Below are 72,089 nucleotides of genomic sequence, written 5' to 3' on the forward strand. Positions count from 1 at the left end.
TGAAAGAATAGTGGGTGGGTAAGAGTTGCTGTGATCGTTGTTGCTGCTGTTGTCGTGGTTGTTGATGTTACCGGCTGGGGCAACGTCTTTAATGGACACGGTGTCCTCCCTTCCGTCGGCGTGCCGGACATACGCGTATTGGGGTTTGGCATGGAGTAGGTGCACTGACTCCACGAGAGGGTCCGTCTTGTGACCCCTCACATGCCTTCGTACAAATACCGGACCTGGGGTGGAGAGCCATGACGGCATGGATGCGCCTGAGGTGGATTTCCGGGGAAAGACAAACATTCGTTCATGAGGCGTGGCATTAGTGGCAGTACACAATAGGGACCATATCGAATGGAGCACATCTGGGAGGGCTTCCTGCCAGCGGGAGGTAGGGAGGCCCTTGGTCATTAGAGCTAGAGTGACTGCTTTCCATACTGTCCCGTTCTCTTGCTCCACCTGACCGTTACCCTGGGGGTTGTAGCTGGTGGTACGGCTCGTGGCGATACCCCTGGACAGCATGTACTGGCGTAGCTCTTCACTCATGAAGGACGCCCCCCTATCCGTATGGATGTAGCTCAGCATACCGAACAGGCATAACAGGCTGTTGAGGCATGTAATGACCGTGGCGCTGGTCATGTCTGGGCAGGGGGAGGCGAATGGGAAACGGGAGTATTCGTCCACAATGTTCACGAAGTAAACATTGCGGTCGAATGACGGGAGGGGGCCCTTGAAATCTAAGCTGAGCCGCTCAAAGGGCCGTGTAGCTTTTAATAAGTGGGCTCTATCTGGGCAGTAGAACCGAGGCTTGCACTCAGCGCAAGTGCGGCAGTTGCTGGTCAGAGACCGAACTTCCTCAATCGAGTAGGGTAAGTTGCGGGACGTTATGAAGTGGAACAGCCGTGTGACCCCTGGGTGGCAGAGGTCGTTGTGGAGTGTCTGTAGCCGATCCCCGGTGGCGCTGGCACACATCCCTCGTGAGAGGGCGTCGGGGGGTTCGTTAAGGGCCCCTGGCAGGTAAATGATATCATACTCGAAGGTGGAGAGCTCGATCCGCCACCTGAGAATCTTATCATTTTTAATCTCCCCCTTCTGTTTATTATTAAACATAAACGCTACCGACCGCTGGTCGGTAAGTAGTGTGAAGCGTTTGCCGGCTAGGTAGTGGCACCAGTGGCGCACTGCCTCCACAATGGCTTGGGCCTCCTTTTCCACGGAGGAGTGTCTGATCTCGGGCCCTTGGAGGGTCCTCGAGAAGAAAGCTATGGGCCGCCCCCCCTGGTTGAGGGTGGCCGCCAAGGCAAATTCAGATGCATCACTTTCCACTTGAAAGGGAGTGTTCTCGTCCACTGCCTGTAGCGTGGCCCGCTCAATATCCCGCTTAATGCTTTTGAAGGCGGCGTCGGCCTCAGCAGAGAGCGGAAAAGAGGATGCTTTCAAGAGGGGGTGGGCTTTGTCGGAGTAGTTGGGGACCCATTGGGCATAATAAGAAAATAACCCCAGGCACCTTTTCAGGGCTTTGGGAGTGCTGGGCAGGGGCAGCTCCCGTAGGGGGCGCAATCGGTCGGGGTCTGGTCCAATTTCCCCATTCTCCACCACGCTGCCTAGTATGCAGAGGCGCGTGGTGTTGAAAATGCATTTGTCCTTGTTGTAAGTGAGGTTGAGTTTCTGTGCGGTTTTCAGGAACCTCTCGAGGTTCGAGTCGTGATCCTGCTGGTTGTGACCGCAGATGGTGACGTTGTTGAGGTAGGGGAAGGTTGCCTGCAAGTGGTGGTCATCGACCATGCAGTCCATCTCCCTCTGGAAGACCGAGACCCCATTCGTCACCCCAAAGGGGACTCTGAGGAATTGGTAGAGGCGTCCGTTCGCCTCGAAGGCGGTGTACGGGTGGTCCTCTGGTCTGATAGGGAGCTGGTGGTACGCTGACTTGAGGTCGATGGTGGAGAACACCCGTTGTTGGGCAATTTGGTTCACCATTTCTGATATGCGGGGTAGCGGGTAGGCGTCTAGTTGGGTGTACATGTTGATCGTTTGGCTATAGTCGATCACCATCCATTTCTTCTCGCTACCCCTCACCACCACCACTTGGGTGTGCCACGGACTGTTGCTGCGTTCAATAACGTGCTCCCTCAGCAGCCTGTCCACCTCGGTCGCGATAAACCACCTGTCCTCCCAACTGTACCTCCTGCTTTTGGTCGCTATTGGCCGGCAGTTGGGAGTAAGGTTCGCGAATAGCGAAGGCGGCTTTACCTTCAGGGTAGCCAGACCGCACACTGTGAGGGGCGGCTGGGACCCACCATAATTGAGCGTGATGCTTTGGTGGTGGCACTGGAAGTCCAGGCCCAAGATCACGCTCGCACATAGACTCTTCATGAATAGTAATTTAAAATTATCGTATACAGTTCCGTTAATGGACAATTGTACCGCACAGTTACCCATAATGGTCGATGTCTGGGTTTTATCAGCCATAGAGATGGTGCCCCGAGCAGGGACCACCGTTAGAGAGAGCTGTTGTACTAGTCCAGGGTGAATAAAACTCTCCGTGCTTCCACTGTCAATTAAACATTTAACCCCGCACCCGTTTACCTTGATGTCCACCATTGATTTGGATAGCGGGTGCGATCTGGTCTGGTCCACTGTGACCGATGCCACTGTAGGGCCCTGATCGAGACAAGATGGCATCCATGCTGTCTGCTCACAAGATGGCGGACCCCACGAGGTCAGGCAAGATGGCGTCCAAGATGGCCACTCCCACGGCGCACACGCGGCGGTGGCGGGTTATCCAGCGGGGTTCCCTCTGCACACCTTCCCGAAGTGCCCCTTCTTACCGCACTTAAAGCAGGTGGTGCCTTTCGCCGGGCACAGGTTTCTGGTGTACTTCGGCTGCCCGCAGAAGTAGCAGTTAGGGCCCCGACACATCGCGGCTGTCATAGGGCTTCTGGGAGGGAGAGCGGGGCCCCGACGGTGTCGGGCTGCCGGGCGGGGAAGATGCCTTCCAAGATGGCGGTGCCCTTGGTGCACACGTGGCAGCGTGGGCGGCGCGGGCTGAAGAGTAGGCGTCCGAGTTTCTCTGGGCCACATCCAGGGATCGCGCTGTGTCCACAGCCTGTTTCAGGTCCAATCCCGTTTTTTCCAGTAGTCTCTGCCGGATGTAAGTGGAGCTGAGGCCTGTGATAAAGGCAGCACGAACAAGCTCGTCAGTGTACACTGCGGCTTTTACATCTTGGCACTTGCAGTCTTTTCCAAGCATTTTCAGGGTGACTAGGAACTCATCCAGCGATTCCCCAGGTCGCTGTGTGCGAGTAGCGAGCAGAAGCCTAGCGTACACATCATTCGTAGGCTGCTGGTAATGCACCTCTAGGATGTCGCAGGCGGACAGGTACGCGTCGGCGTCTTGGATGAGGGTGTAAACCCGGTGGTTTACCCAATTCCGCAGGATTCCGAGTTTCATACTTTCAGCGTCCGTAGCGTCTGTGATGGCTGCGGAATTGTCCAGGAAGAATTCCATACACTTAAATCAGTGTCTGAATCGTGCTGATGCGTCCGAAGCATGCGGGTCCCAATCCAAACGTTCGGGTTTCAAGAGTCGATCCATTGCGTTGAAAATTGAGTTAATAAAATTGATGTGCCTCAATGAATCCGAGATGCAACATTAACGGAGCAAAGCAAGGCTTTTATTAACTCAGAAAGTAATACACAGTGGAGATGTGTCTCTCAGCCAGAGATCTGCTGTACTGCCTGTGAGACACGCTGGGGCCTGCTTAAGTAGGGGCCAGGTATGGGTGGAGCCCTACACACATTACAATACAGGTAAGGAAATGGAACTGAAACTAAACTCCCCTGCTTGTCACAGGCACAGGCACAATCAAACACAGAGAATGCAGCGTGCCTGATGAATGGCATATTTCATCACACAGAGTAAAGATCCCTCTACACTGTCCCATCAAACACTCCCGGGGCAGGAAATGCTCGGGTAAGATACAGTGTAACGCTTCCTCTACACTGTCCCGTCAAACACTCCCAGGACAGGTACAGCATGCGTTAGATACAGATTAAAGCTCCCTCTACAATGTCCCATCAAACACTCCCAGGGCAGGATCAGCACCGGTTAGATAGAGAGTAAAGCTCCCTCTACACTGTCCCATCAAACACTCCCAGGACAGGTACAGCACGGGTTAGAAACAGTGTAAAGCTCCATCTACACTGTCCCATCAAACACTCCCAGGGCAAGTAGAACACGGGTTAGATACAGAGTAAAGCTCCCTCTGCACTTCTGCACCAAACACTACCAGGGCAGGAACAGCACAGGTTAGATACAGATTAAAGCTCCCACTGCATTGTCCCATCAAACACTCCCGGGGCAGGTACAGCACGTGTTAGATAGAGAATAAAGCTCCCTCTACACAGTCCTATGAAACACTCAGATCAGGTACAGCACGGGTTAAATAGAGTAAAACTCCCTGTGCACTGTCCCATCAAATACTCCCAGGGCAGGTACAGCACTGGTTAGATACAGAGTAAAGCTCCCTTTACATTGTCCCATCAAACACTCCCGGGGCAGGTACAGCATGGGATAGGTACAGAGTAAAGCTCCCTCTACACTGTCCCATCAAACACTCCCCAGGGCAGGAACAGCTCCGGTTAGATACTGAGTAAAGCTCCCTCTACACAGTCCTATCAAACACACTCAGATCAGGTATAGCACGGGTTAAATAGAGTAAAACTCCCTGTAAACTGTCCCATCAAATATTCCCAGGGCAGGGACAGCACGGGTTAGATACAGAGGAATGCTCCCTCTACATTGTCCCATCAAACACTCCCAGGGCAGGTACAGCACAGGTTAGATAGAGTAAAGCTCCTTCTATACTGGCCCATCAAACACTCCCAGGACACGTACAGCATGGGTTAGAAACAGAGTAAAGCTCCCCCAACATTGCCCCATCAAACACTCCGAGGGCAAGAACAGCACGTGTCAGATACAGAGTAAAGCTCCCTCTACACAGCCCATCAAACACTCCCCTGGGCAGTTACAGCACGGGTTAGGTACAGAGTAAAGCTCCCTCTACACTGTCCCATCAAACTCTCCCGGGGCAGGAAATGCTAGGGTTGGATACAGAGTAACGCTTCCTCTACACTTTCCCATCAAACACTCCCAGGACAGGTACAGCATGAGTTAGATACAGATTAAAGCTCCCTCTACACTGTCCCATCAAACACTCCCAGGGCAGGATCAGCACCGGTTAGATACAGAGTAAAGCTCCCGCTGCACTGTCCCATCAAACACTCCCAGGGCAGGTACAGCACGGGTTTGAAACAGAGTAACGCTCCGTCTACACTGTCCCATCAAACACACCCAGGGCAAGTAGAGCACGGGTTAGATACAGAGTAAAGCTCCCTCTACACTGTTGCATCAAACACTCCCAGGGCAGGAACAGCACAGGTTAGATACAGAGTGAAGCGCCCACTGCATTGTCCCATCAAACACTCCCCGGGCAGGTACAGCACGTGTTAGATACAGAATAAAGCTCCCTCTACACAGTCCTATCAAACACTCAGATCAGGTATAGTACGGGTTAAACAGAGTAAAACTCCCTGTGCACTGTCCCATCAAATACTCCCAGGGCAGGTACAGTACGGGTTAGATACAGATTAAAGCTCCCTCGACATTGCCCCATCAAACACTCCCGGGGCAGGTACAGCACGGGTTAGATTCAGAGTAATGCTCCCTCTATACTGTCCCATCAAATTCTCCCAGGCCAGGTACAACACAGTTTAGACAGAGAAGAGCTCCTTCTATACTGCCCCGTGAAACACTCGCAGGACACGTACAGCACGGGTTAGATACAGAGTAAAGCTCCTTCTATACTGCCCCATCAAACACTCCCAGGGCAGGTGCAGCACGGGTTAGAAACAAAGTTAAGCTCCGTCTACACTCCCCCATCAAACAATCCCAGGGCACGTACAGCACGGGTTAGATACAGAGTACATCTCACTCTACACTGTCCCATGAAACACTCCCAGGGCAGGAACAGCACAGGTTAGATACAGAGTAAAACTCCCTCTGCATTGACCCAGCAAACACTCCCGGGGCAGTTACAGCACGGGTTAGATACAGAACAAAGCAGCCTCTAAACTTTCCCATCCAACACTCACCAGGGCAGATATAGCACGGGTTAGGTACAGAGTAAATCTCCCTGTACACTGTCCCATCAAACACTCCCAATGCTGGTACAGCATGGGTTAGATACAGAGTAAAGATCCCTCTGCAGTGTTCCATTAAAAACTACCAGGGCAGGAACAGCACGGGTTAGATACAGAGTAAAGCTCCATCTACACTGTCCCATCAAACATTCCCAGGGCAGGTACAGCACGGGTTAGATACAGCGTAAAGCTCCCTCTGCACTCTCCAATCAAACACGACCAGGGCAGGAACAGCACGGGTTAGATACAGAGTAAAGCTCCATCAACACTATCCCACCAAACACTCCCAGGGCTGGTACAGCACGTGTTAGATACAGAGTAAATGTCCTTCAATACTGCCCCATCAAACACTCCCAGGGCAGGAACAGCACAGGTTAGATACAGAGTAAATCTCCCTCTATACTGTCCCATCAAACAATCCCCAGGGCAGGTAGAGCACGCGTTAGATACAGAGTAAAGATCCCCCTACACTGTCCCATCAAACACTCCCAGAGCTGGTACAGCATGGGTTAGATACAGAGTAAAGCTCCATCTACAATCTCCAATCAACCACTCCCAGGGCAGGTACAGCACGGGTTAGATACAGAGGAAAGCTCCATCGACACTGTCCCATAAAACACTCCCAGGGCTGGTACAGCACGTGCTAGATACAGAGTAAAGCTCCTTCTATACTGCCCCAGCAAACCCTCCCAGGGCAGGTACAGCACGGTTTCGAAATAGAGTAAAGCTCCGTCTACACTGCCCCATCAAACACTCCTGGGGCAGTTACGGCACGGGTTACATCGAGAGTAAAGCTCCCTCTACACTCTTCCATCAAACACTCCCAGGGCAGGAACAGCACGGGTTAGGTGCCGAGTAAAGCTCCCTCTACACTGTCCCATCAAACATTCCCAGGGCAGGTACAGCACGGGTTAGATACAGCGTAAAGCTCCCTCTACACTCTCCAATCAAACACTACCAGGGCAGGAACAGCACGGGTTAGATACAGAGTAAAGCGCCATCAACACTGTCCCATCAAACACTCCCAGGGCTGGTACAGCACTTGTTAGATACAGAGTAAAGGTCCTTCGATACTGCCCCATCATACACTCCCAGGGCAGGAACAGCACAGGTTAGATACAGAGTAAAACTCCCTCTATACTGTCCCATCAAACAATCCCCAGGGCAGGTACAGCACGCGTTAGATAGAGAGTAAAGATCCCCCTACACTGTCCCATCAAACACTCCCAGTGCTGGTACGGCATGGGTTAGATACAGAGTAAAGCTCCCTCTACAATCTCCAATCAACCACTCCCAAGGCAGGTACAGCACGGGTTAGATAGAGAGTAAAGCTCCATCTACACTGCCCCATCAAACACTCCCAGGGCACGTACAGCACGGGTTAGATACAGAGTAAAGCTCCCTCTGCATTGACCCAGCAAACACTCCTGGGGCAGTTACAGCACGGGTAACATAGAGTAAAGCTCCCTCTACACTCTTCCATCAAACACTCCCAGGGCAGGAACAGCACGGGTTAGATGCAGAGTAAAGCTCCCTCCACACTGTCCCATCAAACAATCCCCCGGGCAGATACAGCATGGGTTAGATACAGTGTAAAGCTCGCTCTACTTTGTCCCATCAAACACTCACGGGGCAGGTATAGCACGGGTTAGATACAGAGTATAGCTCCATCTACACTGTCCCATCCAACACTCCCATGGCTGGAACAGCACGTGTTAGATACAAAGTAAAGCTCCTTCTATACTGCCCCATCAAACACTCCCAGGGCAGGTACAGCACGGGTTAGAATCAGAGTAAAGCTCCCTCTACACTGTTGCATCAAACACTCCCAGGGCAGGAACAGCACAGGTTAGATACAGAGTGAAGCGCCCACTGCATTGTCCCATCAAACACTCCCCGGGCAGGTACAGCACGTGTTAGATACAGAATAAAGCTCCCTCTACACAGTCCTATCAAACACTCAGATCAGGTATAGTACGGGTTAAATAGAGTAAAACTCCCTGTGCACTGTCCCATCAAATACTTCCAGGGCAGGTACAGTACGGGTTAGATACAGATTAAAGCTCCCTCGACATTGCCCCATCAAACACTCCCGGGGCAGGTACAGCACGGGTTAGATTCAGAGTAACCCTCCCTCTACACTGTCCCTTCAAACACTCCCAAGGCATGTACAACACAGATTAGATATAGAGTAAAGCTCCCTCTACATTGTCCTATCAAACACTCCCAGGGAAGTTATCTCACGGGTTAGATACAGAGTAAAGCTCCCTCTACACTGTCCCATCAAACAGTCCCCGGGCAGGTACAGCACGCGTTGATGCAGAGAAAAGATGCCCCTACATTGTCTCTTCAAACACTCACAGGGCAGGTACAGCACGGGTTAGATGCAGAGTAATGCTCCCTCTATACTGTCCCATCAAATTCTCCCAGGCCAGATACAACACAGTTTAGACAGAGAAGAGCTCCTTCTATACTGCCCCGTGAAACACTCGCAGGACACGTACAGCACGGGTTAGATACAGAGTAAAGCTCCTTCTATACTGCCCCATCAAACACTCCCAGGGCAGGTGCAGCACGGGTTAGAAACAGAGTTAAGCTCCGTCTACACTCTCCCATCAAACAATCCCAGGGCACGTACAGCACGGGTTAGATACAGAGTACATCTCACTCTACACTGTCCCATGAAACACTCCCAGGGCAGGAACAGCACAGGTTAGATACAGAGTAAAACACCCTCTGCATTGACCCAGCAAACACTCCCGGGGCAGTTACAGCACGGGTTAGATACAGAACAAAGCAGCCTCTAAACTTTCCCATCCAACACTCACCAGGGCAGATATAGCACGGGTTAGGTACAGAGTAAATCTCCCTGTACACTGTCCCATCAAACACTCCCAATGCTGGTACAGCATGGGTTAGATACAGAGTAAAGATCCCTCTGCAGTGTTCCATTAAACACTACCAGGGCAGGAACAGCACGGGTTAGATACAGAGTAAAGCTCCATCTACACTGTCCCATCAAACATTCCCAGGGCAGGTACAGCACGGGTTAGATACAGCGTAAAGCTCCCTCTGCACTCTCCAATCAAACACGACCAGGGCAGGAACAGCACGGGTTAGATACAGAGTAAAGCTCCATCAACACTATCCCACCAAACACTCCCAGGGCTGGTACAGCACGTGTTAGATACAGAGTAAATGTCCTTCGATACTGCCCCATCAAACACTCCCAGGGCAGGAACAGCACAGGTTAGATACAGAGTAAATCTCCCTCTATACTGTCCCATCAAACAATCCCCAGGGCAGGTAGAGCACGCGTTAGATACAGAGTAAAGATCCCCCTACACTGTCCCATCAAACACTCCCAGAGCTGGTACAGCATGGGTTAGATACAGAGTAAAGCTCCATCTACAATCTCCAATCAACCACTCCCAGGGCAGGTACAGCACGGGTTAGATACAGAGTAAAGCTCCATCGACACTGTCCCATAAAACACTCCCAGGGCTGGTACAGCACGTGTTAGATACAGAGTAAAGCTCCTTCTATACTGCCCCATCAAACCCTCCCAGGGCAGGTACAGCACGGTTTCGAAATAGAGTAAAGCTCCGTCTACACTGCCCCATCAAACACTCCTGGGGCAGTTACAGCACGGGTTACATAGAGAGTAAAGCTCCCTCTACACTCTTCCATCAAACACTCCCAGGGCAGGAACAGCACGGGTTAGGTGCCGAGTAAAGCTCCATCTACACTGTCCCATCAAACATTCCCAGGGCAGGTACAGCACGGGTTAGATACAGCGTAAAGCTCCCTCTACACTCTCCAATCAAACACTACCAGGGCAGGAACAGCACGGGTTAGATACAGAGTAAAGCGCCATCAACACTGTCCCATCAAACACTCCCAGGGCTGGTACAGCACTTGTTAGATACAGAGTAAAGGTCCTTCGATACTGCCCCATCAAACACTCCCAGGGCAGGAACAGCACAGGTTAGATACAGAGTAAAACTCCCTCTATACTGTCCCATCAAACAATCCCCAGGGCAGGTACAGCACGCGTTAGATAGAGAGTAAAGATCCCCCTACACTGTCCCATCAAACACTCCCAGTGCTGGTACGGCATGGGTTAGATACAGAGTAAAGCTCCCTCTACAATCTCCAATCAACCACTCCCAAGGCAGGTACAGCACGGGTTAGATAGAGAGTAAAGCTCCATCTACACTGCCCCATCAAGCACTCCCAGGGCACGTACAGCACGGGTTAGATACAGAGTAAAGCTCCCTCTGCATTGACCCAGCAAACACTCCTGGGGCAGTTACAGCACGGGTAACATAGAGAGTAAAGCTCCCTCTACACTCTTCCATCAAACACTCCCAGGGCAGGAACAGCACGGGTTAGATGCAGAGTAAAGCTCCCTCCACACTGTCCCATCAAACAATCCCCCGGGCAGGTACAGCATGGGTTAGATACAGTGTAAAGCTCGCTCTGCATTGTCCCATCAAACACTCACGGGGCAGGTATAGCACGGGTTAGATACAGAGTATAGCTCCATCTACACTGTCCCATCCAACACTCCCATGGCTGGTACAGCACGTGTTAGATTCAAAGTAAAGCTCCTTCTATACTGCCCCATCAAACACTCCCAGGGCAGGTACAGCACGGGTTAGAATCAGAGTTAAGCTCCGTCTGCAGTCTCCCATCAAACACTCCCAGGGCACGTACAGCATGGGTTAGATACAGAGTAAAGCTCGCTGTACACTCGCCCATCAAACAATCCCAGTGCAGGTACAGCACGGGTTAGATACAGAATAAATCTCCCTCTACACTGTCCCATCAAACACTCCCGGGGAAGGAACAGCACGGGTTAGCTACAGAATAAAGCTCCCTGTACAATGTCCAATCAAACACTCCCAGGGCAGGAACAGCACGGGTTAGATACAGAGTAAAGCCCCCTCTACACGGCCCCATCAAGCAGTCCCGGGGCAGGTGCAGCTCGGGGTAGATACAGAGTAAAGCTCCATCTACACTGTCCCAACAAACAGTCCCAGGGCAGGAACCGCACGGGTTAGGTACAGAGTAAACCTCCCTCTGCACTGTCCCATCAAACACTCACAGGGCAGGTACAGCACGGGTTAGATACGCAGTAAAGCTCCCTGTACATTGTCCCATCAAACACTCACGGGGCAGGTGCAGCACGGGTTAGATGCAGCGTAAAGCTCCCTCTACACTGTCCCATCAATCACACACAGGGCAGGTCGTGCAGAGGTTAGAGTAACGCTCCCTCTACAGTGTCCCATCAAACAGTCCCAGGTCACTTACATCGCAGGTTAGATTCAGAGTAAAGCTCCCTCTACACTGTCCCATCTGACACTCACAGGGCAGGTACAGCACGGGTTGGATACAGAGTAAAGCTCCCTCTACATTGGCCCATCAAATACTCACGGGGCAGGTGCAGCACAGGCAAGATGCAGAGTAAAGCTCCCTCTACACTGTCCCATAAGCGCTCCGCAGGGCAGCTACAGATAGGGTTATATACAGAGTAACGCTCCCTGAAACACTCCCAGGGCAGGTCTTGCAGAGATTAGTGTAATGCTCCCTCTACAGTGTCCCATCAAACAGTCCCAGGTCAGTTACATCACAGATTAGATTCAGAGTAAAGCTCCCTCTGCACTGTCCCATCAAACACAACCAGGGCAGTTACAGCACGGGTTAGATAGAGTAAAGCTCCTTCCATACTGGCCCATCAAACACTCCCAGGACACGTACAGCACGGGTTAGAAACAGAGTAAACTCCCTGTACACTGTCACATCAAACACTCCCAGGGCAAGAATAGCGTAGGTTAGATATAGAGAAAAGATACCTCGACACTATTCCATCAAACACTCCCAGGGCAGGTACAGCACGGGTTTGATACAGAGTAAAGCTCTCTGTACACTGTCACATCAAACACTCCCAGGGCAGGTACAGCACGGGTTTGATACAGAGTAAAGCTCCTTGTACACTATCACATCAAACACTCCCAGGACAGGTACAGCACGGGTTAGATACAGAGTAAAGCTCCCTCTACACTGTCCCATCAAACACTCCCAGGGCAGATACAGCACGGGTTAGATACAGAGCAAAGCTCCATCTACACTGTCCCATCAGACACTCCCAGGGCTAATACAGCATGGGTTAGATACAGAGTAAAGCTCCCTCTACACTTTTCCATCAAACACTGCCAGTGCAGGAGCAGCACGGGTTAGATACAGAGTAAAGCTCCCTCTACAGTGTCCCATCAAACATCCCCAAGGCAGGTACAGCACGGGTTAGAAACAGAGTAGAGCTCTGTCTACACTGTACCATCCAACACTCCCAGGGCAAGTACAGCACGGGTAAGATTCAGAGTAAAGCTCCCTCTACACTGTCCCATCAAACACTCCCAGGGCAGGAACAGCACAGGTTAGATACAGCATAAATCTCCCTCGACACTGTCCCATCGAAAACTCCCCAGGGCAGTTACAGCACAGGTTAAATACAGAGTAAAGCTCCCCCTGCATTGACCCAGCAAACACTTCCGTGTCAGGTACAGCGCGGCTTAGATACAGAGTAAATCTCCCTCTACACTGTCCCATCCAACAGTCCCCAAGGCAGGTACAGCACGGGTTAGGTACAGAGTAAATCTCCCTCTACACTGTCCCATCAAACACTCACGGGGCAGGAACAGCACAGGTTAGATACAGAGTAACGCTCCCTCTACACTGTCCCAACAAACACGCCCAGGACAGGTACAGAATGGGTTGGATACAGAGTAAAACTCCCTCTACACAGTCCCATCAAACTCTCCCAGGGCAGGAACAGCACGGGTTAGATACAGAGTAAAGCTCCATCTACACTGTCCCATCAAACACTCCTCAGGGCAGCTACAGATAGGGTTATATACAGAGTAACGCACCCTCAAACACTCCCAGGGCAGGTGCTGCAGAGATTAGAGTAACGCTCCCTCCACAGTGTCCCATCAAACAGTCCCAGGTCAGTTACATCACAAATTAGATTCAGAGTAAAGCTCCCTCTACACTGTCCCATCAAACTCACCCAGCGCAGGTACAGCACGGGTTAGATAGAGTAAAGCTCCTTCCATACTGGCCCATCAAACACTCCCAGGACACGTACAGCACGGGATAGAAACAGATTAAAGCTCCCTGTACACTGTCATATCAAACACTCCCAGGGCAGGAATAGCGCAGGTTAGATACAGAGTAAAGATCCCTCTACACTGTTCCATCAAACACTCCCAGGGCAAGTACAGCACGGGTTTGATACAGAGTGAATCTCCCTGTACACTGTCACATCAAGCATTCCCAGGACAGGTATAGCACGGGTTAGATACAGAGTAAAGCTCCCTCTACACTGTCCCATCAAACACTCCCAGGGCAGGTACAGCACGGGTTAGATACAGAGTAGAGATCCATCTACACTGTCCCATCAGACACTCCCAGGGCTAGTACAGCATGGGTTAGATACAGAGTAAAGCTCCCTCTACACTGTTCCATCAAACACTACCAGTGCAGGAACAGCACGGGTTAGATACAGAGTAAAGCTCCCTCTACAGTGTCCCATCAAACATCCCCAAGGCAGGCACAGCACGGGTTAGAAACAGAGTAGAGCTCTGTCAACACTGTCCCATCAAACACTCCCAGGGCAAGTACAGCACGGGTAAGATTCAGAGCAAAGCTCCCTCTACACTGTCCCATCAAACACTCCCAGGGCAGGAACAGCACAGGTTAGATACAGTGTAAATCTCCCACGACACTGTCCCATCAAACACTCCCCAGGGCAGTTACAGCACAGGTTAAATACAGAGTAATGCTCCCCCTGCATTGACCCAGCAAACACTCCCATGTCAGGTACAGCGTGGCTTAGCTACAGAGTAAATCTCCCTCTACACTGTCCCATCAAACACTCATGGGGCAGGAACAGCATAGGTTAGATACAGCGTTAAGCTCCCTGTACACTGTCCCATCAAACAATCCCGGGCCAGGTACAGCTAGGGTTAGATACAGAGTAACGCTCCCTCTACACTGTCCCAACAAACATGCCCAGGACAGCTACAGAATGGGTTGGATACAGAGTAAAACTCCCTCTACACAGTGCCATCAAACTCTCCCAGGGCACGAACAGCACGGGTTAGATACAGAGTAAAGCTCCATCTACACTGTCCCATCAAACACTCCTAGGGCTGGTACAGCATGGGTTCAATACAGAGTAAAGCTCCGTCTACACTGTTCCATCAAACACTACCAGGGCAGGAACAGTACGGGTTAGATACAGAGTAAAGCTCCCTCTCTACTGTCCCATCAAACATTCCCAGGGCAGGTACAGCACAGGTTAGATACAGAGTAAAGCTCCCTCTACACTCTCCAAACAAGCACTCGCACGGCAGGTACAGCACGGGTTAGAAACAGAGTAAAGCTCGGTCTACACTGTCCCATCAAATACTCCCAGGGCAGGTACAACACGGGTTAGATACAGGGCAAAGTTCACTCTGCACTGTGCCATCAAACACTCCCAGGGCAGGGCACAGGTTAGATACAGAGTAAAGCTCCCTCTACAATGTCCCATTAAACAATCCCCAGGGCAGGTACAGCACGGGTTAGATACAGAGTAATGCTCCCTCTGCATCGACCCAGCAAACACTCCCGGGTCAGGAACAGCTCGGGTTAGATACAGAGTAAAGCTCCCTCTACACTGTCCCATCCAACACTCCCCAGGACAAGTACAGCACGGTTTGGGTACAGAGTAAATCTCCCTCTACTCTATCCCATCAAACACTCCCGGGGCAGGAACAGCACAGGTTATATACAGAGTAAAGCTCCCTGTACACTGTCCCATCAAACACTCCCGGGGCAAGTGCATCTAGGGTTAGATATAGAGTAACGCTCTCTCTAAACTGTCCCATCAAACACTCCCAGGACAAGTACAGCATGGGTTGGAAACAGAGTAAAGCTACCTCTACACTGTCCCATCAAACTCTCCCAGGGCAGGAAAAGCACGGGTTAGATGCAGTGTAAATCTCCCTCTACACTGTCCTATCAAACACTCACAGGCAAGGTACAACACAGATTAGATACAGAGTAAAGTTCACTCTACAGTGTCCCATCAAACTCTCCTAGGGCAGGTACAGCACGGGTAAGATGCAGAGTAAAGCTCCCTCTAAACTGTCCCATCAAAAACTCCCAGGGCAGTTACTACACAGATTAGATGCAAAGTAAAGCTCCCTCTACCCTATCCTATCAAACACTCCCAGGCCAGGAATAGCACGGCTTAGATACAGAGTAAAGCTCCCTCTACACTGCCCCATCAAACACTCCCAGGGCGGGAACAGCACGGGTTAGATACAGAGCAAGGCTCCTTCTACATTGCCCCATCAAACACTCCCGGGGCAGGTGCAGCACGTGTTAGATACAGAGTAAAGCTCCTTCTACACTGCCCATCAAACACTCCCCTGGGCAGTTACAACACGGGTTAGGTACAGAGAAAAGCTTCCTCTACACTGTCCCATCAAACAGTCCCGGGGCAGGAAATGCCAGGGTTAGATACAGAGTAACGCTCCCTCTACACTTTCGCATCAAACACTCCCAGGACAGGTACAGCATGCGTTAGATACAGATTAAAGCTCCCTCTACACTGTCCCATCAAACACTCCCAGGGCAGGATCAGCACCGGTTAGATACAGAGTAAAGCTCCCTCTACACAGTCCCATCAAAGACTACCAAGGCAGGTACAACACAGATTAGATATAGAGTAAAGCTCCCTCTACACTGTCCTATCATACACTCCCAGGGGTAGTTATCTCACGGGTTAGAAACAGAGTAAAGCTCCGTCTACAGTGTCCCATCAAACACTCCCAGGGCACGTGCAGCACGGGTTAGATACACAGTAAAGCTCCCTGTACACTGTCCCATCAAACACTCCCAGGGCAGGAACAGCACAGGTTAGATACAGAGTAAAGCTGACTCTACACTGTCCCATCAAACAACCCCAGGGCAGAAAAAGCACGGGTTAGATACAGAGTAAAGCTCCCTCTACACTGTCCCATCAAACACTCCCAGGGCAGATACAGCAATGGTTAAATACAGAGCAAAGCTCCATCTACACTGTCCCATCAGACACTCCCAGGGCTAATACAGCATGGGTTAGATACAGAGTAAAGCTCCCTCTACACTTTTCCATCAAACACTGCCAGTGCAGGAGCAGCACGGGTTAGATACAGAGTAAATCTCCCTCTACAGTGTCCCATCAAACATCCCCAAGGCAGGTACAGCACGGGTTAGAAACAGAGTAGAGCTCTGTCTACACTGTACCATCCAACACTCCCAGGGCAAGTACAGCATGGGTAAGATTCAGAGTAAAGCTCCCTCTACACTGTCCCATCAAACACTCCCAGGGCAGGAACAGCACAGGTTAGATACAGCATAAATCTCCCTCGACACTGTCCCATCGAAAACTCCCCAGGGCAGTTACAGCACAGGTTAAATACAGAGTAAAGCTCCCCCTGCATTGACCCAGCAAACACTTCCGTGTCAGGTACAGCGCGGCTTAGATACAGAGTAAATCTCCCTCTACACTGTCCCATCCAACAGTCCCCAAGGCAGGTACAGCACGGGTTAGGTACAGAGTAAATCTCCCTCTACACTGTCCCATCAAACACTCACGGGACAGGAACAGCACAGGTTAGATACAGAGTAACGCTCCCTGTACACTGTCCCATCAAACAATCCCGGGCCAGGTACAGCAAGCTTTCAATACAGAGTAACGCTCCCTCTACACTGTCCCAACAAACACGCCCAGGACAGGTACAGAATGGGTTGGATACAGAGTAAAACTCCCTCTACACAGTCCCATCAAACTCTCCCAGGGCAGGAACAGCACGGGTTAGATACAGAGTAAAGCTCCATCTACACTGTCCCATCAAACACTCCTCAGGGCAGCTACAGATAGGGTTATATACAGAGTAACGCACCCTCAAACACTCCCAGGGCAGGTCCTGCAGAGATTAGAGTAACGCTCCCTCCACAGTGTCCCATCAAACAGTCCCAGGTCAGTTACATCACAAATTAGATTCAGAGTAAAGCTCCCTCTACACTGTCCCATCAAACTCACCCAGCGCAGGTACAGCACGGGTTAGATAGAGTAAAGCTCCTTCCATACTGGCCCATCAAACACTCCCAGGACACGTACAGCACGGGTTAGAAACAGATTAAAGCTCCCTGTACACTGTCATATCAAACACTCCCAGGGCAGGAATAGCGCAGGTTAGATACAGAGTAAAGATCCCTCTACACTGTTCCATCAAACACTCCCAGGGCAGGTACAGCACGGGTTTGATACAGAGTGAATCTCCCTGTACACTGTCACATCAAGCACTCCCAGGACAGGTATAGCACGGGTTAGATACAGAGTAAAGCTCCCTCTACACTGTCCCATCAAACACTCCCAGGGCAGGTACAGCACGGGTTAGATACAGAGTAGAGCTCCATCTACACTGTCCCATCAGACACTCCCAGGGCTAGTACAGCATGGGTTAGATACAGAGTAAAGCTCCCTCTACACTGTTCCATCAAACACTACCAGTGCAGGAACAGCACGGGTTAGATACAGAGTAAAGCTCCCTCTACAGTGTCCCATCAAACATCCCCAAGGCAGGTACAGCACGGGTTAGAAACAGAGTAGAGCTCTGTCAACACTGTCCCATCAAACACTCCCAGGGCAAGTACAGCACGGGTAAGATTCAGAGCAAAGCTCCCTCTACACTGTCCCATCAAACACTCCCAGGGCAGGAACAGCACAGGTTAGATACAGTGTAAATCTCCCTCGACACTGTCCCATCAAACACTCCCCAGGGCAGTTACAGCACAGGTTAAATACAGAGTAATGCTCCCCCTGCATTGACCCAGCAAACACTCCAATGTCAGGTACAGCGTGGCTTAGCTACAGAGTAAATCTCCCTCTACACTGTCCCATCCAACACTCCCCAAGGCAGGTACAGCACGGGTTAGGTACAGAGTAAATCTCCCTCTACACTGTCCCATCAAACACTCATGGGGCAGGAACAGCATAGGTTAGATACAGCGTTAAGCTCCCTGTACACTGTCCCATCAAACAATCCCGGGCCAGGTACAGCTAGGGTTAGATACAGAGTAACGCTCCCTCTACACTGTCCCAACAAACATGCCCAGAACAGCTACAGAATGGGTTGGATACAGAGTAAAACTCCCTCTACACAGTGCCATCAAACTCTCCCAGGGCACGAACAGCACGGGTTAGATACAGAGTAAAGCTCCATCTACACTGTCCCATCAAACACTCCTAGGGCTGGTACAGCATGGGTTCAATACAGAGTAAAGCTCCGTCTACACTGTTCCATCAAACACTACCAGGGCAGGAACAGTACGGGTTAGATACAGAGTAAAGCTCCCTCTCTACTGTCCCATCAAACATTCCCAGGGCAGGTACAGCACAGGTTAGATACAGAGTAAAGCTCCCTCTACACTCTCCAAACAAGCACTCGCACAGCAGGTACAGCACGGGTTAGAAACAGAGTAAAGCTCGGTCTACACTGTCCCATCAAATACTCCCAGGGCAGGTACAACACGGGTTAGATACAGGGCAAAGTTCACTCTGCACTGTGCCATCAAACACTCCCAGGGCAGGGCACAGGTTAGATACAGAGTAAAGCTCCCTCTACAATGTCCCATTAAACAATCCCCAGGGCAGGTACAGCACGGGTTAGATACAGAGTAATGCTCCCTCTGCATCGACCCAGCAAACACTCCCGGGTCAGGAACAGCTCGGGTTAGATACAGAGTAAAGCTCCCTCTACACTGTCCCATCCAACACTCCCCAGGACAAGTACAGCACGGTTTGGGTACAGAGTAAATCTCCCTCTACTCTATCCCATCAAACACTCCCGGGGCAGGAACAGCACAGGTTATATACAGAGTAAAGCTCCCTGTACACTGTCCCATCAAACACTCCCGGGGCAAGTGCATCTAGGGTTAGATATAGAGTAACGCTCTCTCTAAACTGTCCCATCAAACACTCCCAGGACAAGTACAGCATGGGTTGGAAACAGAGTAAAGCTACCTCTACACTGTCCCATCAAACTCTCCCAGGGCAGGAAAAGCACGGGTTAGATGCAGTGTAAATCTCCCTCTACACTGTCCTATCAAACACTCACAGGCAAGGTACAACACAGATTAGATACAGAGTAAAGTTCACTCTACAGTGTCCCATCAAACTCTCCTAGGGCAGGTACAGCACGGGTAAGATGCAGAGTAAAGCTCCCTCTAAACTGTCCCATCAAAAACTCCCAGGGCAGTTACTACACAGATTAGATGCAAAGTAAAGCTCCCTCTACCCTATCCTATCAAACACTCCCAGGCCAGGAATAGCACGGCTTAGATACAGAGTAAAGCTCCCTCTACACTGCCCCATCAAACACTCCCAGGGCGGGAACAGCACGGGTTAGATACAGAGCAAAGCTCCTTCTACATTGCCCCATCAAACACTCCCGGGGCAGGTGCAGCACGTGTTAGATACAGAGTAAAGCTCCTTCTACACTGACCATCAAACACTCCCCTGGGCAGTTACAACACGGGTTAGGTACAGAGAAAAGCTTCCTCTACACTGTCCCATCAAACACTCCCGGGGCAGGAAATGCCAGGGTTAGATACAGAGTAACGCTCCCTCTACACTTTCGCATCAAACACTCCCAGGACAGGTACAGCATGCGTTAGATACAGATTAAAGCTCCCTCTACACTGTCCCATCAAACACTCCCAGGGCAGGATCAGCACCGGTTAGATACAGAGTAAAGCTCCCTCTACACAGTTCCATCAAAGACTACCAAGGCAGGTACAACACAGATTAGATATAGAGTAAAGCTCCCTCTACACTGTCCTATCATACACTCCCAGGGGTAGTTATCTCACGGGTTAGAAACAGAGTAAAGCTCCGTCTACAGTGTCCCATCAAACACTCCCAGGGCACGTGCAGCACGGGTTAGATACACAGTAAAGCTCCCTGTACACTGTCCCATCAAACACTCCCAGGGCAGGAACAGCACAGGTTAGATACAGAGTAAAGCTGACTCTACACTGTCCCATCAAACAACCCCAGGGCAGAAAAAGCACGGGTTAGATACAGAGTAAAGCTCCCTCTACACTGTCCCATCAAACACTCCCAGGGCAGTTACAGCACGGGTTAGATACAGAGTAAAGCTCCATCTGCACTGTCCCATCAAACACTCCCAGGGCTGGTACAGCACGGGCTAGATACAGAGTAAATCTCCCTCTACACCGTTCCATCAAACACTACCAGGGCAGAAACAGCACGTGTTAGATACAGAGTAAAGCTCCCTCTACACTGTCCCATCAAAAATTCACAGGGCAGGTACAGCACAGGTTAGATACAGCGTAAAGCTCTCTCTACACTTACCAATCAAACACTCCCAGGGCAGGTACAGCATGGGATACATACAGAGTAAAGCTCCATGAACACTGTCCCATCAAACACTCCCAAGGCTGGTACAGCGCGTGTTAGATACATCGTAACGCACCTTCGCTACTGCCCCATCAAACACTCCCAGGGCAGGCACAGCACGGGTTAGAAACAGAGTAAAGCTCCGTCTGCACTCTCCCATCAATACTCCCAGGGCACGTACATCTCAGTTTCGAGACAGATTAAAGCTCCCTCTACACTGACCATCAAACACTCCCAGGGCAGGGACAGCACGGGTTAGATAGAGTAAATCTCCTTCTATACTGGCCCATCAAACACTCCCAGGGCAGGTACAGCACGGGTTAGAGACAGAGTAAAGCTCCATCTACACTGTCCCATCAAACATACCCAGGGCAGGAAGAGCACAGGTTAGATACAGAGTAAAGCTCCCTCTACACTGTCCCATCAAACACTCCCAGGGCAGGTACAGCACGGGTTAGAGACAGAGTAAAGCTCCATCTACACTGTCCCATCAAACACTCCCAGGGCTGGTACAGCATGGGTTTGATGCAGAGTAAAGCTTTCTCTACACTGTTCCATCAAACACTACCAGTGCAGGGACAGCACGGGTTAGATTCAGAGTAAAGCTCCCTCGACAGTGTCCAATCAAACATTACCAGGGCAGGTACAGCACGGGTTAAATGTAGAGTAGAGCTCCATCTACACTGTCCCATCAAACGCTCCCAGGGCTGGTAGAGCACCTGTTAGATACAGAGCAAAGCTCCTTTTTTCCTGCCCCATAAAACACTCCCAGGGCAGGTACAGCATGGGTTAGAAACAGAGTAATGCTCTGTCTACACTGTCCCATCAAACACTCCCAGGGCAAGTACAGCACGGGTTAATACAGAGTAAAGCTCCCTGTACACTGTCCCATCAATCACTCCCAGGGCAGGAACAGCACAGGTTAGATAGAGAGTAAAGCTCCCTGTACACTGTCCCATCAAACACTCCCGGGGCAGGTACAGCTGTGGTTAGATACAGAGTAACGCTCCCTCTACACTGTCCCATCAAACAGTCCCAGGACACGTACAGCACGGGTTAGATACAGTGTAAAGCTCCATCTATACTGTCCGATCAAACACACCCACGGCTGGTACAGCATGGGTTAGATACAGTGTAAAGCTCCGTCTACACTGTTCCATCATACACTACCAGGGCAGGAACAGTACGGGTTAGATACAGAGTAAAGCTCCCTCTACACTGCCACATCAAACATTCCCAGGGCAGGTACAGCACGGGTTAGAAACAGAGTCAAGCTCCCTCTACACTGTCCCATCAAACAATACCCAGGGCAGGAACAGCACGGGTTAGATACAGAGTAATGCTCCCTCTGCATTGACCCAGCAAACACTCCCCAGGGCAGTTACAGCACAGGTTAAATACAGAGTAAAGCTCCCTGTACACTGACCCGTCAAACACTCCCGGGGCAGGTACAGCTATGGTTAGATACAGAGTAACGCTCCCTCTACACTCTCCAATCAAGCACCCCTAGGGCTGGTACAGCACGGGTTAGATACAGAGTAAAGCTCCATCCACACTGTCCCATCAAACACTCCCAGGGCTGGTACAGCACGTGTTAGATACAGAGTAAAGCTCCCCCTACACAGTCCAATCAAACAATACCCAGGGCAGGAACAGCACGGGTTAGATACAGAGTAATGCTCCCTCTGCATTGACCCAGCAAACACTCCCGTGTCAGGTACAGCACGGGTTAGATACAGAGTAAAGCTCCCTCTACACTGCCGCATCCAACACTCCCCAGGGCAGTTGCAGCACGGGTTAGGTACAGAGTAAATCTCCCTCTACACTATCCCATCTAACACTCCCGGGGCAGGAAAAGCACAGGTAAGATACAGAGTAAAGCTCGCTGTACACTGTCCCATCAAACACTCCCGGGGCAGGTACAGCTAGGGTTAGATACAGAGTAAAGCTCCCTCTACACTGTCCCATCAAACACTACCCAGGGCAGGTAGAGCATTGGTTAGGTACAGAGTAACCCTCCCTCTACAGCGTCCCATCAAACACTCCCAGGACACGTAAAGCACGGGTTAGAATCAGAGTAAAGCTCCCTCAACACTATTTCATCAAACACTCCCAGGGCAGGAACAGCACGGGTTAGATACAGAGTAAAGCTCCCTGTACACTGTCACATCAAACACTCCCAGGGCAGGTGCAGCACGGGTTAGATACAGAGTAAAGCTCCCTCTATACTGTCCCATCATACACTCCCAGGGCAGGTACAGATAGGGTTATATACAGAGTAACGCTGCCTCAAACACTCCCAGGGCAGGTCCTGCAGAGATTAGAGTAACGCTCCCTCTACAGTGTCCCATCAAACAGTCACAGGTCAGTTACTTATCAGGTTAGATTCACAGTAAAGCTCCCTCTACACAGTCCCATCAAACACTCCCAGGGCAGGTACAGCACGGGTTAGATAGAGTAAAGCTCCTTCTATACTAGCCCATCAAACACTCCCAGGACATGGACAGCACGGGTTAGAAACAGAGTAAAGCTCCCTCGACACTGTCCCATCAAACACTCCCAGGGCAGGAATAGCACAGGTTAGATACAGAGTAAAGCTCCCTCTACACTGTTCCACCAAACACTCCCAGGGCAGGTACAGCACGGGTTAGATACAGAGTAAAGCTCCCTGTACACTGTCACATCAAACACTCCCAGGGCAGGTACAGCACGGGTTAGATACAGAGTAAAGCTCCCTCTAGACTTTCCCATCAAACACTCCCAGGGCAGGTACAGCACGGGTTAGATACAGAGTGAAGCTCCATCAATACTGTCCTATCAAACACTCCCAGGGCTGGCACAGCTTGGGTTAGATACAGAGTAAAGCTCCCTCTACACTGTTACGTCAAACACTACCAGTGCAGGAACAGCACGGGTTAGATACAGAGTAAAGCTCACTCTACAGTGTCCCATCCAACATTCCCAGGGCAGGTACAGCACGGGTTAGATACAGAGTAGAGCTCCATCTACACTGTCCCATCAAACGCTCCTAGGGCTGGTAGAGCACGTGTTAAATACAGAGTAAATCTCCTTCTGTACTGCCCCATAAAAAACTCCCAGGGCAGCTACAGCACGGGTTAGAAACACAGTAAAGCTCTGTCTACACTGTCCCATCAAACACTCCCCAGGGCAGTTACAGCAGAGGTTAAATATAGAGTAAAGCTCCCTCTGCATTGACCCAGCAAACACTCCCGTGTCAGGTACAGCGCGGCTTAGATACAGAGTAAATCTCCCTCTACACTGTCCCATCCAACACTCACGGGGCAGGAACAGCACAGGTTAGATACAGAGTAAAACTCCCTGTACACTGTCCCATCAAACACTCCCGGGGCAGGTACAGCTAGGGTTAGATACAGAGTAATGCTCCCTCTACACTGTCCCATCATACACTCCCAGGACACGAACAGCACAGGTTAGATACAGAGTAAGGCTCCACCTACACTGTCCCATCAAACACTCCCAGGGCTGGTACAGCATGGGTTAGATACAGAGTAAAGCTCCGTCGACACTGTTCCTTCAAACACTACCAGGGCAGGAACAGTATGGGTTAGATACAGAGTAAAGCTCCCTCTACACTGTCCCATCAAACATTCTAAGGGCAGGTACAGCGCGGGTTAGAAACAGAGTAAAGCTCCCTCTACACTCTAAAATCAAGCACTCCCAGGGCTGGTACAGCACGGGTTAGATACAGTGTAAAACTCCATCCACACTGTCCCATCAAACACTCCCAGGGCTGAGCACGTGTTAGATACAGAGTAAAGCTCCTTCTATACTGCCCCATCAAACACTCCCAGGGCAGGTACAGCACGGATTAGGAACAGAGTAAAGCTCTGTCTACACTCTCCCATCAAACACTCCCAGGGCAAGTACAGCACGGGTTAGATACAGAGTAAAGCTCCCTCTACACTGTCCCATCAAACATTCCCAGGGCAGGTACAGCACGGGTTAGATACAGAGTAGAGCTCCATCTACACTGTCCCATCAAACGCTCCTAGGGCTGGTAGAGCACGTGTTAAATACAGAGTAAATCTCCTTCTGTACTGCCCCATAAAAACTCCCAGGGCAGCTACAGCACGGGTTAGAAACAGAGTAAAGCTCTGTCTACACTGTCCCATCAAACACTCCCAGGGCAAGTACAGCACGGGTTAGATACAGAGGAAAGCTCCCTCTACACTGTCCCATCAAACACTCCCAGGGCAGCAACAGCACAGGTTAGATACAGAATAAAGCTCCCTCTACACTGTCCCATCAAACACTCCCCAGGGCAGTTACAGCAGAGGTTAAATATAGAGTAAAGCTCCCTCTGCATTGACCCAGCAAACACTCCCGTGTCAGGTACAGCGCGGCTTAGATACAGAGTAAATCTCCCTCTACACTGTCCCATCCAACACTCACGGGGCAGGAACAGCACAGGTTAGATACAGAGTAAAACTCCCTGTACACTGTCCCATCATACACTCCCGGGGCAGGTACAGCTAGGGTTAGATACAGAGTAATGCTCCCTCTACACTGTCCCATCATACACTCCCAGGACACGAACAGCACAGGTTAGATACAGAGTAAGGCTCCACCTACACTGTCCCATCAAACACTCCCAGGGCTGGTACAGCATGGGTTAGATACAGAGTAAAGCTCCGTCGACACTGTTCCTGCAAACACTACCAGGGCAGGAACAGTACGGGTTAGATACAGAGTATAGCTCCCTCTACACTGTCCCATCAAACATTCTAAGGGCAGGTACAGCACGGGTTAGAAACAGAGTAAAGCTCCCTCTACACTCTAAAATCAAGCACTCCCAGGGCTGGTACAGCACGGGTTAGATACAGTGTAAAGCCCCATCCACACTGTCCCATCAAACACTCCCAGGGCTGAGCACGTGTTAGATACAGAGTAAAGCTCCTTCTATACTACCCCATCAAACACTCCCAGGGCAGGTACAGCACGGGTTAGGCACAGAGTAAAGCTCTGTCTACACTGTCCCATCAAACACTCCCAGGGCAGGTACAACACGGGTTAGATACAGAGTAAAGTTCCCTCTACACTGTCCCATCAAACATTCACAGGGCAGGAACAGCACAGGTTAGATTCAGAGTAAAGCTCCCTCTACACTGTCCCTTCAAACAATCCCTAGGGCAGGAACAGCACGGGTTAGATACAGAGTAATGATCCCTCTGCATTGACCCAGCAAACACTCCCGGGTCAGGTACAGCACGGGTTAGATACAGAGTAAAGCTCCCTCTACACTGTCCCATCCAACACTCCCCAGGGCAGGTACAGCACGGGTTGGGTACAGAGTAACTCTCCCTCTACACTATCCCATCAAACACTCCCGGGGCAGGAACAGCACAGGTTAGATACAGAGCAAAGCTCCCTGTACACTGTCCCATCAAACAGTCCCGGGGCAGGTACAGCTAGTGATAGATACAGAGTAATGCTCGCTCTACACTGTCCCATCAAACTCTCCCAGGGCAGGACAAGCACGGGTTAGATGCAGAGTAAAGCTCCCTCTACACTGTCCCATCAAACACTCCCAGGCAAGGTACAACACAGTTGAGATACAGTGTAAAGCTCACGCTACACTGTCCTATCAGACACTCCCAGGGCAGGTACAACACAGATTAGATACAGAGTAAAGCTCACTCTACAGTGTCCCATCAATCTCTCCTAGGGCAGGTACAGCACGGATAAGATACAGAGTAAAGCTCCCTCTACACTGTCCCATCAAAAACTCCCAGGGCAGTTACAACAAAGGTTAGATGCAAAGTAAAGCTCCCTCTGCATATCCTATCAAACACTCCCAGGGCAGGAATAGCACGGGTTAGATACAGAGTAAAGCTCCCTCTACACTGCCCCATCAAACACCCCCACGGCAGGAACAGCACGGGTTAGATACAGTGCAAAGCTCCTTCTACATTGCCCCATCAAACACTCCTGGGACAGGGGCAGCACGGGTTAGATACAGAGTAAAGCTCCCTGTACACTGTCCCATCAAACACTCACCAGGGCAGTTACAGCACGGGTTAGGTACAGACTAAAACTCCCTCTACACTGTCCCATCAAACACTTCCAGGGCAGGTACAGCATGCGTTAGATACAGATTAAAGCTCCCTCTAAACTGTCCAATCAAACACTCCCAGGGCAGGATCAGCACCGGTTAGATACAGAGTAAAGCTCCCACTATACTGTCCCATCAAACACTCCCAGGGCTGGTACATCATGGGATGGAAACAGAGTAAAGCTCCGTCTACACTGTCCCATCAAACACTCCCAGGGCAAGTAGAGCACGGGTTAGATACAGAGTATAGCTCCCTCAACACTGTTGAATCAAACACTCCCAGGGCAGGAACAGCACAGGTTAGATACAGAGTAAAGCTCTCACAGCATTGTCCCATCAAACACTCCCGGGGCAGGTACAGCACGTGTTAGATACAGATTAAAGCTCCCTCCACACATTCCTATCAAACACACTCAGATCAGGTATAGCACGGGTTAAATAGAGGAGAACTCCCTGTACACTGTCCCATCAAATACTCCCAAGGCAGGTACAGCACGGGTTAGATACAGCATAAAGCTCCCTCTACACTGTCCCATCAAACACTCCCCAGGGCAGGAACAGCTCCGGTTAGATATTGAGTAAAGCTCCCTCTACAGTGTCCTATCAAACACACTCAGATCAGGTATAGCACGGGTTAAATAGAGTAAAACTCCCTGTACATTGTCCCATCAAACACTCCCAGGCAGGTACAGCACGGGTTAGATACAGAGTAAAGCTCCCTCTACATTGTCCGATCAAACACTCCCCAGGGCAGGTAGAGCATTGGTAAGGTACAGAGTAACCCTCCCTCTACACTTCCCCATCAACACTCCCAGGGCAGGTGCAGCTGGGGTTAGATATAGAGTAATGCTCACTCTACACTGTCCATTCAAACACTCCCAAGGCAGGTACAACACAGATTAGATATAGAGTAAAGCTCCCTCTACACTGTCCTATGAAACACTCCCAGGGAAGTTATCTCACGGGTTAGAAGCAGAGTAAAGCTCCCTCTACACTATTCCATCAAACACTCCCAGGGCAGGAACAGCACGGGTTAGATAAAGGGTAAAGCTCCCTCTGCACTGCCCCATCAAACATTCACAGGACAGGTACAGCACTGGTTAGATAGAGTAAAGCTCCTTCTATACTGGCCCATCAATCACTCCCAGGACACGTACAGCACGGGTTAGTAACAGAGTAATGCTCCCTCGACACTGTCCCATCAATCACTCCCACGGCAGGAATAGCACAGGTTAGATACAGAGTAAAGCTCTCTCTACACTGTTCCATCAAGCTTTCCCAGGGCAGGTACAGCACGGGTTAGATACAGAGTAAAGCTCTCTCTACACTGTCACATCAAACACTCCCAGGGCAGGTACAGCACGGGTTAGATACAGAGTAAAGCTCCCTCTACACTGTCCCGTCAAACATTCCCAGGGTAGGTACAGCAGGAGTTAGATACAGAGTAAAGCTCCCTCTACAGTGACCCATCAAACATCCCAGGGCAGGTACAGCACGGGTTAGATAGAGAGTAAAGCGCCATCGACACTGTCCCATCAAACACTCCTAGGGCTGGTACAGCACGTGTAAAATACAGAGTAAAGCTCCTTCCATACTGCCCCAAGAAAACACTCCCAGGGCAGGTACAGCACGGGTTAGAAACAGAGTAAAGCTCTGTCTACACTCTCCCATCAAACTCTCCCAGGGCAGGTACAGCACGGCTTAGATACAGAATAAAGCTCCCTCTACGCTGTCCCATCAAACACTCCCAGGGCAGGAACAGCACAGGTTAGATACAGAGTAAAGCTCCCTCTGCACTCTCAAATCAAACGCTCCCAGGGCTGGTACAGCACGGGTTAGATACAGAGTAATGCTCCATCTACACTGTCCCATCAAACACTCCCAGGGCTGGTACAGCAATGGTTAGATACAGAGTAAAGCTCCCTCTACACCGTCCCATCAAACAATCCCCAGGGCAGGTACAGCACGGGTTAGATAGAGAGTAATGCTCCATCTGCAATTACCCAGCAAACACTCCCGGGTCAGGTACAGCACGGGTTAGATACAGAGTAAAGCTCCCTCCACACTGTCCCATCCAACACTCACCAGGGCAGGTACAGCACGGGTTAGGTACAGAGTAAATCTCCCTCTACACTATCAGTAACTGAAAAAGACTTTCAAAACTTTACCTAGCCTTTTACTAGCTTCATTGGTGAACAGCAGACAGTTTCTTAGTAAATTCAAAAAAATTGTGATCAAAAGCTTTTAAAACGTGCCCATTAGTGTCTTTGCATCTAAAAGGTTTTTTGGAGCCTCATCGAAGGACCGCAAACGGGCGCAGTTAGCGGAAGTGCACCGCGGTGTTTAATCCGATCTGGTGGCGTGGCCGGTTTCGTGGGAGGGGCCGGCTTTAAACCGGCGCAACAGATCGCCGAAACTCAATTCGCGCTGAGTGTAATTTGCACTTATAAATTCCGCGATCCTTGGCGCCGATTTCAGGCTAATTGCGCAAAAAAACAGCGCAACTGAGCGGAGACTCCAGGTCTGCTGTCTGTGCACACTTCCTGTCTACAAAACCTTACTTCCTGGTGTCACGCATCCGTGCACAAGTTCCCCATTTTAATTTCCTCTGTTCAGAATGAGAACTGCAGATTGAACTTGTAATGACATCCTCCCACCTGCGGTGGTGCTGCTTTTCTGCTATACCATTTGTTATTTAACTGCAAATATAGTCTTGTATAAAACGAGGACAGAATGTGTGACTTTATGTTGGAGGAAGGAGTTATATAGAAACATAGAAAAATATAAAACAGGTGTAGGTCCTTTGAGCCTGCTCCGCCATTCAATATGAACATGGCTGATCCTCTATCTCAATGCCATATTCCCGCTCTCTCCCCATACCCCTTGATGCCTTTTGTGTCGAGAAATCTATTTATCTCCTTCTTAAATATATTTAGTGACTTGGCCTCCACAGCCTTCTGTGGCAGAAAATCCCACAGGTTACGTCAGCACACCCTCCAATTATTCCTCACCTTTAACCTTGTTTCACTTGCTCCTTGACTCCCTGTGTTAAAAGCCATGAATGATCAACTGGTAATGGGCAAAAGTGGCATGTAGTTTCTTTTCTTTAAATTATTTCATGGACATTTATTGCGAATCCCTAGTTGCCCTTGAGAAGGTGGTGGTGAGCCGCCTGCTTGAACTGCTGCAGTCCGTGTGGTGAAGGTACTCCCACAGTGCTGTTAGGGAGGGAGTGCCAGGATTCTGACCCAGCAACGATGAATGATCGGTGATATATTTCCACAGCCAGGATGGTGTGTGACTTGGAGGGGAACTTGGAGGTGGTGGTGTTCCCATGCATCTGCTGCCCTTGTCCTTCTAGGTGGTAGAGGTTGCAGGTTTGTGAGGTGCTGCCGAAGAAGCCTTGGCGAGTTGCTGCAGTGCATCTTCTAGATGGTACACACTGCAGCCACGGTACGCTGGTGGTGGAGGGAGTGAATGTTTAAGGTGGTGGATGGGTGCCCTTTTAAATGCCAATAGAGAGTGCTGTAAGGGCAGCTTCGGTTATTCCCAGATAGCGCCTTGGTGGACGGCAGCAAATTGCCGAGAGTGTCTTTTTATTTGTCGAACTGCTTATCCAAAACTTACACTGCTGAAAGTTACATCTCACAACCTTCCCAAATTCAACGATAGAACTTTCCCCCTCGCTCAGTTCAGAGCTCATTGCTGAGTTGCACCGAGTCGGATCGCCAGCGGGGGGAGGGGGGCACACGTCAAGTCAGCAGGGGTGGGCACACGTCACTGCAGCGTGGGGGGGGCACGTCACTACAGCGGGGGGGCACACATCACTCCAGTGGGGGTCAGTGGGGGGGCACACGTCACTCCAGCAGAGGGGGGAGGGGGGGCTCACGTCACTCCAGCGGGGGGTGGAGGGGGGGCACACATCACTCCAGCGGGGGCATGGGGGGGCACACGTCACACATTTGGGGGCGGCGGGGCACACGTCACTCCAGCGGAGGCGGCGGGGCACACGTCACTCCAGCGGGGGCGGGGGGGAACACATCACTCCAGCGCGGGCGGGGGGGGCACACATCACTCCAGCGGGGGGGCTCACGTCACTCCAGCGGGGGCGGGGGGCACACATCACTCCAGCGGGGGCGGGGGGGCACACGTCACTCCAGCGGGGGCGGGGGGGCACACGTCACTCCAGTGGGGGCAGGGTGAGGCACACGTCACTCCAGCGGGGGTGGGGGCACACATCACTCCAGCGGGGGCGGAGGGGCACACGTCACTCCAGTGGGGGCGTGGTGAGGCACACGTCACTCCAGCGGGGGTGGGGGCACACATCACTCCAGCGGGGGCGGGGGGTGAGGGCACACGTCACTCCAGCAGGGACGGGGGGGCACATGTCACCCCAGCGGGGGCGGGGGGCACATGTCATTCCAGCAGGGGCGGTGGGTGGGGGCACACTTCACTCTAGCAGGGGCGGTGGGTGGGGGCACACGTCACTCCAGCGGGGGCGGGGGGCACACTTCACTCCAGCGGGGGCGGGGGGTGGGGGCACTCATCACTCCAGCGGGGGCGGGGGGTGAGGGCACACGTCACTCCAGCAGGGGCGGGGGGCCACATGTCACCCCAGCGGGGGCGGGGGGCACATGTCATTCCAGCAGGGGCGGTGGGTGGGGGCTCACTTCACTCTAGCAGGGGCGGGGAGTGGGTGCACACGTCACTCCAGCAGGGGCGGGGGGGGCACACGTCACTCCAGCGGGGGTTGTGGGGAATCAGGAAACATTTACTTTGTGCAAAGTGTGGTGGAATTCTGGAACACTCTGTCCCCCGAAAGGCTGTGGCTGCTGAGGTTCTCGAGACTTGGACGAGCGGCTTTTTGTTGGGTAAGGGTATCGAGAGCTATGGAGAAAATGCGGGTAAATGGAGTTGAGGTAAGAACAGCTATGATCTAATAGAATGGCGGAACAGCATCGAGGGGCTGAATGGCCTCCTCCTGTTCCTTTGAAATTGGCCAAGGTTTCTGCCCCTGAGCACCAGCCAGCGACCTCCCGGGAAATGCTCTTGTGAACATCGAGTGTGGATACAGTCAGACCCTGGGTCTTGTTGTGTATGTACCTTTAAGGGAGAACTGCTTTTATGCTGCAGTACCGGCAGTGACCACACCTGTATATAAAGCCATAGCAGGCTTCTGTACTTTCAGTTTCAGCATACCCTCTGTTCAGTACATACTTTTTATTACCGTTCTCCTGCAGTCCGTGTGTTATTGATGCACGGACACTATAGTGGTGACGAGCAGGTTCAAACTCACCTGCAGTACTGCATCACCTCACGGGGATCCATCCCTGAAAAGAAGCTTCTTGGAGGTCGAAGCCAGAGCAACGGGCGTTGATCATGGGCAACCGCCCAGTGATCCATCAGAGTTCAGAGAATCGCAGGGGAAGCTGTGTAGAGCTGGGCTTGGTTCTCCAGTCAAGGTGTCCCAGCAGATCGGACTGGTAGCAGGTAGTGCGCTGACCTTTCCTGGACTGCGGCCGGCTAGAGCTCGATCGAGCGGCTCTGCAAAGGGGCTGAGCAGCGTCATCGGGAAGAAAAAGAGAGAGAGATGGTGGAGTGCACAGGGCGCGGCTGGTGATCAAGTGTCGGGCTGCGTTAAGAAAAAAAAAGGGGAAGGAACTGAGAGACGCTCAGCGGACAACGTCGAAGAAAAATTAATTAACAAAAGAGAGACGCGCAGAAAGCCGCGGGGCGTCGCCATTATGAGTTAGAACGCTAAGAGCAGCATTGGCAGCAGGGGGAAGAAGGAAAAGCGTGGGAGGCGCCATTTTAACCCATTGGGGAAGAAGGAAAAGCGCGGGAGGCGCCATTTTAAACCACCCAAGATGCCGAAGAGTGGCAGCATCATTGCTTTCGACAACGAAGTAGAAGACTGGACCACGTATGTGGAAAGAATTGAAGTGTACTGCAAGGCAAATGAGGTGGCCGATGGAAAGAAGGCATCGGTATTATTGAATTTGATGGGTGCGAGAACATACGGCCTATTGCGGAATTTAATTACCCCAGCTAAACCAATGGAGAAAAGTTTTGATGAGATTGTCAATATCTTACAGGAACATCTAAACCCTACACTGCTGCTGATAGCAGAAAGATTCAAGTTCCATAAACGAAACCAGCAGAAAGACGAGAGTAATGCTGACTATCTTACGGAACTACGCAAGTTATCGAAACACTGCCAGTTCGGAGCAGGACTGGCAGGTACCTTAAGGGATAAGTTTGTCTGCGGGCTCCAGAGTGAAGGATCCCAGAAATGACTACTTTCGGAAAAGGACCTTACATTAGAACAGGCTTTCAGCGAAGCAGCAGCACGGGGAGCTGCGGAAATACAACAGAAACCACAAGAGTATTGCGCTAATGAGATGGCATATGGAGCAGAAAAGTGCTATCGCTGCGGCAGAACAACCCATGACCAGAAGGATTGCTGGTTTAAGGACAAAGTATGCAGGCAATGTGGACAATTGTGACACATAGCACAAGTCTGCAGGTCAGGAAAGAAAACCAACACTAAAAGAACTACTAAGGAAAAGTACAATAAAGTACAAAAGATGACGGACGGTAGTTCGAAAGATCAGAAGAGTGATAATGACTCCGGGAGCAGGAGACTAATTGTTTAAAGTTACACTACATGATCGCAAAGGAGGATCACCGAACCATTTGGGACACCCACATGATAGCAGGGTCCCAAGTAAAGATGGAATTGGACACAGGATCAGCCCTAACAGTCATGAATCGACGAGACTATGAGCGGCTATTCTCACACATTCCCTTGAAGAATACTTCCATTGTCTTGAAGACATATACGGGGCAAAAAGTCTACCCCAGAGGAAAAATAAGGGTGCCCGTTAAATACAACGGCAAGGAAACACAGGAACTGTATCTGTATATACTATAAGATGGAGGACCACCATTATTGGGACGTGAATGGATCCAAAAAATACAATTGGATTGGCATTCCATTCAGGCGCTAACTGTGGCTGACAAAAAGGATGACGACGTCACACCTGGACGACTGTCAAAAATTCTAACTGACACGAAAGAGGTGTTCCAGCAAGGACTTGGGACTCTAAAAGGCATAACGGCAATGATAAAAATGGAAGATAACGCAAACCCAAATTTTTTTAAGGCCTTATGCGATCCGCCCAGCCATCGAAGCAGAGCTGGAGAGTCTGGAGCATTCGGGTGTGCTGTCCAAGGTGGACTGGAGCGAGTGGGCCACACCCATCGTTCCTGTAATGAAGAAGTCATTGAGCAGCAGGCCTGGGGAACTGAAGAAGGTTCGCACCTGTGGGGACTTTAAGGTAACTGTGAACCCAGTCCTTCACACAGTACAATTTCCACTTCCACGGATGGAAGATATTTTCGCCTCACTATCTGGAGGGAAATGCTTTACGAAGATTGATCTGGCCCAAGCGTACCTACAAATGGAGGTAGAAGAAGCATCTAGGAAATACCTGATGATAAACACTCACAAACGTCTTTACCAGTACAACCGACTGGTATTCGGAGTCGCATCAGCTCTGGCTATTTGGCAGAGGGCGATGGAACAAGTCCTGCAAGGGATCCCGGGGACCCAGTGTAATTTGGACGACATCCTGGTTACGGGCGGAAATGACAGTGAACACCTTGCCAACCTGGAGTAGGTGCTCACTAGATTGCAAGAATATGGGCTACGAGCCAACCGCCCCAAATGCGAGTTTTTCAGGAAACAAATCTCGTATTGTGGTCACGTGATTGATGAAGAGGGGTTACATAAGTCCCCAGACAAGATTGAGGCAGTAGTCAAGGCTCCAGCACCGGGAAATGTGTCACAACTGAGGTCGTTCCTCGGGCTGGTGAACTACTACCATAAGTTCTTGCCAAACTTGTCTACAATTCTGCACCCGCTGAATGCCCTGCTGCAAACTGGAGGAGCATGGAAATGGAGTGATGAGTGTAAGCGTGCCTTTCAGAAATGTAAATGCCTAATCACCTCAAAAGATGTATTGGCCCACTACAATCCATCACTACCGATTAGGTTGGCATGTGATGCGTCTCCCTACGGCATTGGAGCGGTGCTGTTGCACAAATTCCTTGACGGTTCAGAGAGGCCAATAGCCTTTGCGTCACGCTCGTTAACTTCAGCCGAGCATAACTATGCTCAGATTGACAGGGAGGCCCTCAGCCTGGTGTGGGGGGTGAAGAAGGTCAATCACTATCTGCATGGGCAGAAATTCACCTTACTGACTGATCACCAGCCTCTTGTCTCCATGTTTAACCAAAAGAAGGGCGGTCCGGTGATGACGACGCAACGGCTGCAAAGATGGTCCATTTTTCTAGGGGCTCATCAATACGACCTAGAGTACAAGGGCAAGGGCATGAAACAGCATGGAAACGTTGATGGACTGTCGCGCCTGCCACTGCCTATGGTGGAGGAAGCACCTGCAGTGGACCCTGTTGAGATATTCCATTCAACCATAGTCGAATGTCTACCTGTTACAAACTCAAGTATAGAAAAGGAAACCAGAAATGACCCGACACTCTCTCGGGTCTATGATTTAACGGTGAAGGGCTGGCCAGCACATGGCGACTCACTGTTGCCAGCATTCTCGCCAAGGAGAGAACAGCTGTCAGTGTGCTGGGGGACCTTGATGTGTGGACCCGAGTGGTAATTCCACCTAAGTTGAGAAAAAGAATGCTCAATGAACTTCATGAGGGTTATCTGGGAGGGGTGAAAATGAAGAGCGTAGCCAGGGCGTTTGTGTGGTGGCCGGGAATCGATAAAGACATCGAAGAAATGACCAAGAGATGCACAGGATGCCAGAAGGTCCAAAACGCTCCACCACAGGCCCCGCTACACCCATGGGAGTGGCCCTCATCTCCATGGCAACGGGTACACATTGATTTTGCTGGTCCATTTATGGACTCAATGTTTTTAATCGCCGTGGATGCATATTCGAAATGGCCAGAGGTCATCAAAATGTCCTCCACCACCATGGAGAAAACTGTTGTAGTCCTACGGACCATCTTCGCCAGGACTGGCTTGCCAGAACAGATTTGCTCCGACAATGGGCCACAGCTTGTGTCCGAGGATTTCTGGAGGTTTTTGAGGAATAATGGGGTAAAGCATTACACATCCACCCCATATCATCCAGCCACAAATGGATTGGCTGAGAGGTTTGTTCAAACCTTTAAAAAAGCAATAAAGGCGATGTATAACGACAACCTACCACTGCAACACAAGGTGGATAATTTCTTGTTTGTTTACCGAAATGCGACACATGCAGTCACCAACCAAACTCCAGCCATGATGTTCTTTAACCACGGGTTAAGATGTCGCCTGGACTTGCTCAAACCAAACATAAGACGAGAGGTTGAGAATAAGCAATTCCAGCACATCAATGAAAAGCCAACCAGGAATTTCAAGATAGGGCAACCAGTCTTGGCCTGCGATTACCGAATGGAAAACTGGCAGCCAGGAACGATATGCACATGGCAGGGACCACTAATGTACACAGTGGACGTTGGAGAGAGCATCCTGAGACACCATGCTGACCAGATTCTAGAGTCACAGGGACAAGTCAAACCCATACCACGAGCAGGCACACCTGGTGATGAACCCGAAGTACAGATTGCGTCTACCAAAGGATCAGTGGATTGGAAGCTGATGAACCAACCAATGACAATGACCCAGAATCGACTCCGCCGCAAGAACAGGATACTCGAGAAAGGCGCTATCCAGACAGGATCAGGAAGCCTCCTCAAAGACTGAATTTATAAATGATTACTTTCAGCTGATGTATATAGTACAAAGAAAATTGTAATTGTAACTGGTTATTATTCAATTGTTAAATGAATGTTTATCTAAAAGGGGAGGAATTGTTGTGTATGTACCTTTAAGAGAGAACTGCTTTTATACTGCAGTACTGGCAGTGACCACACCTGGAGATAAAGCCATAGCAGGCTTCTGTACTTTCAGTTTCAGCATACCCTCTGTTCAGTAAATACCTGTTATTACCATTCTCCTGCAGTCCATGTGTTATTGATGCGCGGACACGATAGGTCTGATGTCCTCCACAGATATGCTGCCAACACTTGGTCAGAACCTGCACAGGGACAATGATCACTGAGGCTGGGTATCATTGGGTGAGCACTGCCTGTGGAACCCAAGTGAGAATTCAGTGACTTCCGGAGACAGAGAGAAGGGAAATTGTGGGGGGTCGGGGGTTGGAGGGGGGCGGGGGGTAAATATGTGGTCATTTATAATCCTTGGTCATTTCGTTTCTTGCCCAGTGCCTGCACAACAACGGCTGCTTTCCACCATCTGTTCCAATAAATGTTTCTCTTGGTTCCAGATCTATGTACAAGGTGACTAAGCTTCATATCACCTGTAAGGGCAGAATAGAAGAGGAACATGACATGCTGCAGGTAACAGAGGACTGGCAGACGCAAAGGTCTAACACTGCTCACAGTCCCACCACTTGTAGGAGATGTCCCACACCTCCCTCCATGTATTGTTCCACACTGGCTCCAGCTGTCAGCTCAGTTCACTGGAGAGACGTATGTTTAAGACGTGTTAAAGTATCGTGCAGAGTGACGTTCAGCTTTGGCCTCAAGTTGGAAAGAGCCCATCTGGTCTGGACCCCCTTCCTGGAAGTATATGAATAAGAGCCTGCTCAACATCTCCACAGCACAGGCCCATGTTGCGGAAGGGCGAGTGCCATATATTGGTACGGGGAGCAAAGTGGAAGTGCACCAGCAGCCAATCAGGACACCCAATGGCAGACAGGACAACCCTTGTCATCTCGCTGCTCATGGTCACTGACAGAAACGGGCCCCGACCGCTGGCCTGTGCAACATTACTGTACACTAGTGAAAGGCTCAGGAGAAGGGGTGAAGGAAGGAAACTGGAATCAAAATCTGCATTTAAAGCGGATACTAAATCTCGCAGATACAGCGGGGTGTAGCGTAGTTTTACAGCCTGCTCGTGGGGTTGAAAGCCCATACTAGTTATTTCATTCCCGTCACCTGGCTTGTGTAATTGCACCATGTTTACAGTGACCCTGGATGTCAGGTTTACCAATTGGACTTGACCAATGCATGGCCAAACTGGGAATTGCCTGTGGCACCACAACACAAGCATAAAATAATGGTTTGATCGAAGAAGGCCCTTCTGCCCCTTTGACCTCACCCTCTGAGAATATAAACCCCACTGTTTCTCCATGGCAGTACCTAGCTGTTCATCTCAATGAGTTCAGTGTCCTGGTCTCAGGCAGCCTTCCTGCCAACCCATCCGAACTGTTCATCACCCGCTGTGTAAATACAGAAATCTTCAGTTGACTACATGACTCATTCATTGGCTGCGAGGCACTTTGGGACATGTTAGAGACATGAAAGGTCATACATGCAAATTTTTAGAGGGAGGGACAGACAGAATTCTGGCCTCTTGCGGCACCTCGATATTAATCGCTCCAAAATTTGTGGCCGTGCCTTAGCTGCCGAGGCCCTGAGCTCTGGAATTCCCTCCCTAAACCTCTCCACCTCCCTTTCCTCCTTTAAGACGTTCCTCAAAACCTCCCTCTTTGACCGAGCTTTTGGTCACCTGCCGTACTTCGTCCTCATGTGGCTCGGGGTCAATCTTTGTCTGCTTTACACTCCTGTGAAGCACAGCGGGCCATTGTTACTATGTTAAAGGTCCTATAAAGATACAAGTTGTTGTTGAGTTCCCATGTAGTAAAGGAACCAGATGCTGAAACATGGTATTTTCCAAACTTACAAAGGATCCACATTGAAGTGCCGTTCTCCAGGCTGGAGCGGTGCACGGTGTGACCAGTGTGGGCTGGAGCGGTGCGCGGTGTGACCAGTGTGGGCTGGAGCGGTGTGCGGTGTAACCAGTGTGGGCTGGAGCGGTGCGTGGTTTGACGAGTGTGAGCTGGAGTGGTGCGCGGTGCACAGTGTGGGCTGGAGCAGTGCGCGGTGCACAGTGTGGGCTGGAGCAGTGCGCGGTGTGACCAGATGGGCTGGAGCAGTGCGCGGTTTGACCAGTGTGGGCTGGAGCGGTGCGCAGTGTGACCAGTGTGGGCTGGAGCGGAGCGCAGTGTGACCAGTGTGGCCTGGAGCGGTGCGCGGTGTGACCAGTGCGGGCTGGAGCGGTGTGCGGTGTGACCAGTGTGGGCTGGAGCGGTGTACGGTCTGACCAGTGTGGGCTGGAGCAGTGCGCGGTGTGACCATTGTGGGTGGGAGCATTGTGGCAAGTGTGGGCTGGAGCAGTGCACGATGCACAGTGCGGGCTGGTGCAGTGTGCGGTGTGACCAGTGTGGGCTGGAGCAGTGCGCGGTGTGACCAGTGTGGGCGGGAGCAGTGTGACCAGTGTGGGCTGGAGCAGTGTGCAGTGCACAGTGCGGGCTGGTGCGGTGCGCGGTTTGACCAGTGTGGGCTGGAGCAGTGTGCGGTGTGACCATTGTGGGCGGGAGCAGTGTGACCAGTGTGGGCTGGAGCAGTGCGCGGTGCACAGTGCGGGCTGGTGCAGTGCGCGGTGTGACCAGTGTGGGCTGGAGCAGTGCGCGGTGTGACCAGTGTGGGCGGGAGCAATGCGCGGTGCACAGTGCGGGCTAATGCGGTGTGCGGTGTGACCAGTGTGGGTTGGAGCGGTGCGCAGTGTGACCACTGCGGGCTGGAGCAGTGCGCGGTGTGACCAGTGCGGGCCGGAGCGGTGCGTGGTGTGACCAGTGCAGGCTGGAGCGGTGCGCGGTGTGACCAGTGTGGGCTGGAGCGGTGCGCGGTGTGACCAGTGTGGGTTGGAGCGGTGCACGGTGTGAACTGTGCAGGCTGGAGCAGTGCACGTTGTGACCAGTGCGGGCTGGAGCAGTGCATGGTGTGACCAGTGTGGGCTGGAGCGGTGCGCGGTGTGACCAGTGTGGGCTGGAGCGGTGTGACCAGTGTGGGCTGGAGCAGTGCGCGGTGTGACCAGTGTGGGCTGGAGTAGTGTGCGGTGTGACCAGTGTGGCCTGGTGCAGTGCGCGGTGTGACCAGTGTGGGCTGGAGTGGTGCACGGTGTGACCAGTGTGGCCTGGAGCAGTGTGCGGTGTGACCAGTGCGGGCTGGAGCGGTGCGCGGTGTGACCAGTCTGGGCTGGAGCGGTGCGCGATTTGTCCAGTGTGGGCTGGAGTGGTGCGCGGTGTGACCAGTGTGGGCTGGAGTGGTGCACGGTGTGACCAGTGTGGGCTGGAGTGGTGCGCGGTGTGACCAGTGCGGGCTGGAGCGGTGCGCGGTGTGACAGTGTGGGCTGGAGCAGTGTGCGGTGTGACTAGTGTGGGCTGGAGCAGTGCGCGGTGTGATCAGTGTGGGCTGGAGTGGTGCACGGTGTGACCAGTGCGGGCTGGAGCAGTGCGCGGTGTGACCAGTGTGCCTGTTGATTCCAGGAGGATTTTGCTGCAGCGTTGGTGGGAGGTGGAGTTCTTGGCTCTGGACTTGTCCAGGAGGAAATCCGATTTCTCATTAATCCGGAGCTGATCGTGGCACGTCTCTTCACCGAGAAACTGCTGGACAATGAATGTCTTGTTATTACCTGTGAGGTTTCAGCTCTGTTAACTCAGTTACTTTGCGCTGCGAGCGGCAGCGAGCCTCCTGGTTAAATCGTTCGGATTCGGGAGAGCTCAGGGTCTGATGGAATAGTCAGTCAGCATTTGGAAGGGAGGAAAACCGGGTTGATGCTTGGACGAGGGTCCATGGTCTGCACTGCTTCTGGTGAACCTCCCATTCGGAACATTCTCAGCATTCCCAGTTCTTTCTCCATGGGTGTAATTCGGGATCTGCTTGGATTTATCGCGATTTACTGCCCGGTTCAGATGGATTTTTTTAAATAATGGTTCAGGGAGTCGCAGCTCCCAAACTCTGAAACTGCGCTAAGCAAACGCTCGCTGCCTGAAGGAACGCTAGCAAACGTGCGAGAGAAAAGCTGGGAGTTTCTCAATGAGTAGCTGCACTCTCCCTCCCTCACCCTCACTACTTGTCCCCCTGCCTTTAAAAAATCTCCTCCAAACCTGCCGTTTTGCCCATGGTTTTCCTGTACCGCCTCCAGTGCTGTGTGACGGTTGCTGCATTAAAGGTGCTGTATAAAATGTACCATTTTCAGGGTTTATTTATGTTCATTCCCATAAGAACATAAGATATAAGAGCAGGAGTCGGCCATTCGGCCCCTCGAGCCTGCTCCGCCATTCAATAAGGTCATGGCTGATCATCGACCTCAGCTCCACTTTCCCGCCCGATCTCCATAGCCCTTGATTCCCCTAGAGTCCAAAAATCTATTTGTCTCAGCCTTGAATATTCTCAATGACTCAGCAACCACTGCCCTCTGGGGCAGAGAATTCCAAAGATTCACAACACTCCCATGTGAAGAAATTCCTCCTCATCTCAGTCCAAAAAGGCCGGCCCCTTATCCTGAGACTATGGCCCCTAGTTCTAGACACTCCAGCCAGGGGAAACAACCTCTCGGCAGCTATCCTGTCAATCCCCCTCAGAATCTTGTATGTTTCAATGAGATCACCTCTCATTCTTCTAAACTCCAGAGAGTATAGGCCCATTCTACACAATCTCTCCTCACAGGACATCCCAGTAATCAATCTAGTGAATCTTCGCTGCACCGTCACCAAGGCAAACATATCCTTCCTCCGATAAGGAGAGCAAAACTGTGCACAGTACTCCAGGTGTGGTCTCAGCAAGGCCCTGTACAATTGTAGTAAGACTTCCTTACTCTTATACTCCAACCCCCTTGCAATAAAGGCCAACATGCCATTTGCCTTCCTAATTGCTTGCTGTACCTGCATGCTCGCTTTCTGTGTTTTCTGTACGAGGACACCTAAATCTCTCTGAACGCCAACATTTTATAGTTTCTCACAATTTAAAAAATATTGTTTTCCTATTCTTCCTACCAAAGTGAATAACCTCACATTTCCCCACATTATACGCCATCTGTCACCTTATTGTCCAATCACGTAACCTGTTGGGATGTGGGCGTCGCTGGCAAGTCCACCATTTATTGTCCATCCCCAGTCACCCTGCACAACTGAGGGGCTCACTGGGCCACTTCGGAGGGCAATTAAGAGTCAACCAGTTTGGTGTGGGACTGGAGTCACATATATGCCCAGACCGGGTAAGGACGGCTGATTTCCTTCCCTAAAGGACATTAGTGAACCAGTTGGGTTTTTACGACAATCCGACAGCTTCACGGTCACTTTTACTGGGACCAGCTTTTTACTTCCAGATTTTTTAAACTGAATTCAAATTCTGAAACTGCCCTGGTGGGATTTGAACTGACTTAACACTGGATTAACTAGTCCAGTGTCATATCCACCACGCCACCTCTGCTGGAAGTGTTCGTTTGTCTTGGACATTGGCTTTGATCTGGATTGGGCTCAGTTCAGAAAGCATGCCGATACTCACTGATGGCGCTTATACCTAAAGAATGGTCAATTGGACAAGGTATTGGAGGGTCAGTGCCCCCCCTGTAAAACTATCCCCACCACAGGCAGCATCTTCAGCAGAGATGGGGAGTTGGCCCTAACTCACAAGGAAGGCTGGGGAAACGGATGGGAAAGTTAATCCCCGGGAGTCTCCCGTCCGTCACCGAGCATGGAGGGGCAGATTTCCAGTCTCATCCCCTGGTGCAGGCCGGGTGATAATCTGAGACTTGGAACAGAAAGAGGGGAGAAAGAGAACCAGTGCACGGAGGAAGACAGCAGACAATGAAAGTGATCGAATGTTGAGAGATTCCACTGATCCCAATCATCTGATTCCCAGGAGCACAGCGTTACAGTGAATATAACGGATACAGTGACACGTACAGATGGGCCAGATGTTACAATGATGAGACGCCAAGGTGAGTGACATCCCACTCAGGTAGAGAACATGGTGATTGGGTGTAGGGGGCTATCGTAACCATGGCTGCTCAAAGTGGAGATCTGGAGCCCTCTGTCCTGTCGATGCTTAGAGCAACAATTTGCCTGAAATAGTGATTATCAGAATTGGCCATTTGAGCGCCTTTAGTACTCACACTGTTGATGGTGACCTTGAACAGAAACCACCCGTGCTCCAGCTTGGCTCACTTGGAAGCACTCTCGTCTCGGACTCCAAAGGCTGTGGGCTCAGGTCTCAATGCAGGATGAGGGCACATAGTCTAGCTGCCCGAGGTGCCACCTGCCTTTTGAAGTGGATGTTAAAGATCCCGTGTCATTATTTGTCGAACAGCAGGGAGTTCTCCCAGGATCCTGGCCAACACACCTCCCTCAACTAACACCCCCAAAAATGGATGAACTGGTTATTCAACTGATTGCTGTTTGTGTGATCTTGCTTTGTACGGATTAGCTGCTGTGTTTGCCCATAAAACACTGACTTCAATGTATTTAATTGAGTGTGAAGTGCTCTGGGACATTTCTGAGATGATATGAGGTGTTGCATCAGAGCGATTCCGCCTGACTGCCTGGGCCCCTGAAGGTGTTGGGACTCCAGCTGAACACAGTGCAGATCTGGATACCCTCTTCGTTTGGAATGGGATTATGTATCTCCGGCTTTGATTTGGGTTGTAGAACAGAATGAACGTGAGTGGGGAAGAGTGCAGGAAGTGGGTTTCTGAGCACCCACTTTATAGAACTTTAAAAAAAACTGTTTTGGGGTCAAGTTATCAAAAGACTCTCCAAACTTGAGCGATTTGCATTGGGAGATGTGCAGATTGAGAGACAAGATCAGGCAGGTTTGAATAATGTGAAGAATGCAAGATAATTTCAGAAGACACAAGACCTAAATTAAAGCTCGTGGAATTGAAGGCAAATTACTGACCTAGTGAGGAGATTAGTTCTGCAGTGGAAGACAGGGAGCAGGGATAATGGGTGTGTACTCGAGTTGGAAGGAAGTGACTAGTGGTGTCCCACAAGGATTTGTGCTGGGGCCTCAACTATTCACTATATTTATTAACACATTAGAGAGCCATATATCCAAGTTTACCGATGACACAGATTGGTGGTATCGTAGGTCATGTAGACAGGAGCATAAAATTACAAAGAGCCATTGAGAGATTCAGTGAGTGGGCAAAACCCTGGCAGATGGATTTCAACGCAGGTAAGTGCGAAGTCATCCATTTTGGACCAAGAAAGGATGGATCCGAGTATCCTCTAAATAGTGAAAAGCTGGGAACAGTGGAGGTCCCAAGAGATTTAGGGCTCCGTGTACACAGATCACTAAAATGTAGTCAGATACAAAAAATAATCAAAAGGCTAATGGAATGTTAGCCTTTATATCGAGAGGGGTAGAATTTTTTTAATTCGTTCATCGGATTTGGGCGTCGCTGGCAAGGCCAGCATTTATTGCCAATCTCTAGTTGCCCTTGAGAAGGTGGTGGTGAGCCGCCTTCATGACCAGCTGCAGTCCCTGTAGTGAAGGTAGTCCCACAGTGCTGTTAGGGAGGGAGTTCCAGGATTTTGACCCAGCGACGATGAAGGATCAGCGATATACTTCCAAGTCAGGATGATGTGTGACTTGGAGGGGAACTTGGAGGTGGTGGTGTTCCCATGCGCCTGCTGTCCTTGTCCTTCTAGGTGGTAGAGGTCACGGGTTTGGGAGGTGCTGCCGAAGAAATCCTGGCGAGTTGCTGCAGTGCATCCTGTAGATGGCACACACTGCAGCCACGGTGCGCCGATGGTGGAGGGAGTGAATGTTTAAGATGGTGGATGGAGTGTCAATCAAGCGGGCTGCTTTGTCCTAGATGGTGTCGAGCTTCTTGAGTGTTATTGGAGCTGCACTCATCCAGGCAAGTGGAGAGTATTCCATCACACTCCTGACTTGTGCATTGTAGATGGTAGAAAGGCTTTGGGGTGTCAGGAGGTGAGACGCTCGCCACAGAATACCCAGCCTATGACCTGCTCTTGTAGTCACGGAATTTATGTGGCTGGTCCAGTTAAGTTTGTGGTCAATGGTGAGCCCCAGGATGTTGATGGTGGGGGATTCGGTGATGGTAATGCCTTTGAATGTCAAGGGGCGGTGGTTAGACTCTCACTTTTTGGCGATAGTCATTGCCTGGCACTTGTGTGGCACGAATGTTGCCTGCCACTTATCAGCCCAAGCCTGAATGTTGTCCAGATCTTGCTACATGTGGGCATGGACTGGTTCAGTATATGAGGAGTTGCGAATGGAACTGAACATTGCAGTCATCAGCGAACATCCCCATTTCTGACCTTATGATGGAGGGAAGGTCATTGATGAAACAGCTGAAGATGGTTGGGCCCCGGACACTGCCCTGAGGAAGTTCTGTTACAGAAGGTTAGAGGCTAAAGTCAGAGAACCCCGAGCTGATGTCTCCAGTAACTCACTCCCGGGTATCCGTTATTGTATATATAAACCCCCTGTAGGACAGAACTGAATAAGGTAGATAGTTGCGTGAGAGTAATATCCTGGCATTACACTCGGCATCAGTGAGAAATCTCAGGGTTTTACCTTGTTAGAAAATGCCGCTGGGGTTGGTCACTCCTCCAGTGAGGGAGTCACCACCTTCAGGAGAGTGGGAAGAGACAAACCATCTGTGAAAGGGCAGATTGTACACGGTCTGTGAAAAGAAAGGGTCTGAAGGGGCATTTGCTGTCCGTAGTTTCATTTGTTCTGGCGGATTGCCAATATTTCAGTTGCTGTGGGAATTAATTTTATTTTCACTATCTAAATAAATCACCAACCGTGCCACATTAATACCTTGGGGAGGAGGGAGTGAATGTTCGGGGTCTTTGCAAACAGAAATATTCATCCCATTTCCATTTTTGCAGGGATTCCTGGCTGAGGCGCAGTACAGAGATAGTGGCCATTGATGCTATGAACCTTTGCAACCCCATGGACCAGTACCAACCTCGGTTTTTGAGAGGGAGCTGAGAATGATAAGCCCTGAGACAGGAAGAACACAACCCAGCAAAGGAAACTGGCCGCATTCAACACCCGTGGTCACACAGCTTGAAACGGATGCAAAGTGCATGGTAACCAGCTTAAAGGCGAGCAGGTCCTGTTGGGAACCCACACACAGTACCAGGGTATAGTGAGAGCGGCCCACAGGTTAGCTCCTGATCTTAATCACAGGGCTTCAGGGTGACAGCCAGGCAAGGATATCGGAGGAAGTGTTACCGCGCACCACATTACTTCACCTCATGCGTTTTTAAGTTTCAGGATTCATTGAAGTCCAAGGTTGATTGAAACAGGTACAATTTTATGAAGATCTAAAACAGCAATCAGCGGCCCCTGCAGACTTAGATACTGCATCTTGCAGCCGGCCTGATCTCCAGTCTGCATCTAACCAGCTGTCTGATTGTCGAGCTGGCAGTGAAAAGTAGACCCTTGCCTGAGCCTCCCTGCCTGGTCCTGATCTCTGTCACACACCGAGGTGACCATGGGTGCAGCCACCTGTTGTCCACTAGCGGGGTCCCCTGGACATCGCTTCATTGATGCCAATTTACAAATGATCTAAATTTACACATTTTAGTTGGGACGAGCCAAGGGGGTTTCTCATTAGTGGTCGCCTCCTTCTGGAGGGTGTGGGCCCTTGGAGCTGCTCTCCGGGCTTGGCTAGTGTCACCCCACTGGCGTGAGCAAAATGGTCTACTTTGCCTCGACTTTCTGCTCTCGCTTCCCAACAGCCAGTTTCACAGCAGAGGCCAGGGAGAAGGTTTACCCATTTGTAGCCAACGACGTCCATTTGGGAAAAGGGAGAGAATAACTTATTATTTACAATACTTAAAGGTATCAGCAGCAAAAGTAGAATTATACTTTTTAATTGCGGGTCACAGATAAGATTGTGGAAATGATTTGGGTTTCTGCCCCTCTCCTCTCGACCTGCTGGTGTGGCTTGGGGCTTTCACAGTCGCTGCTGTTCCACTCACTGCTAAAGGATCTTGTCCCATCTGGTACTGAACCACAGCGATCCTTGCTTCGATCCCTGGTCAGTGCGGAGTTAGCTGGGCTTTGCCAGCCCAGTTTTGGGGCTGCTGCGGTGGGGGGAGGGGACGGTGGGTGGATGGGACGGTGGGCGGAGGGGACGGTGAGCGGAGGGGACGGTGGGGGAGGGGGCGGTGGTTGGAGGGACGGTGGGGGAGGGGATGGTGTGGTGGGGGAGGGGATGGTGGGCGGAGTGATGGTGGTGGAGGGGGACGGTGGGCGGAGGGATGGTGGGGGAGGGGATGGTGGGGTGGGCGGAGGGATGGTGGGTTACGGGATGGTGGGGAGGGATGGTGGGGAGAGGGACGGGGTGGGATGGGATGGACGGGATGGTGGGGGACGGGATGGTGGGGGAGGGGACGGGACGGGACGGGATGGGGTGGGGGCGGGATGATACGTGCGGGACGGTGGGGATGGACAGTGGGGGGACGGGACGGGGTGGGACGGGACGGGATGGGGTGGGGGCGGGATGGATCGGGCGGGACTGTGGGGGGGCGGGAGTGGACTCAGCCAGTGTCAGAACCTTCAGGAGAAGAGAGGCGAAGGCTGGAAATAAAAGGCCTCAACGACTGCATTTTGCTTGTTGGTCAGTTTTAGCAGCTTTGAGTCTGGTGCCTTTAATGCTGTGTCTCCTCTAACGGCTTTCTATGGATTCTCACGCCGTGTGATACCAGCCAGTCAGCTTTCCGCCTTCGCCACCAGCAACTGGGGCTGTGGAGCATACAAAGGGGATGTACAGCTTAAAGGTTGGTTGATTGTTAAACTACCGTTAGTAAAAAGGCCACTTCAAGTGGAGTACAACCATCTGAGGCCACTGTGGGCGAGAAATTAATTATAGCCCAGGAGTGGGCGCTAACTTTGGAAAAGTTTGACATTTAGCGCCAGGCACTATTGAATCTCGCTGCACACAAAATTCAGTGTCATCGCTCAGAGAATGGATGGCAGCACTAAATCACGTGCTAACGGCTTAGCTCAGTGGCGTTACACTCCAAACGCTAACCAATATCAGGTGCAGTCTAATCGAAGGTCATCATTGCCACTGGCTCTTTCCAGTTCTTAGAGGGGAGCTTCATTGATGCAGCAGAACTCCATTCTCAGCATTGCTGCCTGTGAACCTGTGTCAGCAAGCAGGAGCAGGACAAGCCCAAGGAGCCGGATGATTCAAGCAGCTGTACTCATGGCAGATCAATGGCCCAGGGAGAGAGCCCGCAGATTCTGCAACCAAGCATTGGTCTTCGCTGTGGAGAGACACAGGGCCGTGCTGTACCCGGCAAGTGATAGGAGGCCCTTGCCGCAAGTCTTCTGCACCATGTGGAGGGAGGTAGCCCAGCAGGTCTCGGGCAGCACTGTGGTCCCCAGGACCCACACACAGTGCAGGAAGAAATTTGACAACCTCACTCGGGTGGTCAGGGTGAGTCAATGCTTCAAGAAATGCTACATACCACCATCTGAGCCACAACCTTCACACACTGGACAAAGCACCACACGCCCAGCACTCATCCACCAACAATCTCTACCTACCAACACTCACACCCACATCTCACACCTTGCAAACAATGACAGCTATTCAACTATGGCAGGCACATCTCCCAAACACATTGCTCCGCATTCACTCACACACTTACCTTTCTCTTGCAGGCTAAGTTCACTCACAACAGGAGGGAGCAGGAGCGCACAGACGGGGGGAAACCTGACACCCAACCACTGTCTGAGCTGGAGGAGAGTGCGGCAGATTATTGGGCACCAGGTGGTGGGCGTTGTGGCCACCAGCGATGTTGAGCCTCTTTGGGACAACAATGGTATGTACATCCCTACTCCTCCTCCTCATATCCCACTTCCCCTTCACCACACAAGCCTTTCCCACTTTCCAGGTAATCATGCTGAATGCATGCCTTTCTCAATTCCTGCCCGCTCCCCTCACCTTAAGGAAAGATAGGCAAAAAGGAAAAGGGGGTGGGGTAGCATTGCTGGTTAAAGAAGGGATTAACACAATTGTAGGAAAGATATTGGCTCTGATGATGTGGCATCTGTATGGGTAGAACTGAGAAATACCATGGGGTAGAAAACGTTAGTGGGAGTGGTATATAGACCCCCAAACAGAAATGCGGTGGCTGGGGATGGCATTAAAAGGGAAATTAGAGATGCGTGTAATAAGGGCACAGCAGTTATCATGGGTGACTTTAATCTACATATAGATTGGGCTAACCAAATTAGTAACAATACTGTGGAGGAGGAATTCCTGGAGTGTATACGGGATGGTTTCCTGGACCAATATGTCGAGGAACCAACTAGAGATCAGGCCATCTTAGATTGGGTATTATGTAATGAGAAAGGATTAATTCGCAATATTGTTGTGCGAGGCCCCTTGGGTCGGAGCGATCATAATATGATAGAATTCTTAATTAAGATGGAGAGAGAAGTCGTTGACTCAGAGACTAGGGTCCTGAATTTAAATAAAGGAAACTATGATGGTATGAGGTGAGAGTTGGATAGGATTGATTGGGGAATGTCACTCAAAGGGTTGACGGTGGATAGGCAATGGCAAACATTCAAAGATCGCATGAATGAACTACAGAACCTGTTCATCCCTGTTTGGCATAAAAATAAAACAAAAAAGGTGACTCAACAGTGGCTAACAAGGGAAATTAGGGATAGCATAAGATCCAAGGAGAGGACATATAAATTGGCCAGAAAAAGCAGTAAACCTGAGGATTGGGAGCAGTTTAGGATTCAGCAAAGGAGGAAAAAATGGATTAATTAAGAGGGGGGAAATAGAGTATGAGAGTCCGCTACAGGGAACATAAAAAGTGACTGTAAAAGCTTTTATAGATATGTGAAGAGAAAAAGATTGGTGAAGTCAAGCGTAGGTCCCTTGCAGTCAGAATCAGGGGAATTTATAATGGGGAACAAAGAAATGGGCGACCAATTAAATACATACTTTGGTTCTGTCTTCACAAAGGAGGACACAAATAACCTCCCAGAGATGTCGGGGAACATAGGGTTTAATGAGAGGGAGGAGCTGAAAGTAATCAGTATTTGTAGGGAAATGGTGTTAGGGAAATTGACAGGATTGATGGCCGATAAACCCCCAGGGCCTGATAATCTACATCCTAGGGTTCTTAAGGAAGTGGCCCTAGAAATAATAGATGCATTGCTGGTCATCTTCCAAAATTCTATAGACTCTGGAACAGTACCATGGATTGGAGGGTAGCTAATGTTACCCCACTATTCAAAAAAGGTGGTCGAGAGAAAAAGGGGAATTATAGACCGGTAAGCCTGACATCAGTACTGGGGAAAATGCCAGAGTCCATTATAAAAGATGTAATAGCAGAGCACTTGGAAAACAGTGACAGGATCGGACAAAGTCAACATGGATTTACAAAAGGTAATCCGTGCTTGACTAATCTACTGGAATTTTTTGAGGATGTAACTGGTAAAATTGATAAGGGAGAACCAGTGGATGTGGTGTATTTGCACTTTCAGAAAGCTTTCGATAAGTTCCCGCATAAGAGATTAGCGTGTAAATTTAAGGCACATGGGATTAGGGGCAAGGTATTGACTTGGATAGAGAACTGGTTGGCAGACAGAAAGCAAAGAGTTGGAATAATCGGGTCTTTTTCCAAGTGGCAGGCAGAAACTAGTGGGGCACCGCAGGGATCAGACGTGGGACCCCAGCTATTCACAATATATTAATGATCTAGGCGAGGGAATTGGATGTAAGATCTCCAAGTTTGCAGACAACACAAAGCTGGGTGGGACTGTGTGCTGTAAGGAGGATGCCATGAAACTCCAGCATGATTTGGACAGATTGGGTGATTGGGCAGGCACATGGCAGATGCAATATAATGTGGATAAATGCGAGGTTATCCACTTTGGTGTCAAAAACAGGAAGGCAGATTATTATCTGAATGGCAATAGATTGGGAGAAGGAGAAGTGCAACGAGACCTGGGTGTCCTTGTGCACCAGTCGCTGAAGGTAAGCATGCAGGTACAGCAGGCGGTTAAGAAGGCAAATGGTATGTTGGCCTTCGTAGCGTGCGGGTTCAAGTACAGGAACAAGGATGTCTTGATGCAGTTGTACAGGGCCTTGGTGCGACCACACCTGGAGTATTGTGTGCAGTTTTGTTCACCTTATCTGAGGAAGGATGTTCTTGCCATGGAGGGAGTTCAGTGTAGATTCACCAGGCTGATACCTGGGATGGCAGGAATGGGGTATGAGGAGAGATTGGGTCGATTGGGCTTATACTCGCTGGAGTTTAGAAGAATGAGAGGGGATGTCATTGAAACTTATAAAATATTAACAGGACTAGATAGACTGGATGCAGGAAGGATGTACCCGATGGCCGGGGAGTGCAGAACCAGGGGTCACAGTCTAAGGATAAGGGGTAAGCCATTTAGGACTGAGATGAGGAGGAATTTCTTCACCCAGAGAGTGGTGAACCTGTGGAATTCTCTTCCACAGAAGGCAGTAGAGGCCAATTCATTAAATATATTCAAGAAGGAGTTAGTTATATTTCTTAAGATTAAAGGGATCAAGGGATATGGAGAGAAGGCAGGAAAAGGGTACTGAATTTGGTTGATCAGCCATAATCGCATTGAATGGCGGAGCAGGCTCAAGGGCCGAATGGCCTACTCCTGCTCCTATCTTCTATGTTGCTATGTTAACCCGACTCTTGTGCCTTTATGCTTTCAGATAATGAGCAATCAGCTGAGCATCCTGTCCCTGAGGGTACCACAGAGAGCGAGGCGGAAGAAGAGGAGGACGAAGGACACACTGGGTCACTGCATGTCTCACCCACAGGCACCAGCTCAGACATTGGCACTACACGTTCTTTAGAGGCTAGTATATTAGCGGGATCTGCACAGGGTGATGCACTGGGGACAAGCGGGCTGCGGCAAGGCCAGGGGGAAAGGGTAGCTCAGGAGTCAGCTCCCCGGAGGGTGACCTCTCGGCAATGGTAAGGAGCGTGGAGGAGTCTGCACAGAGCTCTGAGCACACCATGGAGCCCATCATTTGCAGTCTGCAAAGGATGTTGGACTCCCAGAGAGACAGTGGTGACCCAGACCTGTTGCCGCGTGTGATGGGCAATGTTGCAGCTTCCATTGCAGCACAGGTGGGAGCCATGCAACGTCTTAGTGCTGTAATGCAGTCTATGCTTGGTGCCGTCGATTCTCAGACTGCTTTCATGCAGTCTCAGCTTGATGCCACGTAAGCTCTGACTGCTGCCATCGTGACTGGGTCGACCACCGTCCACCGGAGCTTTCACGGTGTCGCAGCAGGCCAGCAATCTGTGCTCCAGCAGATTGGCAGTGATGCTGAGGTGTTGCCTCGGGGGAGTGGCAGTGTGTCAGTGGAGCAGGAAGTTACTGTCCTCTCTCAGGATGACAGCATTCCTGCTCCCACCACTGGCACTCCGCCATTGCCCTTGTTGCTGCCTGTCATCCAGCCAGCCCAGACTGCTGCCGCCAATGCTGAGGTGGTGCAGTCTACAGCCGGGCCTTCCAGGCCCAGAGCTGGTCGAGTGCGATCCACAAGGCCATCTGAAGTCTCCCGCACGGACACTCAGCAGCCTTCCACCCACCGTGCTGCAGCCGCTGGGCCAACATTTGGTAGGGGCACTAGGGTAGGCAAAGGCACAGTAACAAGAGGCACTAAGGGATTGCACGAGGGTGAATAGTTAATATTGTTGTTGCAAATATGTGTTCACTGATTATCATTAATTGGCTTTGGATGATTTTGTGATGTCGCTCATTTCAGCGTTGTGCTGTGATGTGACCTGCGACAGGGATGGAATGATGGGGATGTGGTGAGCAACGGGGATCTGGGGTTTTATTTATTGGAACTGCAGTCTGATGAGGCGATCACAGACCGCCCTTCCAGAAGGCAGATTGAGTGGCTGCCTCCTCCCTCGCTCCTGTTCCTCCTACTCCTCCTCCTCCTCTTTCTCTTCCTCCTCGTCCTCGTCCTCCTCCCCCTCTCTCTCTTCCTCTTCCTGAGGTTGTTTCGCAGTCCCTGGTGGCAACAGCTGAGCCCTCATGATGGCCAAGTTGTGGAGCATGCAGCAGACCACAACGAAATGGGACACCAGCTCAGCCGAGTACTGAAGGGCTCCTCCCGAGCGGCCAAGGCACTGGAACCGTTGCTTGAGCACTCCAATGGTCTGTTCGATGATGTTCCTGATGGCAGCATGGATCTCAGTATATGAGTGCTGAGCAGGAGTGTTGGGTTGTGGAGGGGAGTCATGAGCCAGGTGGAGACCGGATAGCCCTCGTCTCCAGCCAGCCAGCCGCGAGCTTGACATGGTGGCTGGAAGAGTGCTGGCACACCGGTCTCGTGCAGGTTGAAGGCATCGTGGGTGCTGCCACGATAGCGGGCATTCACATTGAGGGTTCACTGTCTGTGGTCGCACAAGAACTGCACATTAAGTGAGTGGTAGTGTTTGCAGTTATGGAGACCTCAGGATTGTTATGCAGTGCCCGCAAAGCCACGTGGGTGCAGTCATTGGTGCCCTGCCCCATGGGGAAGCCCACTATCCCGGCAAAGCCACATGTGCGTTTGTCCTGCTCCTCCCTGGTGATGGGGAAGGAAATGTAGTCCCTTCTCCTACTGTAGAGAGCCTCTGTGACCTCCCGGATGTAGTGATGGTCTGCGAACTGGCAGATGTTCACTATATCTCCTGTTGCACACTGGAAGGAACCGCTGGCGAAGAAATTGAGGGCGACGGTGACCTTGACTGCCACTGAGAGAGCCATGGTCGACCTGATCTGAGGCTCGAGGTCTGGTTGCAGGAGGTGGCCACATCCTTGCTGAAGCAGAGCCTTCTAATGCACTGCTCCTCGCTTAATTGGAGGTAGGAGAAGTGCTCTCGGAATACCCTCGGAGGGTAAGGCCTCCTCTTGAGAGCCCTGCTGGCCCTCCTCCTCCCTCAGGCCACATCTTGCAATCATTCTCGCTTCCTCTGCTCCATGCGCTGTAGACCCTGGGGGGTGAGGTTGACTGCCAGTACAGCCCCCATTAATGTAACGATGTGTAGCACTTTGAAATTTTGTCAGAATAAATGTAACTAATTTTTAGTAGCCACAACCCTCCTGATACTAAAGAACTTTTAAATGGCTGAATTAAACTCTTGCACAATCGCAAACTGAAACAGCACGAACCTGACAGCTGTGACTGATCCCTTCAAATAGCGCCGCTGGAGCCGACATATGCCTGCTTCACGCCTCCTCCCAGTTCCGCTGTTGGGCGAGTCACTAAAGCAGGGGATGATGCTTAATTTGGCAGATTGGGCGCCCAGTGAGCGTTGCACACTCACTGATGTTACGGTTTGCCTGCTGCTGAAGTCACCAGCGCTAATCGTAGCGGCGGTGCTACGGGGTGGGATGTCGAATTTGGCATGCGCTGCTGGATTCACCTCACCGCGGTGCTACTGCCTCAGTGCCCCATTAGCGCCCCGCCAGGCGCTAAGCTACCGAATTTCTCCCTGTGAGTTTTACAAGTTGGGTAAATACTGCAGTTGTAGTACCAGCACGCTGCTGCTGGTGGCGCTGTCGATTCAGTGGAAGGTGGTGGTCTCAGCACTGCCACCTGGAGGAAGTGGGTGGCATTAGCGCCCAGGAAGAGGAGAGAGTCTTGCATTTCTATAGCGCCTTTCACGACCACCAGACGTCCCAAAGCACATTGCAGCCAATGAAGAACTTTTTGGAGTGTAGTCACTGTTGTAATGTCTGAAACGCAGCAGCCAATTTGTGCACAGCAAGCTCCCACAAACAGCACTGTGATAATGCTGCAAATCTTCTGCTGTGTCCTGAAAGGAAAATAAAAATCCACCAGAGACAAAGAGCCAGGTGCTTGCATCCATGGGAACAATTCTAGAAACACAAATTTATATAGCGCCTTTAACATAAAATGGCCCAAGGTACTCAGAGAAAGATTGCTCACGCTGGCAAAGAAATGGGGAATAAGAGGGCGTCAGCACTAGGATCAGAAGAATTTTTGATCGTGCAGAGGGTTATTTGAACCTGGAACATTTTACCACGTGTGGCTGCTGTGGCAGAGCCCCACACATCATTTAAATGGGAATTGGATTCAGTATTTGAAAAGGTAGACGGTAAAGGTATAGAGGAAGGGCAGGATTAGAGTAGAAGGCTGCAGTTGCAGCACGGGCACCAGTACAGACCTGAGGTGCCTCACGGCCTCCTGCTGTGCTGTAATTATTATGACTCTGAAATCATGCTTTCTTTCCACAGCTCTCCTTCAGATAATGGCAGCTGCTCAGGCACAGAGGGACGTGGTGTACTTTACTTTTGGGGACAGGGCCTTGATGAGAAGCATATATGAAATGCATCAGTTTTTGCAAATGAAATATGTCACAGTGGGTAAGTACCAACCAAACTAGAAGATGGATAGTGTACGGTGTGAGCTCAGAGACAGCAGCAGTTTTTGGTATTTTCTGCTCGACGCCATTGGATAGTGATCAGGAACAGATGCCACAGCTGCTCAAATGTTAGGTCAATGTGTAGTTGTCAATGCTTTTATGACTGTTCTAACTCTCGAGGACATGCAAGAGCAGCAGTAGAGAGCCCATCAATAAAGCCATCCAGTGGCATCACTCGGGGAAAGATGAGGAATACCTACACCACCAGTTTACCGAGACCTTCAGCACTTGTGTGAAGGCGAGCTGCTGTAATGGCTCAGTTGAAAATTAATCTCCCAACGTGAGACTGGGGTTTAGAGGAGGATCCCAGGTTCCATTCCTGCTTCGTGCTTTGTTAGCAGAGTTAATGCAGGGCCTTGGTGAGTTGCTACAATTCACATCATCATTCTTATCGGGTGTGGGGGAATGGGCCAAAATCAGCCCAGCTCCTGGTCTTGATTAGTATATACTTGCTTGTAAGTAGTTGTGTGTGTGTGTGTGCGTGCGTGTTCGTGGGTGGGTGTGTGTTCGTGGGTAGGTGTGTGTTCGTGGGTGTGTGTTCATGGGTGTGTGTTCATGGTGTGTGTGTGTTCGTGGGTGTGTGTGTCTGTGTTCGTGGGTGTGTGTGTTCATGGGTGGGTGTGTTCGTGGGTGTGTGTGTTCGTGGGTGTGTGTTCGTGGGTGTGTTTTCCTGGGTGGGTGTTCATGGGTGTGTGTGTGTTCGTGGGTGTGTGTGAGTGTGTTCGTGGGTGTGTGTGTTCGTGGGTGTGTGTGTTCGTGGGTGTGTGTGTTCGTGGGTGTGTGTTCGTGGGTGGGTGTTCGTGGGTGGGTGTTCGTAGGTGGGTGTGTGTTCGTGGGTGTGTGTTTGTGGGTGTGTGTGTTTGTGGGTGCATGTTCGTGGGTGTGTTTTCGTGGGTGGGTGTTCGTAGGTGGGTGTGTGTTCATGGGTGTGTGTTTGTGGTTGTGTGTTCGTGGGTGGTTGTGTGTTCGTGTCTGTGTGTGTTCATGGGTGGGTGTGTGTTCGTGAGTGTGTGTTCGTGTGGGTGGGTGTTCGTGGGTGGGTGGGTGTTCGTGGGTGTGTGTTCGTGGGTGTGTGTTCGTGGGTGTGTGTGTGTAGGTGTTCTTGTGTGGGTGGGTGTGTGTGTGGGTTCGTGTGTGCATGTGGGAGTGTGGGTGTGTGCGCGTGTGTGTGTGTTCATGTTTGTGGGTGTGTGTGTGTTCATGTGTGTGTGTCGTGTTCGTGGGTGCGTGTGTGTTCATGTTCTTGGGTGTGTGTGTGTTCGTTTGTGCATGCGTGCGTGTTCGTGGGTGCGCGTGTGTTTGTGTTCATGGGTGTGTGTGTGTTCATGCGTGTTCGTGTTTATGGGTGTGTTCGTGTGTGTGTGTTCATGTTCGTGTGAGTGTGGGTGTGGGTGTGGGTGTGGGTGTGGCTGTGAGTGTGGGTGTGAGAGTGGGTGTGGGTGGGTACGGGTATGTGTGTGTGTGTGTTCTTGGGTGTGTGGGTATGTGTGTGGGTTTGTGGGTCTGTGGGTGTGTTCGTGGGTGTGTGTATGTTTGTTCGTGAGTGTGTGGGTGTTCGTGGGGGTGTGTGCGCGTGTGTGTGCGTGCTTGTGTGGACAGATAGACATGTTAAAGGTAGATTCAGGTGCATATGTGAAGCCCCAAGTGGCTGAATAGCCTGCCACTACTTACTGTCCATGCACAGATTAACACACTGGTCCGGGGGAGGGAGGCTACGGCTAACGCCCGTGGGATTGTACCCCAGCAAGCGGCGGTACCTTAAGGAGAGGAGGTGAGAAATTATGTGAAAAACCTTTGCGAGCTGGTTTGAGTGTAATGTCATCAAACATTCTGCTGTTTTTCTCACAGGGCAACTTTACAACATTTTGGAGAAGTACTCGAGAACAGATTTTGGAACAAGCAGGGCCAGAGATCTATACGAGTTCATTCAGAACAATGTGAACTGCTTAAAGGTGCGAATCTGATCACCAGCAGCAAATGACAGAAAGACACTCAGTGCATTGATGGAGGAGAGGATCTCATTCATAATTCATTCCTCAAATCAACAGGGTTCTTAAACATTGAAAATCAGTGGCCAGAGATTTATTAAGCTTACAGCACAGGCAATAGTACTTAAACATACACTTAAAAAAGACAGCATTTACAACTGAGGCTTGCTGCTTTAGTCGGGGACTGAAACGTGTCACAGCTTCGAGCTCAGTGTACAGGTTGATCAGACCTTGTGGTATCTGTACAAACACACACCTTTTATACCTTTTTCTTACCCCTTCGATGTGACTACCCACATGTTTCTGCATTAAGATTGTACAAAAGTTTAATTACAGCCCCATATAAGGTGAATCTTAATCAGCTTGTCCCCTTATCAATAATTTTAGTTTTGTTTGCTTAGAGTTATTTTTCTGTTGTGTTAATGAGACTCCTTACTCTGTTATCTTATCGCTAGTTTCTGCTATTCCACCAGGTGAAACCTTTGATTGTAAATGTGTCTTTGATTCGGTGACATTCCATACCAGCCAATCTTCTGCTTCTACAGAAACCCCATTAAAAAGGAGGATGTATCCCCAGAGGGTTTCCTTTGTTTTTCACACACTTGTTATCAACTGATTAAAGTTCTGTGAAATATCTGGATCAGTCTGCACTGGGATGCCTTTAGGTTTACTGAAGTGATTAAACTGACCACTGCTTCGAGATCAGCCTTAGTTCAGTGGTCACCGCATCTAAATTAACTTAACAAGCAAAGGTGAAAGGTTAGCATTGCCACACAATGAAGAGAGCTCAGCAGCAGTACAGCGTCAGTCGGCTTCAGGCCAGTCTGATTAACCCTGCGCTTACAGCATTAGGGTCAGGGTTGGTTTTACAGAGATTGTGAGCACAGGAAGCGATGCTACAGCTGGGCAAATACCAACCAGATCCGAAATCAGAGCCTGAAGCTGTCTCATGCATTTTTAGACAGATTCCCAGGGGCCGTTTCATTTCATAGTGGGTCATCCGTCTTTCGGATGAGACGTTAAACCGAGATCCAGTCTACTCTCGCGGGTGGATGTAAAAGATCCCATAACACTATATTGTAGAGCAGGAGAGTTCTCCCCGGTGTCCTGGCCAATACTTATCCCTCAATGAATATCACTGAAACAAATTAACTGGTCATTATCACATCGCTGTTTGTGGGAGCTTGCTGTGCACAAATTGGCTGCCACATTTCTACATTATAACAGTGAGTCCAGTCTGTAAAGTCTGTGGGTTGTATAGCGAAGTAATAGACAGACTACAAGAATAACTTAAACAGGACTTTACTATTCGAAGGTCAGGGCGAGTCTGCCCAATAAATTCTGCCACAGCACTTATATACCGGTGTGGTCACCGTCGGTATTACAGTATACAGCAGCCAGGATAAAGTAGTGCCACACCTAAAATAGTTCCCTTAAAGGTGGACAGTTATATACAATAGTTCTCTTAAATTTAGAACAGTTACATACACTACAATCCTCCCTTTTTAGCTTACAACATACTTATTCCCCATTAACATAACATCATAACATATCCAACTTCATGTTACAACAGTTCACAGAGGTAGTCTCTGCGGAAACAGTTCACAGATTCAGTCTCTGCGGGAAACAGTTCACAGATTCAGTCTCTGATCTTCTTGACTCGGTCCGGACCACGCCTCCGTGGTGTAGTCGGGTCACCTTGCTAGAGGGACTCATCCCATAGTCCTTCCCTAGACTTAACAGCTTTACTTCCATCACTTCTGAACCAGCATTGCTGACTTTTTAAAACAAACAAAAAACAGTTGGATTGCCTTGGGAAATTTTCCTACTTTCCAACTGATTTGGCTCCGTTCGGGGGACCACGTGTGTGATCGGGTAGAGGTAATAATGGTTCAGATGGTTATCATCTTCTGCTTCGTCTTTTCCTTTTTTCTTCTTGGAGACTCTCGGGGCTCCATTGTCAGCTGCCAGCTGTAACGCCACCATCTCCCTATGTTCCTTAGACTTTAAGTGATTCATCCTGATTTCGGCACTTTGGGAGTTCTCGGCACAAGCTGGGCAGACCAGGTCCTCGTAATAGTCAGTGTCACTCAACAGATCATGGTAATATTCGGTGTCGTCCTGAGCTGAGCCAGCGAGAGGGTCTTCTATTTCCTCCTTACCCAGCAGGACGTCAGCCGACTTATGTTCCAAATCCCGACATCTGTCCTGAAGAGACTTCATCATGCGTTCAGATTCATCCCGCTTTTTCTGGGCTTCCTGCAAGTCTTTTACTAATGACCTCATTTGTGATTTCAATACTTCAACTTCATTCGGAGATTGGTTGATCGGACTATTCAATCCCTCTACTGAAGTAGCTGTTTCAGTATTCTGTTGTTCTACATTGCCGTGCATCAGCGTACTTTTGGCATCCAAGGGCTGTTCTGCTGCAGACTTCTCAGTCTGGGTTGCCACCTCAGCTCTTCCAATGACTTTTGAGAGCTCCCTTTTCTTCCCCAGCTGCTTCTGTTGTCTTTCCAGATTCTCCCATTCGGTATCATAGAACTTTTTCATTGCTTTCATCTCTTGCTCGAGACAGCAATTCAATTGTTCTAATTGCTGTCGTAATCTGAAATAAGTTTGCATTCGAGCTCGATGTTCCTCAATAATATATATGTCTGTAACTTGAACAGACTCAGAATTCTCTGTCAAGCTATGTTGTTGTTCAGAGGAATTCTGTTCTGAAACTTTGTTCTCCTCTGGAGCATAAGCCTTTATGCCCACATTCGTTCTACCAACCTTAGTCAGCAAGTTCATTTTAGCCTTGTCTTTCATGCTTGGGCTGGTCTTATCGTCATCCGTTTCAGAGTCTGAGCTGATTGTCTGCCCCGAGTCCTCACTCGTTATTGCTTTGAGGTAGTGCCATGCCATGTCTATTTTCTTGATCCACTCCCGTCCTAGAAGTGGTGGTCCTCCCTCAGGTAGTACGTATAAGTCCATTCCGGGGTGTTCTTTGCCCCTGTCTCTCACCTTGACTCTTATCTTTCCCATGGGGTATACCTTATGCCCCGTGTATGTCTGCAATACGAACTTGGTATCTCTCAAGGGTATATGTGAGAATAGCCGGTTGTAATCCCTTCGATTTATGACTGATAGGGCTGATCCAGTGTCCAATTCCATTCTCACTTGGACTCCGGCTATTTTTAGCATGACCCAGATAGTTTGTAGGTCAGCTTCCTTACTCACATTATGAATTCTCAGACCACCCAGTTCCTGGCCGCTTGGGTCTGAATCCGAATTCTGTTCATCTGAACTCTTCTCAACCACCTTGTGTACTTTGTTGTACTTTTCCTGTGATGGCTTTTTTTGTTGTTGTTGGTCTTCTTCCCTGACCGGCATACTTTGGCTATGTGACCCAGTTTGCCACATTTCCTACAGTCCTGGTTTTTAAACCAGCATTGGTTCTGGTCGTGTGTTGTCTTCCCACAACGATATCATTTCGTTGCACCCAAAGTAATTTGATCCACACTGAGGACCGCTGCCTTCAGCTGCATTTCCGCAGTTCCTTTCGCTGCGGCTTCGTGTGATGCTGCAATAAGGACAGCCCTATCCAGTGTAAGGTCGTTCTCTTCGAGCAGTCGCTTTTGCGTTCCTTCCTTCAACAACCCGCACACGAACTAGTCTCGCAATGCCTCTGTCAGATTTCCTCCAAACTGGCAGTATTTCGCTAGCCTACGCAGTTCGACCAAGTATTCCGCGTTGCTTTCCTCTTTCCGTTGCGTTCTCGCATAAAATTTGAATCGTTCCGCCAACATCAGCGGTGTGGGGTTCAAGTGATCCTTCAGAACAGCAACAATATTACCGAAGGTTTGATCCACTGGTTTAACTGGTGCTAGAAGATGCTTCAATAGCCCGTATGTCTTCGACCCCATCGAGTTTAGCAAGGTTATAGCTTGATCATCATCCTCTATTTTATTGGCCTCACAATATATCTCAATGCGTTCTACATACGTGGCCCAATCTTCTACCTCAGAATCGAAATCGTTGATGTTACCACGCTTAGGCATCTTCACCTCCCTGATAAACAACAACGAAATATTTCTTTAACTCTTTTTCTTTTTTCTTTTTATTTTTTTTTCCAAGATGGCGGTTTCCCCGCACTTATCTTCTTTCCCCGCCGCTTTCAAAATGGCGGTTCCCGCTTCTGTCTTTTTCTCCGCCTACTGGCGGCTTCCCGCGGTTTTCCGCGCTTATCTTCTTTCCCCGCCCACTTTCAAGATGGCGGTTCCCACTTTTCTTCCCCTGGCGGGAGGGGTAAGCTTTCCCCTCGGGCGACGGCCGCTGGCTTTCGGGGTTCGCAGCGTGCTCTTCGGCTTCAGCGCGTTCCCTTCTCTCGGCCGGGCAACCGGCTCTGGGTACAACCCGTTGGCGGCGAACGGTCTCAGCTGCTGGCTGGATCTCGCTCAGTCTCCCTCGGTCGGGCTCTGTCTCTCTGGTGCTGGGTACAACCCGTTGACGGCGAACAGTTTCAGCCGCTGGGCTGGATCTCGCTCAGTCTTCCTCGGGCTCTGTCTCTCCCGCTCGCGCGGCTCTCGCTCGCTCTCTCTCGGGCTCTGTCTCTCCCGTTCGCGCGGCTCTTGCTCGGGCTCTGTCTCTCAATCGTGCCTCCCAGCCCTCTCACAGTCCGGTGCTTCCCTCCCCGGCTGCGGCTGAGTTCTCCGTGATTTATTTATTTTATCTCTTCCCGCGCCTTATGATCCCAGTCGCAGCGCTTCGTGGCCTCGGTCACTGTCCGACCTTTTTCACCCAATCGCTCCTCCCAGCCTCTCGCAGTCCGGTGCTTCCTCCCCGGCAGCGGCTGCATTCTCCGCGGTTTATTTATTTTTATCTCTTCCCGCCCCTTACGATCCGGCCGCAGTGCTTCGTGGCCTCAGTCACTGTCTTGCCTTTATCACCCCAATCGCGCCTCCCAGCTTCTCGCAGTCCGGTGCTTTCCTCCCCGGCTGTGGCTGAGTTCTCCGTGGCTTATTTATGTTAATATCTTCCCGCGCCTTACGATCCCGGTCGCAGCGCCTCGTGGTCGCGGTATTTGCCCGGCCTTTTTCGCCGTCGCGGTCTAGTCGTCTCACGATGCTCCCCAGCCCGCTTGTACTGCAGCTTCTGCTCCACGCTGCCCCAGTCTCAGCACCTCTGGGCCCGACTTCTGTCCGGCTCCTTTCCCCCTCGACCGTGGTCGAGTGCACCGCCCTTATCCTCCATTTATTTGTTTCTATTTTCCCTTTACTCACAGTCACCATGGCTGACTTGCTTCTCGTGTTGATCGGCTCACTCACCACTGTGGCAGAAGGGACAATCCGTGCCTGTTGCTGATGGAAGACTTCGTGTTTGAAATCTTCCTCCTTTCTTGGTCTGCAGACTCGAGTTTTCTTTCAGCAAAACGACGAGGGTGGGTGCCTCTTCTCGATGCTCGTTTACTTCTTCAGAAGTATTGTTGCTGCAGGGTAAGATCGAACTCGTCGCCACTGTAAAGTCTGTGGGTTGTATAGCGAAGTAATACACAGACTACAAGAGTAACTTAAACAGGACTTTACTATTCGAAGGTCAGGGCGAATCTGCCCAATAAATTCTGCCACAGCACTTATATACCGGTGTGGTCACCGTCGCTATTACAGTATACAGCAGCCAGGATAAAGTAGTGCCACACCTAAAATAGTTCTCTTAAAGGTGGATGGTTACATACAATAGTTCTCTTAAAGGTAGAACAGTTACATACACTACACAGTCCAAAGTCCTTCATTGGCTGTAAGGCCTGTGGGACATTCTGAGGTCGTGAAAGGCGTTATATAAATGCCAGTCTTTCTTTCTTTATAACTGTTAAGTGGTTCTCCAACCCAAATTGTTCTTATTTTGTACATCCTAATCCAAATTTAAATCTGAAAAAAATGTTGAAAGGAACGAGAATTTCTTTTGATGAGGAAACGGAGCACTCACTACATTTCACCGTCACTGTCAGTGACTGACTGACACATTAACCGCTGGGATGTCTGTGCAACCGCAATAGGATAGAATCAGAGCAATGAACCCAAGCCGAGGCCTCTCACCTGCCCCTCGCTCTCTCTCTTAGATCCACCGGTCTAATGTGCACAGCAGTTGTTCAGATCAGCGCCCGTACGGTGAGGGGTCAACGGGCCTGCTTTCACACCAGGGCGGCTGAGACATAGACCCAGATTATTTTTTTATTCGTTTATGGGATGTGGGCGTCACTGGCAAGGCCAGCATTTATTGCCCATCCCTAGTTGCCCTTGAGAAGGTGGTGGTGAGCCGCCTTCTTGAACCGCTGCAGTCCGTGTGGTGAAGGTGCTCCCACAGTGCTGTTAGGGAGGGAGTTCCAGGATTCTGACCCAGCGACGATGAAGGATGAGCGATAATTCTGCTTATAAAAGCAGAAGTCTATTTGTCCCATGATGTGGTGGGGGGGCATTAGTTAGTAAAGTTCTCAATGAACTCTCACCAACAATAAATATCACACCTTCAGCTATCCAGTTTTAGACGGGGAGGGGGTGGTGGGGGGCGGAAGGTCGCAACCTTTCATTTAGCTGGTACATCCTCTGGGAGCCTCGTACCAATGAGCAGGAAGATGATGTTGAAAGAGCTCCGGGCTGGCATGAACAGGCACCGTCACTGACAGGCCCGGCTCCCAGCATGGATCTAACAGGAGGCAGCAAGAGCTGAAGGTGTTTAGTTTGAATAACCATGAAATCGGTTTCATTTTGACACATGGGATGAACTTTTCAGCGCATCCTATTGCTGAACTTGCGTGTGTTTCACGAGTAAGGGTAGAACTCATTTTGTAATTGTTTGTGGAGTGGACAGAGAAGTCATCAGGCCCCTGAATGGCAGCTCAGAGAGTGAGCAAGTCACGCCACCATTCACAGTTAGGAGGGAAGGACAGAAACCCACATCAGTGCTGTCACTAGGATTTCTATAAATGGGGCGTGCGGAACATTCACTCTTTAAAAAGCCTTCCTGAGGGACAATTCTAGAATGTATCCCTTCAAAGCTGGGCTGCATGAAGAGAGCATTCGGAGCCGGATAAAACAACAGTGAGGAGCGAACGGGTACAAGACTGTCACTGGAGTTGGAAGCAGTGTGAGGAGATGAACAAGAATTGCACACCATGAAATCAGTGGGATTAAATGTGATTTTCCTTCACTGCATTGCCAACAAGATGTTAAATGCTTGGCAATTACGGATTTCTTCATCAAAGGAAGTGACTGAGAGCTGGTCTTGTAGAGGTAAGCAAGATAGTCAGTGGGATATCCGCGCCACAGCTAACACCGCCTATTTCCAGCATCGTAACCTCACCTGACTGCCATTGCCTCAGCTCATCTGCTGCTGAAACCCTCATCCATGCCTTTGTTACCTCTCGACTTGACGATTCCAACAGACTCCTGGCTGGCCTCCCACATACAACCCTACGTAAACTTGAGTTCATCCAAAACTCGGCTGCCCATGTCCTAACTCGCACCAAGTCCCATTCACCCATCACCCCTGTGCTCGCTGACCTACATTGGCTCCCGGTTAAGCAACGCCTCGATTTCAAAATTCTTATCCTTGTTTTCAAATCCCTCCATGGCCTCGCCGCTCCCTATCTCTGTAACCTGCTCCAGCCATACAACCCCCCCGAGATATCTGCGCTCCTCTAACTCTGGCCTCTTGAGCACCCCTGATTATAATCGCTCAACCACTGATGGCCGTGCCTTCTGTTGCCTCGGCCCTAAGCTCTGGAATTCCCTGCCTAAACCTCTCCGCCTCGCTACCTCTCTTTCCTCCTTTAAGACGCTCCTTAAAACCTAGCTTTGATCAAGGTTTTGGTCACCTGCCCTAATTTATCCTTATGTGGCTCAGTGTCAAGATTTATTTGCTGCTCCTGCGAAGCACCTTGGGAGGTTTCACTACATTAAAGGCACAAGTTGTTGTTGTTGTAATAAGCATTCTGCTGAACAAACACAAAAACTGACAAGAACGGATAAAAATGAGTTGGATACAGTTAAAAAAATAATGGCCGTATCTTGTAGTGTACCGCCATACCGCCTTTGAAATATACCACAAGTTAATGGTGAACTGGTGGCCTATCAAGATACTCGGGAACGATGCTGCTGGCCACAGTGTTTGGGCCAATAATCCACAACAGGTAAAGCTGGAACTCAGTGAAGTAAGCACTTTGTTGAAAGATATCACAATGTGACAAGGCAGACTAAAAATGACCTGCTGAGTATTTCCAGCATTTTCTGTTTTTATTAAAAATTGAAAGTTCAGTGAAAAGCTAGCAATCTACGACACAGAAATCTTTAACTCAATGAAATGACTGAATTGACAAATTGAAAGAATGATGGTTGGAATGACTGAATGTCAGAATGAATTAAATTTGAATGAACGACTGAATGAAAGAGTCTCAGAGTCATAACGGCACAGAAGGAGGACATTTGGCCCATCGAGTCCGTGCCGGCTCTCTAGAGCAAGCCAGTCAGTCCCATACCCCCGCTCTATCCCCATAACTCTGCAAGTTCATTTCCCTCAAGTGCCTATCCAGTCCCCCCTTGAAAGCATTGAGTGTCTCCATTGGCAGCGAGTTCCAGATCATCACCACTCGCTGCATAAAAAAGTTTTCCCTCACATCCCCCCTGTATCTCTTGCCCAAAACCTTAAATCTGTGTCCCCGAGTCCTTGTACCATCAACTTGTAGGAACAGCCTTTCCACATCTAGCCTACCAAAACCCATCATAATCTTGTACACCTCTATCAAATCACCCCTCAACCTCCTTTGCTCTAATGAAAACAAATCCAGCTTCTCCAACCTGTCCTTGTAGTTAAGATCCCCCATCCCCGGAAACATTCAGGTAAATCTCTGCACCCTCTCAAGGGCCTTCACATCCTTCCTAAAGTGTGGTGACCAGAACTGGACACGATACTCCAGTTGTGGCCTAACCAGCGCTTTATAAAGGTTCAGCATAACTTCTCTACTTTTGTACTCAGTACCTCTATTAATGAAGCCCAAGATCCCATATGCTGTGTTAACCACTCTCTCAATATGTCCGGCCACCTTCAGGGGCCTATGCACATTAACTCCCAGGTCCCTCTGTCCCTGCACACTCTTTAAAACTGTGCCGTTAAGTGTATACTGCCTCTCCCTGTTCCTTCTGCAAAATGCATCACCTCACACTTATCTGTATTAATTCCATCTGCCACTTGCCTGCCCATTCTGCTAGTCTTTCTATGTCCTGTTGCAGTCGATTGGTATCATCCTCACTGTTTGCCACACCTCCAAGTTGGCGTCATCGGCAAATTTAGAAATTCTACTCTGTATTACAATATCCAGGTCATTTATATATATCAAAAAAGCAGTGGCCCCAGCACTGACCCTTGGGGAACACCACTGTCTACCATCCTCCAGTCTGAAAAACAGCCATTTACCACAACTCTCTGTTTTCTGTCCTTAAGCCAATTCCTTATTCAAGCTGCCACTGACCCACCTATTCCCATGAGCCTCAATTTTGTTAACCAGCCTTTTATGTGGTACTTTGTCAAATGCCTTCCTAAAATCCATGTAGACAACATCCATTGCATTCCCTTCATCAATCCTCCCTGTTACTTCATTAAAAAATGCAATTAGTTTCTTCAAACATGATCTGTCTTTTACAAATCCATGTTGGCACTCCTTAATTAGCTTAAGCCTCTCCAAGTGCCTGTTAATTTTTTCCTTGATTATTGTTGCTAAAACTTTACCCACCACTGATGTTAAACTGACTGGCCTGTAGTTACTAGGATTGTCCTTACACACTTTCTTGAACAATGGTGTCACATTTGCCACTTTCCCATCCTCAGGCACCTCCCCCGCATCTAGGGAAGATTGGAAAATTATGGCAAGCCCTTCTGCTATCTCCTCCCATAATTCCCTTAGCAACCTGGGATGCAAGCCATCTGGACCAGGTGACTTATCTACTCTAAGCATACCCAGCCTTTCTAGTACATCCTGTCTATCAATTTTCACCCCTTTCTACCTTTTCCACTTCTGCTGATATTTTGTCAGCACCACCTCCTTAGTAAACACCGATACAAAGTGATCATTGTGTATTCTAGCCTTGCCCTGCACCTCTAAGCATATATCACCTTCTTTGTCTCTAATAGGCCCCACCCCGCCTCTTACTACCTGCTTACTGTTTACATGCTGGTAGAAGAGTTTTGGGTTCCCTTTTATGTTAACCGCCATTCTGCTCTCATATTCTCTCTTTGCCAATCTTATTTTCATCTTTACTTCCCCTCTCAACTTACTGTATTTGGTCTGGTTCTCCCTTGAAGAATTCACCTGACATGCATTGTAGACTCTCTTTTTTTGTTTCATCATCTTCTCTATCTCCCCCGCCATCCAAGGAGCCCTTGCTTTGGTTCCCTCACCCTTCCCTCTTGTTGGAATGTACCTAGCCTGTACTTGGAACATCTCCTCCTTAAAGATCACCCATTGTTCTGTTACAGTTTTTCCTGTCAGTCTTTGGTTCCATTTTACCCTGGCTAGATTTTAGCCCAGAACCTGCTCCCCTCCTCCAATCCACATACACTGACTCCTGCCCTGCCATTGGCCCAGAGGTTGCTCACCTAATCGAATCCCCACACACTGACTCCTAAGCTGCCATTGGCACAAAGCCTGCTCCCCTCCTCCAATCCACATACACTGAATCCTGCCCTGCCATTGGCCCAGAGGCTGCTCACATCCTCCAATCCACATACACTGACTCCTGCCCTGCCATTGGCCCAGAGCCTGCTCACCTAATCCAATCCCCACACAGTGACTCCTAACCTCCCATTGGTCCAGAGGCTGCTCACATCCTCCAATCAATACATAAGAACATAACATAAGAACATAAGAACATACGTAGGAGCAGGAGCAAGCCATACGGCCCCTCGGGCCTGCTCCACCATTCAATAGGATCATAGCTGATCCGAACCAAGACTCATGTCCACTTCCCTGCCCGTTGCCCATAACCCCTAATTCCTTTATCAGCTAGGAAACTGTCTATCTCATTTTAAATTTATTTAATGTCGCAGCTTCCACAGCTGTCTGAGGTAGCAAATTCCATAGATTTACTACACGCTGAGTGAAGAAGTTTCTCCTCATCTCAGTTTTGAAAGGGCAGCCCCTTATTCGAAGATTATGCCCCCTAGCTCTAGTCTCACCAATCAGTGGAAACATCCTCCCCGCATCCACTGGATCAAGCCCCCTCACAATCTTATATGTTTCGATAAGATCACCTCTCATTCTTCTGAATTCCAATGAGTAGAGGCCCAACCTACTTAACCTTTCCTCATAAGTCAACCCCCTCATCTCCGGAATCAACCAAGTGAACCTTCTCTGAACTGCTTCGAGAACAAGTATATCTTTTCTTAAATATGGAAACAAAAACTGCATGCAGTATTCCAGGTGTGGCCTCACCAGCACCCTGTATAACTGCAGCAAGATTTCCCTGCTTTTATACTCCATCCCCCTTGCAATAAAAGCCAAGATTCCATTGGCCTTCCTGATCACCTGCATACTAACATTCTGTGTTTCATGCACCAGGGCCCCCAGGTCCATTTGTACTGGAGCACTTTGCAGTTTCTTTCCATTTATATAATAGCTTGCTCTTTGATTTTTTCTGCCAAAATGCTTAACCTCACACTTACCAACATTTATATTCCATCTGCCAAATTTCTGCCCACTCACTTAGCCTGTCTATGACCTTTTGCAGGTTTTTTTATGTCCGCCTCACTCACTGCTTTCCCTCCCATCTTTGTATCGTTGGCAAACTTGGATACGTTGCACTTGGTCCCCTCCTCCAAATCATTAATATAGATTGTAAAGAGTTGGGGTCTCAGCATTGACCCCTGCAGAACACCACTAGTTACTGATTGCCAACCCAAGAATGACCCATTTATCCCCACTCTCTGTTTTCTGTTAGATAGCCAATCTTCCACCCATGCCAGGATATTACCCCCAATCCCGTGATTTTTTATCTTGTGCAGTAATCTTTCGTGTGGCACCTTGTCAAATGCCTTTTGGAAGTCCAAATACACCACATCCACTTGTTCCCCTTTATCCACTCTGTTTGTTACGCCCTCAAAGAATTCGAGCAAATTTGTCAAACATGACTCCCCCTTCATAAAACCATGCTGACTCTGTCCGTTTAAATTATGCTTATCCAAGTGTCCTGTTACTGCTTCCTTAATAATGGACTCCAACATTTTACCAACCACAGATGTTAGGCTAACTGGTCTATAGTTTCCAGACTTTTGTCTACCTCCCTTTTTAAATAAGGGCATTACATTAGCAGTTTTCCAATCTTCTGGGACCTTTCCTGAATCCAGGGAGTTTTGGAAAATTACCACCAATGCATCCGCAATCCCTACCGCCACTTCTCTCAAGACCCTAGGATGTAAGCCATCAGGTCCAGGGATTTATTCGCCTTAAGTCCCACTATCTTACCGGGGAGAGGGCAGGGAAGTGGACGTGAGTCTAGATTCGGATCAGCCATGATCCTATTGAATGGCGGAGCAGGCCCGAGGGGCCGTATGGCCTACTCCTGCTCCTATTTCTTATGTTCTTATGTACCGTCTCCTTAGTGATTTTAATCATGTTTAGCTCCTCCCCCCCTATAGCCCCCTGTTTGTCCAGTGTTGGGATATTTTTAGTGCCCTCTACTGTAAAGACTGATACAAAATATTTGTTCAGCATATTTGCCATCTCCATGTTTCCCACTACTAATTTCCCAGTCTCGTCCTCTAAGGGACCAACATTCACTTTAGCCACCCTTTTTCTTTTTAAAAAACTGAGAAACTCTTGCTAGCTGTTTTTATATTTTTTGCTAATTTACTTTCATAATCTATCTTCCCATTCTTAATTAATCTTTTAGTTAGTACCAGAGGACTGGAGAACAGCTAACGCAGTACCATTATTCAAGAAGGGTAGCAGGGATAAACCAGGGAATTACAGGCCAGTGAGCCTAACATCTGTGGTAGGGAAATTATTGGAAAAAATTCTGAGGGACAAAATTAGTCTCCACTTGGAGAGGCAAGGATTAATCGGGGATAGTCAGCATGGCTTTGTCAAGGGTAAATCATGTCTGACAAACCTGATTGAATTTTTCGAGGGGGTGACTAGGGGGGTGGATGAGGGAAATGCTGTGGATGTGGTTTACATGGACTTCAGTAAAGCTTTTGACAAAGTCCCGCATAGGAGGCTGGTCAAGAAGGTAAGAGCCCATGGGATCCAGGGTGCCTTGGCGCGTTGGATCCTAAACTGGCTGAGTGGCAGGAGGCAGAGGGTGATGGTCGAAGGTTGCTTTTGTGACTGGAAGCCAGTGTCCAGTGGGATACCTCAGGGATCGGCGCTGTGTCCCTTGTTGTTTGTGATCTACATAAATGATTTGGATGAGAATGTAAAAGGTATGATCAGTAAGTTCGCAGATGACACAAAAATTGGTGGGGTGGTAAATTGCGAGGAGGAAAGCCTCAGGCTACAGGACGATATAAACGGGTTGGTCAGATTTGCAGAAAAGTGGCAAATGGAATTTAACCCTGAAAAGTGCGAGGTGATGCATTTTGGACGGACAAATAAGGCAAGGGAATACACAATGAGTGGTAGGACCCTAGGAAGTACAGAGGGTCAGAGGGACTTTGGTGTACATGTACATAGATCCCTGAAGGCAGCGGAACAGGTAGATAAGGTGGTTAAAAAGGCATATGAGATACTTGCCTTCATTAGCCGAGGCATAGAATAAAAGAGCAGGGAGGTTATGATGGAGCTGTACAAAACGCTGTTGAGGCCACAGCTGGAGTACTGTGTGCAGTTCTGGTCGCCTCACTATAGGAAGGATGTGATTGCTTTGGAGAGGGTGCAGAGAAGATTCACCAGGATGTTACCTGGGATGGAGCGCCTCAGCTATGAAGAGAGGCTGGACAGGCTGGGGTTGTTTTCCTTGGAGCAAAGAAGGCTGAGGGGGGACCTGATTGAGGTGTACAAAATGATGAGGGGCATAGATAGGGTAGATAAAGAGGAACTTTTCCCCTTAGTAAGGGGGTCAATAACAAGGGGGCATAGATTCAGGGTAAGGGGCAGGAGATTTAGAGGGGATTTGAGGAGGAACTTCTTCACCCAGAGGGTGGTTGGAATGTGGAACTCAATGCCTGAAAGGGTGGTAGAGGCAGGAACCCTCACAACATTCAAGAAGCATTTGGATGAGCACTTGAAATGCCTTTGCATACAAGGCTATGGACCAAGTGTTGGAAAATGGGATTAGACTGGACAGGGATGGATGGGCGGCGCAGACACGATGGGCCGAAGGGCCTCTTTCTGTGCTGTAAAACTCTATGACTATGACTATGACTTATTCTTTGCTGGCTTTTAAATGCTTCCCAATCTGCTATCCTCCCACTAGATTTGGCTGCTTTATATGCCCTTGTTTTCAGTCGGATACTATCCTTTATTACTTTACTTAGCCATGGATGGCTGTATTTTCTTTTACGCCCCTTTTTCCTCAGTGGACTATATTTGTCTTGAAAGTTGTGAAATATCTCCTTGAATGTACACCACTGCTCATGTACCAATGCGATATCACATTGCAATATAATAGTCACTTTCAATGCAATAGCACATTGCAATGGAATATCACTTTGAAATTTAATCGTCACTAGCAATTCAATAAAACATTGCAATGGAATTTTACTTTGCAATATAATAGTCATTTGCAATGCAATAGCATATTGTAATGGAATATCGCTTTGCCATATAACCGTCCTTTGCAATGCAATACAACATTGCATTGGAATATCGCTTTGCAATATAATCATCATTTGCAATGCAATAGAACATTGCAATG

This window comes from Somniosus microcephalus, unplaced genomic scaffold, assembly GCF_052327205.1.
Source record: "Somniosus microcephalus isolate GS21.2 unplaced genomic scaffold, FLI_Smic_1.0 scaffold19, whole genome shotgun sequence".
In the NCBI taxonomy this organism is placed as follows: Eukaryota; Metazoa; Chordata; class Chondrichthyes; order Squaliformes; family Somniosidae; genus Somniosus; species Somniosus microcephalus.